Source organism: Triticum dicoccoides, chromosome 6A, assembly GCF_002162155.2.
Source record: "Triticum dicoccoides isolate Atlit2015 ecotype Zavitan chromosome 6A, WEW_v2.0, whole genome shotgun sequence".
Taxonomy (NCBI): Eukaryota; Viridiplantae; Streptophyta; class Magnoliopsida; order Poales; family Poaceae; genus Triticum; species Triticum dicoccoides.
In genome coordinates, this window is record NC_041390.1 from 300,816,980 (window position 1) to 300,889,068 (window position 72,089).

Below are 72,089 nucleotides of genomic sequence, written 5' to 3' on the forward strand. Positions count from 1 at the left end.
GCCGAAGCGGCGGAGCTCGAGCTCGATCTCGAGCTCGGGCGGCTCTAGAGACGAACTGGGGGTGCAGGGGGATGATTAGGAGAGTGAGAGAGCGAGTGGTGAGGAGAGGAGGGCTCGGGGAGGCCTTTAAATAGGCGAACGGCGAGGTCCAGTGGACCCGTGCGCCGGCGAGCTCACGCTCGTCGCTGCAGGGCTCGGGAGGAGCTGGCGCCGTGTCTGGGGTGTTCCTGGGCGTGGACTACGCTGAGGGAAGCTAAGGGAGAGAGCGGGAAGGGGTCAGAGACGCCGGGCGTGTGAGGCCGCTCATTGGAGCTCTCGGGCGGCCGGCGCGCATGCGAGCAAGGGCAGCAGGAGGGAGAAAGAGGAGGGGGACAGAGGCGTAGCATGCTGCGGACGTCGAGGAGCATCGGCTAGCGTGAGGGGAAGAGCTGAGGTGGCCGGAGGTGGTTGGCAGGGGGCGGCTACAGTGCGGGAGCGCACTGTAGCGTGCTCCAGAGCATGCAAATGGCCGGCATGCCATTTTCTGGCAAAGTGGGCACGGACAAGCATGTCTGGTAGCTCTAGGAAGGAGTAAAGAATGTGGGGAAAGCCTTGGATGCCTTGGGTGGCCACTGGAGTGAGGAGCGAGGAGAGGAAGAGGGGTGCAAGGGCTGTCCAGAGAGGTAAAAGAGGTGGTTTCACCCCTCAATTATTGATCTGAGATGCAGCCATTGCTACTGGAGGTAGAAGAGGTCTAGGAGGAGCTGTGGTAAAAAGTTGAGCTGAAGGAGATTAGTGGAAGGGGTTAAAATGGTGTTTTTAGAAAAATGGCAGAAGGTGTTTGATAAAGGTTTTGGCAAGCAAATGAACTCCAATTGCCATGATACTTAACAGGATGGAATGACACTTAGAAATAGGGTGTGCCACCAAATTTGAGCTCATTTGGGAAAAGTTGCCTGTGTAACTTTGGTAAACCCTAGAAATTAGCAGAAATAGACTTGTGTAGATCTAGTTGAGCATAACACTTCTCCTTGATGCACTACTTGGTGTAGTGGCCTCATTAGGCCATGTGAACATGCTCACAAAACTTGGGGTCAAAGAGAGAAAGTTGGTAGTACAAACTTGTTCAAATTTGGTTCTGGTCAGAGAGGGTTTTGGGGCATTTTGGTGAACCAAAATGACTTTAATTGACTTGAGGCTTTGCAAGGCGGTCACAACATGCATTTGTGACTTGCTGGATTTTTCTTGGATTTTTATGAAAATATTTCCTGTAGAAATATTTCAAATCCTTGAAATGGGCAGAAATGGTTTTGGGAGGTTTTGTCCAATATTTTGATCATGACCATATGTTGAAACTCTTATATATGGGAAATATATGCCCACTGAGTTTCCCTGATTTTTGTCAAATATTTTTGAATCAATAAAATAATTTTTCCCTATTAAAGACCATTTCTGTCCTTAAGAAAAAGCCTTTAAATAAAATAGGAAAATAAATTTTAAAATTATATGTTTGTGGTTTCTGGGTATCCTATATCTAATAGGAGTCAAACCTATTTTTGGAAATATTTTTTCTGCCCTTAATTAAGTACTTGCAGTGCAAATCTCAATTCAAGGGTTTTTGGAAATCTAATTTTAGAAAATACTTTTTGGCCAAATTATTTTTGTACGAAAATACTACATTGCACTATACACATGGCATGATCATTGGGCAGAAGTTTGGGGAAAGGAGATGAAATATAGAGGGTGAAATTGTTGACTTTGTAGAGCACTTGAAAATCACAGAGAGAAAAACCAACTCCAAAATAAAAAGCCACATAATGCAAAAGTTTTTGTTGGTCCAAATTTTCATGCTTTATTAATGCAAATGGAGTGTTACAAAATGCAGGGTGTGACATCCATGCGCCTCCCGCAACAACAAAAGACGAACAGAGCTAGCTGGAATGCATAGCTTGTTAGCACGAAACACGAATCCATCGTTAAGAACGAACTTGTTCCAAGTTCTCCCTTCCTTACAATTCTGCAATACATCTTTAAATTCAGCATCATGCACATATTGATCTTTGATGGTCTCCAAACCAAATATTTTAAAGTCACTTTGTGAAAGCATAGTATACTGACTAGACAATGCATCAGCAATAACATTTTCTTTACCCTTCTTGTGTTTAATGACATGAGGAAAAGTTTCAGTGAATTCAACCCATTTAGCATGTCTACGGTTCAGTTTTGCTTGACTTTTAATGTGTTTCAAAGATTCATGATCAGAATGTATAACAAATTCCTTGGGCCATAAATAATGTTGCCATGTTTCTAAGGTCCGAACAAGAGCATATAATTCTTTGTCATAAGTAGAATAGTTCAGACTAGGCCCACTCAATTTTTCAGAAAAGTATGCAACAGGTTTGCCATCTTGTAATAACACACCTCCTAATCCAATTCCACTAGCATCACATTCAAGATCAAAAGTCTTATTAAAATCAGGAAGTTGGAGTAAAGGACCACGTGTCAACTTATCTTTCAATACCATGAAGGCTTCTTCCTGTGCGGTACCCCGAACAAAAGGCACATCCTTCTTTGTAAGCTCGTTGAGGGGTGCAGCAATGGTGCTGAAATCTCTCACAAAACGCCTATAGAAACCAACGAGGCCAAGGAAACTCCTCACTTGTGTGACCGTTTTGGGCTGCGGCCAACTCTCAATAGCTTCAATCTTGGCTTTATGAAGTTCAATTCCCTATGGAGTAACAACATAGCCAAGAAAAGATACTCGGTCGGTGCCAAAGGTGCACTTTCCAAGGTTACCAAACAAACGTGCATCACGTAGAGCAGTAAAAACAGCACGTAAATGTTCCAAATGTTCCTCCAAAGATTTGCTATAAATCAATATGTCATCAAAGTAAACTACCACAAATCGTCCAATGAAAGCACGTAAAACTTCGTTCATTAACCTCATGAAAGTACTAGCATTAGTTAACCCAAAAGGCATGACTAACCACTCATATAATCCAAACTTAGTTTTAAATTTTGTTTTCCATTCATCTCCCAATTTCATATGAATTTGATGGTATCCACTACGCAAATCAACTTTGGAGAATATTGTAGAGCCACTCAATTCATCAAGCATATCATCTAGCCTAGGAATAGGATGACGGTAATGAATAGTAATATTATTAATGCCTCTACAATCAACACACATACGCGACGTACCATCCTTTTTCGGCACTAAAATGATAGGAACAGCACAAGGACTAAGGGATTCGCGTATATAACCTTTGTCGAGTAGCTCTTGTACTTGACGCATAATCTCCTTTGTCTCCGCTGGATTGGTACGGTATGGTGCACGGTTGGTAATGATGCACCAGGAATTAAGTCAATTTGATGCTCAATCCCTCGAATAGGTGGTAATCCCGGTGGCACGTCTTCTAGAAAGACGTCAGCAAACTCCTACAAAATGTTAGTGACAGACGGAGGCAAAGAGGAAGGCACGTCCTCGAATGAAAATAATGCCTCTTTGCACACAAAAGCATAGCAAACAGATTTGCTGAAATCTAGATCATCAATATAAGATTTTGTGGCAAGTAAACATGCACTTTTCAATTTAATTTCAGAAGCAACACTAGATGGTTTATTATTAGGTTTCATTTGTTGCTCAAATTCTTTTGCCACAATCTGATTTTCACTCTTATTTTTCTCCAATTTTGCTTTATTAGCTCTATTAATATCATCTTTCAAAATGGATTCAGGAGTCATAGGAAGCAAAGTAATATTTTTATCCTTATGAACAAGAGTATTCTGATTGTTTGTACCATGGTGTACAGAATTTTTATCAAATTGCCATGGTCTACCAAGTAATAAGGAACATGCTTGCATAGGTACCACATCACAATCAACATAATCAGCATATGTAGAGATACTAAAATGCACATGAACAGTACGTGTTACCTTAACCTTGCTGCTGTTGTTGAACCATTGGATGTAGTACGGATGTGGATGTGGTCTTGTGGTGAGAGATAGCTTCTCCACCATCTCCATGCTAGCCAAGTTATTGCAGCTCCCTCCATCTATGATGACGCGAACAAAACGTTCCTTCACAACTCCCTTTGTATGGAACAAATTATGCCTCTGATTTTGCTCAGCTTGTGTGACCTGCACACTTAAAACACGTTGAGCAACTAAACATTCATACCTGTCAGCATCTTCAGGAGCCATGTATTGCGTCTCATGATCAGAATCATCTCCATCGTGTTCTTCACGTGTAATACGAACCAAAGTCTCCTCATCATAGTCACTAGCGGACTCATACCCACCATCCTCAGTAGCAATCATCACACGCTGAGATTGGCATTCTCTCGCAAAATGTCCTCTTCCCTTACAACAACGACAAATAATATCACTTGTGTGCCCTGTTGATGCCATGGAAGAAGAAGAGCTCTGCGCAGGTCCGGCAGGTGTGCTCTTGGAAGATAGTGGTGGTTGTGCCTTCTTTCTTCTATCACGGCTGGAGGTGGCACCTGATGGAGGTGCTGGTGGAGTGGAAGTAGAGGATGCACGTGGTGTCCATGATGAAGATCGACCTGCATAAAAGTTAGTTCGCGCCAATGCCTGTCGATCCTGCACTTCACGTTCAGCTTTACAAGCAAGATGGAATAAACGAGTGATATTAGTATACTCCTTATACTCTAGAATGGTCTGAATCTCTCTATTTAATCCACCCATAAAACATGCAAGCATAGCTTCATTCTCCTCAACAATACCACATCTAATCATGCCAGTTTGTAATTCCTGATAATATTCTTCTACAGAATTTTTTTCTTGTCTTAAGCGCTGCAATTTTTGAAGTAATTCACGTTGATAATATGGTGGAACCCAACGAGCACGCATAGCAGTTTCCAAAGCAGCCCATGTAGCTGGAATAGGATATAATCTACAATGTTCAGACCACCAAACACATGCAAAGCTAGTGAAAGCACAAACAGCAGCAGGAACACGTCTCTCCTTAGGATATTGTAAACATGTAAATCGTTGTTCAGTTTCTAACTCCCAAGTAAGATATATATCAGGAACATATCTACCCTCAAATGGTGGAATATTCAATTTTAGTTTAGGGAGATGGTCATGATATCGTACCTGAGGGTGAGCCCTACCATTGCCATTATTTGCATGTGGACGACCTGGTGGTTGCGGTGCTAGTGGTGGCACGTAGTTCTGATTTTGATCAAACTCATCCTCGTAATCTCCCGAAAAATCATCCTCCTCCGCATCAGCAGTAGGAGCCATAGAAGTATCAACAGCAGCACCAACAGTTTGGGCAGGTGCAAGAGGGAGACAGCTCGCTCGGCGGAGGGCTGTTTCGTGATGTGGAGGTAGTCGTTGTTGTTGTTGTTATAGAGGTGCGTTAGGTGCAGCCGATGGTGGTGGTGGAAGACGTGCGAGCAATTCATTAAACCTATTATCGAGCTTTGTTTTGAACGTCTTCTCCATGCCATCTATCTTCTCCATGGCCTCTTCAAATCTGTTTAGCACATCTTGCACCTGTCCACTCATCATTTGCTGAAATTTATCATGCAACTCCTTATTCGTCATGTTCTCCCAGTTAGTCTCGTCGGCTTGTGATCCTGCCATAGTTAGCAACAATAGAAACATACAAGAATATGATCCTACAGAATACTAACAAGAGGTGGTGGTGGTGTCACAAATCCGTCAAGCAAATCTCAAATTCTTACCAGTTCTTACCCAGCAGCAAGCAGTGATTGGCAACCGTCATAGTCAAAACTCTCAAAGCTTGGATAGAGCGATTACCAGGGAGAGTCAAACGCATGATGTAGATGTATGTGGAGCTGGGAAGGCTTATGATATGGTAGCAAAAAGGGTCAGCAATAATCAATTCAGAGATGCAAAGTTGAATAAATGCTCAACGACTGTACTATGCTGGTCCTAGGCTAGACCATGCTAGAGACGCGAGCCTAGAACACTAACAAAATCACGGCGCTGCACGTAAACAAAGGAGGAGCATGCTCTGATTTTTTTTCTTTTTTTCACTTTTTTGCACTTTTTTCCTCTTTTTTTTGCTCCGCAACAAATTTTTTTCGAAGAAGTCTACAAATGGTCTAAAAACTGCCTAGCCAGAACTTTTTTTGTGTTTGGAACTATTTTTCTTCTGCAGGTGGCTCGAAAGTTGGGGATTCCTACTCTGTCACGACTCGGAGTATCGCGCGATCTGGAACTCGAAAACAAAGCAACAAATACTGGACTCGGACTAGGACTGGTGGTGGCGATGAATCTGGTGGAATCTCGGATTGGTGGCGGCGATGAATCTGGTGGAAATCGGACTGGTGGCGGATTTATGTTGCAGGTGGACTCGGATTGGCATGATGGCGGTGGATATGTGGTGGCGTATATGGACTCAGATTGGTGGTGAATATGGCAGCGACGATGAAGTTGGTGTGGTGGTGGTATATGGCAGCAGCGATGATGATGATGCGGTGGTGATATATGGCAGCAGCGACGTGACAACCTGTGAACAGAACTCGAAACTCTAAAGGACTAGACGCTAAGACCAGCAACTTGACACGACGATGCAACCGCAAATTCAACAAAGCAAATACAGAAAAGATTATCCAAAGGCTCAGATTGGTTCGGATAGGATGAACTAACCCTAATTTTTCTTGGCTTTTTCGTGGACTATAGGTACGAAGAACAGACTTGATCTAAACTACGAAAAACTGTAAAATCTCACCGAGCAACCAGGAAATCTGATACCAATTGATAGAGGCAAAGGTGTCCCGTCTTTTGATGAGATGGAGGCTATCGTTTTAGAGGAAGTCGACTTTGACGATCCGACTACGAACGTGCGAGGACGTCGCGCCTTAGCAATCGCTAAACCAACTCCGAGGGGTTATTGACCACGCCGGAGCACGATCAACCTGACCACGAGGGCCTGTTTCCTGCGAGCAAACGAAGAACAAGCAAGAAACTGAGATTGCAATCTGGATACTGCGAATATAAGATGAAAGCTTTATTGATCAAGGTGGGGTTCTATGACGTCTTGGTCTGGTCGTTGGACACAAACGAAGTACGCGAAGTTGCAGCTATGGCGAACTTTTAATCTAAACAAAACCCAAATTCTAAACGATGCCCTAAGGGCTGTATATATGGAGGAGAGAGGGGGAATTTCGTGGCCCTTGGTGGAGGGGTCCGAAACCAACCCTAACTCTTGTTTCCCCACACATACGGACTCTAAAACAGCCGATACTTAAGTATTTCGAAAATACATGGGCCTGGCCCAATACTAAGGTGACGCAGGACCTAGAATAGCCTCTAGACAAAATTTATGAAGTGGCATCTTGTATATTTCGTCCCATGCTTCATGCACTCATTATGGTGGCTTTAGAGTCCTGGAATCATCAGGTGTAACTCCGTTCTTGTTCCCCTTGCGCATGCCATCATCTCCATGCTTGAACTTGCTCCAAGGCTCATCTTTCTTGTCCAAGCTAGGCCCTTCATTTGTAAGCAAAACAAATGTATCCAACTTAGGCAGCATCATATTCACATGAACATTAGAATCGTTACCAAGAAATGAAAGTACCTGATAATTCAATTGGCGTGCACGAGCTCTAGTAATTGGTCCAGTATGTACAACAGCAGGGGCTGTGGGTGTAACAATGGTATTGATGTCCTCATCAAAGAACCAACAGCAATGTACTCAGCTTCAGCAATAGACAGTGATACACTGTTTTGTTTCTTCGAGGACCAACAGACCAAGGATCGTCCGAGGAAATGGTATGTGCTAGATGTTGACTTGCGGTCCACACGATCACCAGCATAATTAGAGTCTGAATATCCAATGAGATCAGAAGCCGAGCCCTTGGGATACCATAATCCAAGTGTTGGTTTGTGATCTAGATATGAAAGAATATGCTTCACAGCCTTGTGGTGTGATTCCTTCGGTGTAACTTGAAATCGGGCACACATGCAAACACTAAGCATAATATCTGGCCTAGATGCACATAAGTACAATAAAGAACCAATCATGGAGCGGTATACCTTTTGATCGAAGTCAATACCATTTTCATCAGTGCATAGATGGCCATTTTTGGGCATAGGGATTTTGACTCCTTTGCAATCTTGCATGCCGAATTTCCTCAGTACATCCTTGAGGTATTTCTCCTGAGATATGAATATGTCATTGCGTTGTTGATGAATCTGAAGACCTAAGAAGAATTTCAATTCTCCCATCATAGACATTTAATACTCTTCACTCATCATATAGGCAAATTCATCACTGTAACGTTGGTCAGTACAGCCAAAAATGATATCATCAACATAAATTTGGCACACAAACAGTTCACCGTCATAAGATTTAGTGAAAAGAGTTGGGTCAAGTGAACCGGGTTTGAAGCCTTTCTTCATGAGGAATTCCATCAAAGTATCATACCACGCCTGTGGGGCCTGCTTGAGGCCATAGAGGGCCTTATTGAGTCTGAAGACTTTGACAGGATGCTTTGGATCTTCAAAACCTGGGGGCTGAGCAACATATACTTCTTCCTCAAGCTTACCATTGAGGAATGCACTTTTCACATCCATTTGATATAAGATGATATCATGATGGTTAGCATAAGCAAGTAATATGCGAATAGCTTCAAGTCTAGCAATAGGTGCAAAAGTTTCATTGAAATCAATTCCCTCAACCTGTGTGTAGCCTTGAGCTACAAGCCGTGCCTTATTCCTCACCACAAGGCCATTTTCATCTTGCTTGTTGCGGTAGATCCACTTTGTGCCGATGATGTTATGCTTGCAAGGATCTGGACGTTTGACCAGTTCCCAGACGTTGTTGAGCTTGAATTGATGTAATTCCTCTTGCATAGCTTGAATCCACTCAAGTTCCAGAAATGCTTCATCTACCTTAGTGGGCTTTGTGATAGAGACGAAAGCAAAGTGTCCACAAAAGTTAGATAAATGTGAAGCTCTTGAGCGTGTGAGAGGACCTAGAATGTTGATGTCGCTGATGATTTTCTCTATTTGCACTTCATTTGCAACGCGAGGATGAGCGGGTTGTCGTTGAGGAATTTGATCAGTATTTTCTTCAGCACCATTTTCCTCAGGTGCATCAGCATGATGTTCTTCACGTTCTGGAATGACTTCTTCAGCAGATTCTTTGGTAGGAATGACATCCTCAGTAGCCTTGAACTTAATAGATTCCTCTGGGGGTATTTCATCTGTCACAGGAGGTAGGTGCTCTCTTTGCGACCCATTAGTCTCATCGAACCGCACATCTACAGTTTCAACAACCTTGTGGTGATAGGTGTTGAATACTTTGTAGGTGTGCGAGTCCTTACCATAACCGAGCATAAAACCTTCATGTGCTTTCGGTGCAAATTTAGAATTGTGATGAGGATCTCTAATCCAACATTTTGCACCGAAGACTTTGAAGTAACTCACATTGGGTTTCATGTCGGTGAGGAGTTCATATGCAGTCTTCTTGAAGAATCTGTGAAGATATACTCTGTTGATGATGTGGCACGCAGTATCAATTGCCTCAGGCCAAAAGCGAGGAGGCGTCTTGTACTCATCAAGCATAGTGTGGGCCATCTCAACAAGAGTCATGTTCTTGCGCTCCACGACGCCATTTTGCTGAGGAGTATAAGGAGCAGATAACTCATGAGTAATACCAAGTTCATCAAGATAGTCATCAAAACCAGTGTTCTTGAAGTCAGTTCCATTATCACTTCTGATGTTCTTGATTTTCACACCAAAGTTGGTTGAAGCCCTCGAAGAAAATCGTTTGAAGACTTCCTGCACTTCAGTTTTGTAAGTGATGATATGCACCCATGTGTGTCGAGAATAATCATCAACAATGACAAAGCCATATAAAGATGCAGCATTAGTAAATGTGGCATAGTGAGTAGGGCCAAAGAGATCCATGTGAAGCAATTCAAATGGTCGAGTAGTAGTCATGATAGTCTTCGCTAGATGCTTAGCCTTGGTCATCTTTCCAGCTTCACAGGCTCCACACAAATGGTCCTTGAGGAATTTGACACCCTCGATGCCAATGACATGTTTCTTCTTCGCGAGCGTGTGTAGATTCCTCATGCCAGCATGACCAAGTTGTCGATGCCATAGCCAGCCTACTGAAGATTTTGCAAGTACACATGTAGCAGGTTGTGGTCCTGTAGAGAAGTCAACAATATAAAAATCTCCTCTCCTAAAGCCTTCGAAGACTTTAGAATTTTCAGCTTCCATGATCACAACACAACGATACTTGCCAAATACAACAACCATATCAAGATCACAAAGCATTGAGAAAGACGTGAGGTTTAACCCTAAGGACTCGACAAGCATGACTTTGTCCATGTGCCGATCCTTTGAGATTGCAACCTTACCTAGACCCAATACCTTGCTTTTGCCTTTGTTAGCGTATGTGATATGCTTCAGATGTGATGGATATAAAGCAGAGTCCATCAATAAGCTCTTGTCACCAGTCATGTGATTTGTACATCCACTATCGAGGACCCACTCAGTGGCTTTGGGTTGATCATCCTGCAGATGAACGACTTCAACTTACGAACTCATATACATCAGTAGTGAAGAATATGGTATCAATTTCATTAGATCAATTTGATCAAGCAATAGAACAGATAAAGCAGTATGAGGACGTGAAAAATGAAAATTCATTTCTTCATGATTAGCTTGCGTCCTTTCAAGCAAATTCAGGTCTCCAGCAAATTCTTCAGACGATTAAGTTCGTCTGGAGACCTGACCCTGCATAAGAGGTTAGTTCTTTTTCTTCACCACCCACATCTGAAGGGGTGGCAAAGAGTTCATCATTCTGCCAGCTCCATAAGAGAAAGGTGGCATAGATCTCAATCCACTTCGTTTCACATAAGAGGGGTTAGGGTAAGCTTAGGAGTAAGCAGAGAAATTCTTCGAGGACTTATGAACATAATGATTTGAAGAATAATGCACATATCCATAATCCTCAAATCTTCCAATGCGAAATAGACGGGTTAGCACAATGATGCTCATATGAGGACTTTGATCCTTTTGAGGAATTTGATCCATGTGAGGAGTTTGGTCCGTATGAGGACATGGATCCATATGAAGAATTTGATCTGGGGTTCCTATTCTTCACAGGTGGTGTCATGATGACATTCACCTGAAGATTTTCAAGGCACCTTTTGGGAACCCAGATTTTGTTCATAGGAGAACTGTTCCTGCAGTTAGTGCCAACATATCTAGCAAATACTTCACCATTCTGATTTTTGAACAGTTTATAATTGGAGTCAAATGACTCATCAGAAAAATTTGAAGATTCACATGTAAAGCCAGATAAAGTAGATGGATCCACTGAAGGTCCCTTTGCAGCAACCCATGAGGTTTTGGGATACTGCTCAGGTTTCTAGTAGGTCCCATCAGCATTGAGTTTCCTCTCAAAGGCAATACCCTCTTTCCTAGGGTTCCTGTTGAGGATATGCTTTTTAAGCACGTCACAAAGAGCCTGATGCCCTTTGAGGATTTTCTACACGCTTGTCATATACAATTCCTTCAGCCCTGCATCATCAGTGATACTACCAATGTCCTCAGATGAGGAATTACTGATAGCAGAGGCAGTTGAGGAATTTGTAGGAATAGAAGTATTTGAGCATTCAGGTGAAGAACTAGCAGTTTCACGTTCAATGCACTTCAAACATGGAGGAATAAATTCATCCTGAGTAGCGCTGATCTGTTGAGCAAGTAATGAATCACGCTCCTTCTGAAGATCTTCATAACTCACTCTTAACTGCTCAAGATCTTGCTTTCTTTGAAGAAATTCATAAGAAAGACTTTCAGCCAAAACTTTCGAATGATCCATTTCTTCACCCAACATATCATCGCTCTCATTTAGCATATTTTGAACTTTTACCAAAGCTCTTTGTTGTTTAGTGGCAAGGGAAGCAAGTTTGACATAACTGGGTCCAAATTCATCACCAAATTCATCATCACTGGACTCAGATAAGTAGCATTCAGTTACCTTGGCACCTTTTGCCATAAGGCATGGTGCAAAGGATGATGATTCTGGATTGAAAGTCATAGCCTTGCGCGATTCCATGAGGTCCTCAAACCAGGGTTCATGGTGAGATCGATGGCCTTCATAGACCTTAGAGAGTCAGTCCCAGATGAGTTTCGCATGGCTGAGATGCATAACGTTTCTAAACTAATTTTGTGACAAGCTGGAGCAGATGATGTCCTTCGCCGTGAGGTTGAGTAGCGTGTATTTGTGGATATCATCAGCCTCCACCATCTTGCATAGGTCAGTAAGACCAATCTCGGTGCCGACCAGAGTTCACTGTTCATCGCCATGAGGCGCTTCTTCATCATGGCCTTCCACTTGGGATAATCATGACCGTCAAAGATGGGGCAAGTCACAGTCTTCGTTCCCGTGGTCGACATAACTAAAACTCCAGGCGGTTAAACCAAAATCACGCAGAACAAGGGAGTACCTTGCTCTAATACCAATTGGAAGTGCATTAAGTCGACTAGAGGGGGTGAATAGGAAATTTTTATGAATTCTTCACTGAGGAATTTCAGGGTGAGGAAATTCCTAAGAGAAGAACTACTTGCAGCGGAATAAGTACTCAGAAGTAGACATAACAGAACATGAGCATGATCTTCATGATGAAATGAAAACAAGCACAGAGTACAGAAAGCATAAACACGGGATAAACAAAATGAAGACAAATAGACTGAAGAAATTGAGCTGAGGAAATAGAGAAAGTCTTCGGACAAAGTCTTCAAATAGATATGAACAAGCACACAACACAGAAATGAGGAAATGGAACCAGTTAGCTCAGTGAAGACAATGGTTTGGTAGACCAGTTCCAACTGTTGTGACAGTTGTACGTCTGGTTAGGGCGGCTCGGTATTTAAACCTGAGGACACACAGTCCCGGACACCCAGTCCTAAACAGGCAACTCAGAACACTCAGTCCTCACTGTATTCCCCTTGAGCTAAGGTCACACAGACCTCGCCCAATCACTCATGGTAAGTCTTCAGGTGACTTCCAAACCTTCACAGACTTGGTCACTCGGCGATCCACAGTTTCCTCTTGGATGCTCTAGACCATGACGCCTAAGCATCTAGAAGATGCACAGTCTTCAAAGGTAACAAGCCTCGGATCCACACAGGATCAATCTCTTCAGTGATGCTCAATCACTTTTGTTTTGTAGGTGTTTGGGTTTTGGTTTTCCTCACTTGATGATTTTCACTCAAAGTCCTCGAAGGATGGGATGCTCTCAAATGACAAGTGTCAGTTTCTCTCGGAGCAGCCAACCATCTAGTGGTTGTAGGGGCGGCTATTTATAGCCTAGGGAACAGCCCGACATGATAAGACATAAATGACCTTCAATGATATGACCGTTAGGTGGGTAGATATTTTGGGACAGCTGGCGCATAGCACAACAATGGTCGGAATTTTGAGTATCAAATTCCTCAGGGCTATCATGTTCCTCACTGTGTAGGCAATCCGCACTAGCGAATTCCTAACTCCTCAGTCAGAAAAAATTCCTTAGAGACTAGAAGAACTTCGTCTCTGTCACTGAAGAAATTGACTGAACTGTATGAGATTTCCAATGGCTTCACTCGAAGGGATTGGTAGGTGTAGTATTTGAGTTGAGCATCACTTGGAAATTTTTCCTTAGTATTTCCTCGACCCCCTTTAACAGTACGGTGTCTCCTATGACTCAAGAAAGAAAAAATAAAACAAAAGTCTTCATGCTTCATGTTTCCTTGAATGAATACCACGTCTTCAGGATCACACCAATTTCTTCACTTTCAAAGTCGTCAGAAAGTCTTCAGAAATCCAAAGTCTTAAGTCGAAGAACTTAATTTTTAGAGGTCGACTTTCTCTGTAAATATCAAACTCCTCGTAGACTTATAGACCTATGTACACTCACAAACGCATCAGTCCCTTAACCTATAAGTCTTCAATACACCAAAATCACTAAGGGGCACTAGATGCACTTACAGGTTATGAGCAATCTTGATGGCACTCTCATTGTCACTGTAGAGAGGCGCATTCTTCATGTTGACACCGTAGTCCTTGAGCATTTGCTTCATCCATAGCAATTGAGCATAGCAAGAACCAGCAGCAATGTACTCAGCTTCAGAAGTAGACAGTGATACGCAGTTTTGTTTCTTTGAGGACCAACAGACCAAGGATCGTCTGAGGAAATGGCATGTGCCAGATGTTAACTTGCAGTCCACACGATCACCAGCATAGTCAGAGTCCGAATATCCAATGAGATCAAAAGCCGAGCACTTGGGATACCATAATCCAAGTGTTGGTGTGTGAGCTAGATATCGAAGAATATGCTTCACAACCTTATGGTGTAATTCCTTCGGTGTAGCTTGAAATCGGGCACACATGCAAACACTAAGCATAATATCTGGCCTAGATGCACATAAATACAATAAAGAGCCAATCATGGAGCGGTATACCTTTTGATCGAAGTCAATACCATTTTTATCAGTGCATAGATGGCCATTTGTGGGCATAGGGATTTTGACTCCTTTGCAATCTTGCATGCCGAATTTCCTCAGTACATCCTTGAGGTATTTCTCCTGAGATATGAATATGCCATTTCATTGTTGACGAATCTAAAGACCTAAGAATAATTTTAACTCTACCATCATAGACATTTGATATTCTTCACTCATCTTATAGGCAAATTCATCACTGTAACATTGGTTAGTACAGTCGAAAATGATATCATCAACATATATTTGGCACACAAACATTTCACCATCATAAGATTTAGTGAAAAGAGTTGGGTCAAGTGAACCGGGTTTGAAGCCTTTCTTCATGAAGAATTCCTTCAAAGTATCATACCACGCCCGAGGGGCCTGCTTGAGGCCATATAGGGCTTTATTGAGTCTGAAGACTTTGTCAGGATGCTTTGGATCTTCAAAACCTGGGGGTTGAGCAACATATACTTCTTCCTCAAGCTTACCATTGAGGAATGCACTTCTTACATCCATTTAATATAAGATGATATCATGATGGTTAGTATAAGCAAGTATTATGCGAATAGCTTCAAGTCTAGCAACAGGTGCAAAGGTTTCATCGAAATCAATTCCTTCAACCTGTGTGTAGCCCTGAGCTACAAGTCGTGCCTTATTCCTCACCACAAGGTCATTTTCATCTTGCTTGTTGCAGTAGATCCACTTTGTGCCAATGATATTGTGCTTGCGAGGATCTGGATGTTTGACCAGTTCCCAGATGTTGTTGAGCTCAAATTGATGTAATTCCTCTTGCATAGCTTGAATCCACTCAAGCTCAAGAAATGCTTCATCCATCTTAGTGGGCTCTGTGATAGAGACAAAAGCAAAGTGCCCACAAAAGTTAGATAAATGTGAAGCTCTTGAGCGTGTGAGAGGACCTGGAAAGTTGATGTCACTGATGGTTTTCTCAATCTGCACTTCATTTGCAACGCGATAATGAGCTGGTTGTCATTGAGGAATTTGATCAGCATCTTCTTCAGCACCATTTTCCTCAGGTGCATCAGCATGACGTTCTTCACGTTCTGGAATGACTTCTTCAGCAGATTCTTTGGTAGGAATGACGTCCTCGGTAGCTTTGAACTTAATAGATTCCTCGGGAGGTATTTCATCTGTCACGGGAGGTAGGTGCTCTCTTTGCGAGCCATTAGTTTCATCGAACTACACATCTACAATTTCAACAACCTTGTGGTGATAGGTGTTGAAGACTTTGTAGGTGTGCGAGTCCTTACCATAACCGAGCATAAAACCTTCATGTGCTTTCGATTGGAATTTAGAACTATGATGAGGATCTGTAATCCAGCATTTAGCATCGTAGAGTTTGAAATAACTCACATTGGGTTTCTTGTCAGTGAGAAGTTCATATGCAGTTTTCTTCAAGAATTTGTGAAGATATACCCTGTTGATGATGTGGCACGCAGTATCAATTGCCTCAGGCCAAAAGTGAGGAGGCGTCTTGTACTCATCAAACATAGTGCAGGCCATCTCAACAAGAGTCCTGTTTTTGCGCTCCATGATGCCATTTTGCTGAGGAGTATAAGGAGCAGATAACTCATGAGTAATACCAAGTTCATCAATATAGTCATCAAGACCAGTGTTCTTGATGTCAGTTCCATTATCACTTCTGATGTGCTTGATTTTCACACCAAAGTTGGTTGAAGCCCTCGAGGAAAATCGTTTGAAGACTTCCTGCACTTCAGTTTTGTAAGTGATGATATGCACCCATGTATGTCGAGAATAATCATCAACAATGACAAAGCCATATAAAGATGCAGCATTAGTAAATGTGGCATAGTGAGTAGGGCCAAAGAGATCCATGTGAAGCAATTCAAATGGACGAGTGGTCGTCATGATAGTCTTTGAGGGATGCTTGGCCTTGGTCATCTTTCCGGCTTCACAAGCTCCACAAAAATGATCCTTGAGGAATTTGACACCCTCGATGCCAATGACATGCTTCTTTTTTGCGAGCATGTGCAAGTTCCTCATCCCATCATGACCAAGTCGTCGATGCCATAGCCATCCTTATGAAGCTTTTGCAAGTAGACATATAGCAGGTGATAGAGGCAAAGGTGTCCCGATGTTTCGATGAGATGGTGGCTATCGTTTTCTGTGGGAGTCGACCTTGACAATCTGACTACGAGCGTGCGAGACGTCGCGCCTTAGCAATCGCTAAACCAACTTCTGAGGGTTATTGACCATGCCGGAGCACGATCAACCTGACCATGAGGGCCTGTTTCCTGCGAGCAAATGAAGAACAAGCAAGAAACTAAGATTGCAATCGGGATATTGCGAATAGAAGAGGAAAGCTTTATTAATGAAGGTGGGGTTCTGTGACGCCTTGGTGTGGTCGTTGAACACATACGAAGTACGCGAAGTTGCGGCTAGGGCGAACTTTTGATCTAAACAAAACCCAAAGTCTAAACGGTGCCCTAAGGGCTGTATATATGGAGGAAGATGGGGGAATTTCGTGGCCCTTGGGGAAGGGGTCCGAAACCAACCCTATCTCTTGTTTCCCCACATATAAGGACTCTAAAAACAGCCTATACTTATGTATTTCGAAATTACATGGGCCTGGCCCAATAATAAGGTGACGCGGCACCTAGAATAGCCTCTGGACGAAACTTATGAAGTGGCATCTTGTATATTTCGTCCAAGGCTTCATGCACTCATTATGGTGGCTTCAAAGTCCTGAAAGCATCACTTGTAACTCCGTTCTTGTTCCCCTTGTGCATGCCATCAACTCCATACTTGTTCCTGCTCCAATGTTCATCCCTCTTATCCATGCCAGGCCCTTCATTTGTAAGAAAAACAAATGTATCCAATTTAGGCAGCATCATATTCTCATGAACATTAGAATCATTACCAAGAAACGAAAGTACCTGATAATTTAACTGGCATGCGCGAGCTCTAGTAATTGGTCCAGTATATGTAGTAGTAGGGGCTGTGGGTGTAAAAATGGTATTGATGTCCTCATCATCCTCCCCTTCTTGAAATGAAGTCGTCCTCGATGGAAGCTCATCTTCCTCACCCAAATAAGGCTTCAAACCTGCAATGTTAAAAGTGGGACTAACCCCAAAATCTGCAGGCAACTCAAGTTTATATGCATTATCATTTATTTTCTCTAACACCTTAAATGGACCATCAGCATGTGGCATTAGCTTTGATTTGCACAAATTAGGAAACCTATCCTTATGCAAATGTAACCAAACAAGATCTCCAGGTGCAAAGACAACATGTTTTCTACCCTTATCTCCAGCAAGTTTATATTTAGAATTCATACGCTCAATGTTGTCCTTACTAAACTCATGCATTTTTAAGATCAATTCAGCATGTTGTTTAGCATCGAAATTAACCTTCTCCGAAGATGGAAGAGGCAACAAATCAATGGGTGCACGAGGTAGGAAACCATACATAATTTCAAAAGGGCACATCTTAGTAGTAGAATGCAATGAACGATTATAAGCAAATTCAATATGAGGCAAGCATTCTTCCCACATTTTCTTATTATTCTTCAAAACAGCCCTAAGCATAGTAGACAATGTTCTATTGACTACTTCAGTTTGTCCATCAGTTTGGGGGTGACAAGTAGTACTAAAAAGCAGTTTAGTCCCCAACTTAGCCCATAAACATCTCCAAAAGTGGCTAAGAAATTTATTATTACGATCTGAAATAATAGTATTTGGCTCACCATGCAAGCGAATAATTTCACGAAAGAACAAATCAGCAACATTAACAGCATCATCGCTTTTATGACATGGTATAAAGTGTGCCATTTTCGAGAATCTATCCACGACAACAAATATGCTATCCCTCCCTATCTTTGTTCGAGGTAAACCTAAAACCAAGTCCATAGATATATCCTCCCAAGGAACACTAGGTACAAGCAAAGGCATATATAAACCATGAGGATTGAGTCGTGACTTAGCTTTTTGACATGTAGTGCAGCAAGCAACAAAACGCTCAACATCCCGTCTCATCTTTGGCCAAAAGAAATGTGTAGCAAGTATATCCTCCGTCTTCTTCACGCCAAAGTGTCCCATTAGTCCTCCTCCATGCGCCTCCTACAACAACAAGAGATGAACGGAGCTAGCTGGAATGCATAGCTTGTTAGCATGAAACACAAACCATCGTTAATGACGAACTTGTTCCATGTTCTACCTTCTTTACAATTCTGCAATACATCTTTAAATTCAGCGTCATGCACATATTGATCTTTGATGGTCTCCAAACCAAATATTTTAAAGTCAAGTTGTGAAAGCATAGTATAACGATGAGACAATGCATCAGCAATAACATTTTCTTTACCCTTCTTGTGTTTAATGACATAAGGGAAAGTCTTAATGAATTCAACCCATTTAGCATGTCTACGGTTCAGTTTTGCTTGACTTTTAATGTGTTTCAAAGATTCATGATTAGAATGTATAACAAATTCTTTGGGCCATAAATAATGTTGCCATGTTTCTAAAGTCTGAACAAGAGCATATAATTCTTTATCATAAGTAGAATAGTTCAGACTAGGCCCACTCAATTTTTCAGAAAAATATGCAACAGGTTTGCCATCTTGTAATAACACACCTCCTAATCCAATTCCACTAGCATCACATTCAAGCTCAAAAATCTTATTAAAATCAGGAAGTTGGAGTAAAGGAGCATGTGTCAACTTATCTTTCAATACCGTGAAGGCTTCTTCCTGTGCGGTACCCCAAACAAAAGGCACATTGTTCTTTGTAAGCTCGTTGAGAGGTGCGGCAATGGTGCTAAAATCTCTCACAAAACGCCTATAGAAACCAGCGAGTCCAAGAAAACTCCGCACTTGTGTGACCGTTTTGGGCTGCGGCCAACTCTCAATAGCTTCAATCTTGGCTTTATCAACTTCAATTCCCTATGGAGTAACAACATAGCCAAGAAAAGATACTCGGTCGGTGCAAAAGGTGCACTTCCCAAGGTTACCAAACAAACGTGCATCACGTAGAGCAATAAAAACAGCACGTAAATGTTCCAAATGTTCTTCCAAAGATTTGCTATAAGTCAGTATATCATCAAAATAGACTACCACAAATCGTCCAATGAAAGCACGTAAAACTTCGTTCATTAGTCTCATGAAAGTACTAGGTGCATTAGTTAACCCAAAAGGCATGACTAACCACTCATATAAACCAAACTTAGTTTTAAATGTTGTTTTCCATTCATCTTCCAATTTCATACAAATTTGATGGTATCCACTATGCAAATCAACTTTGGAGAATATTGTAGAGCCACTCAATTCATCAAGCATATCATCTAGCCTAGGGATAGGATGACGATAACGAATAGTAATATTATTAATGCCTCTACAATCAACACACATACGTGACGTACCATCCTTTTTAGGCACTAGTATAATAGGAACAGCACAAGGACTAAGAGATTCACGTATATAACCTTTGTCGAGCCGCTCCTGTACTTGACGCATAATCTCCTTCGTCTCCTCTGGATTGGTACGGTATGGTGCACGGTTGGGTAGCGATGCACCGGGAATTAAGTCAATTTGATGCTCAATCCCTCGAATAGGTGGTAATCCCGGTGGCACGTCTGGTGGGAAGACGTCAGCGAACTCCTGCAAAATGTTAGTGACAGCAGGAGACAAAGAGGAAGGCACGTCCTCGAATGAAAATAATACCTCTTTGCACACAAAAGCATAGCAAACAGATTTGCTAAAATCTAGCTCATCAATATCAGATTTGGTGGCAAGTAAACATGCACTTTTCAATTTAATTTCAGAAGTAACACTAGATGGTTTATTATTAGGCTTCATTTGTTGCTCAAATTCTTTTACCACAATCTGATTTTCACTCTTATTTTTCTCCTGTTTTGCTTTATTAGCTCTGTTAATATCATCTTTCAAAAATGGAATCAGGAGTAATAGGGAGCAAAGTAATATTTTTATCCTTATGAACAAGAGTATACTGATTGTTTCTACCATGGTGTACAGAATTTTTATCAAATTGTCATAGTCTACCAAGTAATAAGGAACATGCTTGCATAGGTACCACATCACAATCAACATAATCAGCATATGTAGAGATACTAAAATGCACATGAACAGTACGTGTTACCTTAACCTTGCCGTTGTTGTTGAACCATTGGATGTAGTAAGGATGTGGATGTGGTCTTGTGGTAAGAGATAACTTCTCCACCATCTCCATGCTAGCCAAGTTGTTGCAGCTCCCTCCATCTATGATGACGCGAATAGAACGTTCCTTCACAACTCCCTTTGTATGGAACAAACTATGCCTCTGATTTTGCTCAGCTTGTGTATCATGCACACTCAAAACACGTTGAGCAACTAAGCATTCATACCTGTCAGCATCTTCAGCAGCCATGTATTGCGTCTCATGATCAGAATCATATCCACCGTGTTCTTCATGTGTAATAAGAGCCAAAGTCTCCTCATCATAGTCACTAGCGGACTCATACCCACCATCCTTGGTGGCAATCATCACACGCTGAGATTGGCATTCTCTCACAAAATGTCCTCTTCCCTTACAACGACGACAAATAATATCACTTGTGTGCCCTGTTAACGCCATGGAAGAAGAAGAGCTCTGTGCAGGCCCAGCAGGTGTGCTCTTGGCAGATAGTGGTGGTTGTGCCTGCTTTCTTGTATCACGGTTGGAGGTGGCACCTGAAGGAGGTGATGGTGCACTAGAAGTAGATGATGCACGTGGTGTATATGATGAAGGTCGACCTGCAGAAAAGTTAGTTCGCGCCAATGCCTGTCGATCCTGCACTTCACGTTCAGCTTTACAAGCAAGATGGAATAAATGAGTGATATTATTATAATTCTGATAGTCTAGAATGGTCTTAATCTCTCTATTTAATCCACCCAGAAAACGTGCAAGCATAGCTTCATTCTCCTCCACTATACCACATCTAATCAAGCCAGTTTGTAATTCTTGATAGTATTCTTCTACCGAATTTTTTCCTTGTCTTATGCGCTGCAATTTTTGAACTAATTCACGTTGATAATATGGTGGAACCCAACGAGTACGCATAGCAGTTTTCAAAGCAGCCCAAGTAGCAGGAACAGGATATAATCGACAATGTTCAGACCACCAAACACATGCAAAGCTAGTGAAAACACAAACAGCAGCAGGAACACGTCTCTCCTCAGGATATTGTAAACATGTAAATCGTTGTTTAGTTTCTAACTCCCAAGTAAGATATATATCAGGAACATATCTACCCTCAAATGGTGGAATATTCAATTTCAGTTTAGGGAGATGGTCATGATCTCGTACCTGAGGGGGAGCCCTAACATTGCCATTATTTGCATGTGGATGACCTGGTGGTTGTGGTGCTGGTGGTTGCATGTAGTTCTGATTTTGATCAACCTCATCCTCCTAATGTCCCGCATACTCATCCTCCTCCACATCAGCAGCACCAGCAGTTTGGCCAGGCTTAAGAGGGACACGGCTCGCTCGGCGGAGGGCTGTTTCCCGACGTGGAGGTAGTCGTTGTTGTTGCTGTTGTAGAGGTGCGTTAGGTGCATCCGGTGGTGGTGGTGGAAGACGCGCGAGCAATTCATTAAACTTGTTATCAAGCTTTGTTTCGAACGTCTTCTCCATGCCATATATCTTCTCCATGGCCTCTTCAAATCTGTTTAGCACATCTTGCACCTGTCCACTCATCGTTTGCTGAAATTTATCATGCAACTCCTTATTCGTCATGTTCCCCTAGTCAGTCTCGTCGGCTTGTGATCCTGGCATGGTTAGCAGCAATAGAAACACACAAGAGTATGATCCTATAGACTACTAACAAGAGGTGGTGGTGGGTGTCACAAATCCGTCAAGCAAATCTCAAAGTCTTACCAGTTCTTACCCAGCAGTAGGTGGTGATCGGCAACCGTTGTAGTCAAAACTCTCAAAAGCTTGGATAGAGCGATTGCTAGGGAGAGTCAAACGCACGATGTAGATGTATGTGGAGCTGGGAAGGCTTATAATATGGTAGCAAAAAGGGTCAGCAATAATCAATTCAGAGATGCAAAGTTGAATAAACGCTCAACGACGGTACTGTGTTGGTCCTAGGCTAGACCGTGCTAGAGACGCGAGCCTAGAACACTAACAAAATCACGGCACTACACGTAAACAAGGGAGGAGCACACTCTAGAAAAAAATTCTCTTTTTTTCTTTTTTTTGCACTTTTTCCTCTCTTTTTTGCTCCGCAACAAATTTTTTTCGAAAAAGTCTACAAATGGCCTAAAAACTGCCTAGCCAGAATTTTCCAGACTTAGTTTTTTTTAAACTGGAACTATTTTTCTTCTGTGGATGGCACGGAAGTTGGGGAGTCCTTCTCTGTCACGACTCGGAGTATGGCGTGATCTGGAAATCCAAAACAGAGTAACAAAATACTGGACTCGGAATAGGACTGGTGGCGGAGATAAATCTGGTGGAACTCGGACTGGTGGCGGAGATGAATCTGGTGGAACTTGGACTGGTGGCGGATATATGTTGCAGGTGGACTCGGATTGGCGTGATGGCGGCAGATATGTGGTGGCGTATATGGACTCGGATTGGCGGTGAATATGTGGTGATATATGGCAGCGGCGATGATGATGATTCGGTGGTGATATATGGCAGCGGCGACGTGACAACCTGTGAACAGAACTCGAAACTCTAAATGACTAGACGCTAAGGCCAGCAACTTGACACGATGATGCAACCGCAAATTCAACAAAGCAAATACAGAAAAGATTATGCAAAGGCTCAGATTGGTTCGGATTTGATGAACTAACTCTAATTTGTTTTTGGCTTTTTCGTGGACTGTAGGCATGAAAAACAGACTCGATCTAAACTATGAAAAACTTTAAAATCTCACTGAGCAACCTGGAAATCTGATACCACTTAATAGAGGAAAAGGTGTCCCGATGTTTCAATGAGATGGCGGCTATCGTTTTCTGTGGGAGTCGACCTTGACGATCCGACTATCAGCGTGCGAGATGTTGCGCCTTAGCAATCGCTAAACCAACTTCCGAGGGTTATTGACCACGCCGGAGCCCGATCAACCTGACCACGAGGGCCAGTTTCCTGCGAGCAAACGAAGAACAAGCAAGAAACTAAGATTGCAATCGGGATATTGCGAATATAAGAGGAAAGCTTTATTAATGAAGGTGGGGTTCTATGGCGCCTTGGTCTGGTCGTTGAACACAAACGAAGTACGCGAAGTTGCGGCTATGGCGAACTTTTGATCTAAACAAAACCCAAAGTCTAAACGGTGCCCTAAGGGCTGTATATATGGAGGAAGATGGGGGAATTTCGTGGCCCTTGGGGAAGGGGTCCGAAACCAACCCTATATCTTGTTTCCCCACAGATAAGGACTCTAAAAACAGCCTATACTTATGTATTTCGAAATTACATGGGCCTGGCCCAATAATAAGGTGACGCGGCACCTAGAATAGCCTCTGGACGAAATTTATGAAGTGGCATCTTGTATATTTCGTCCAAGGCTTCATGCACTCATTATGGTGGCTTCAAAGTCCTGAAATCATCACTTGTAACTCCGTTCTTGTTCCCCTTGCGCATGCCATCAACTCCATACTTGTTCGTGCTCCAATGTTCATCCCTCTTATCCATGCCAGGCCCTTCATTTGTAAGCAAAACAAATGTATCCAATTTAGGCAGCATCATATTCTCATGAACATTAGAATCATTACCAAGAAACGAAAGTACCTGATAATTTAACTGGCGTGCGCGAGCTCTAGTAATTGGTCCAGTATATGTAGTAGTAGGGGCTGTGGGTGTAACAATGGTATTGATGTCCTCATCAGCAGGTTGTGGTCTTGTAGAGAAATCAACAATATACAAATCTCCTCTCCTAAAGCCTTCGAAGACTTTGGAATTGTCAGCTTCCATGATCACAATGCAACGATACTTGCCAAAGACAACAACCATATCAAGGTCACAAAGCATTGAGACAGACATGAGGTTGAACCATAAGAACTCAACAAGCATGACTTTGTCCATGTGTCGATCCTTTGAGATTGTAACCTTACCTAGACCCAATACATTGCTTTTGCCTTTGTCAGCGTAGGTGATATGCTTCAGATGTGATGGAGATAAAGCAGAGTCCATCAATAAGCTCCTGTCACCAGTCATTTGATTTGTACATCCACTATTGAGGACCCACTCAGTGGCTTTGGGTTGATCATCCTGTAGATGAATTAGTGCAACTTACGAACTCATATGCTTCATCAATGAAGAATGCGATATCAATTTCATCAAGCAATAGAATAGATAAAGCAGTATGAGGACGTGAGAAATGAAAATTCATTTCTTCATGATTAGCTTGCATCCTTTCAAGCATATTCAGGTCTCCAGCAAATTCTTCAGACGATTACGTTTGTCTGGAGACCTGACCCTACATAAGATATTAGTTCTTTTTCTTCACCACCCACATCTGAAGGGCTGGCAAAGAGTTCATCATTCTGCGAGCTCCATAAGAGAAAGGTGGCATAGATGCCAATCCACTTCGTTTTACATCAGAGGGATTAGGGTAAGCATAAGAGTAAGCAGAGAAATTCTTCGAGGATTTATGAGCATAAAGATTTGAAGAATAATACACATATCCATAATCCTTAGATCTTCCCTGTGAAACAGATGGGTTAGCATAATGATACTAATATGAGGACTTTGATCCTTTTGAGGAATTTGATCCACGTGTGAAATTTGGTCCGTAAGAGGACTTGGATCCATATCAAGAATTTGGTCGATATGAAGAATTTGATCTAGGGTTCCTATTCTTCACAGGTGGTGTCATGATGACATTCACCTGAAGACTTTCAAGGCACCTTTTGGGAACCCAGGTTTTCTTCATAGGAGAACTGTTCCTGCAGTTAGTGCCAACATATCTAGCAAATACTTCACCATTCTAATTTTTGAACAATTTATAGTTGGAGTGAATTGACTCATCAGAAAAATATGAAGATTCACATGTAAAGCCAGATAAAGTAGATGGATCCACTGAAGGTGCCTTTGCAGCAACCCATGAGGTTTTGGGATACTGCTCAGGTTTCCAGTAGATCCCATCAGCATTAAGTTTCCTCTCAAAGGCAATACCCTCTTTCCTATGGTTCCTGTTGAGGATTTGCTTTTTAAGCACATCACAAAGAGCCTGGTGCCCTTTGAGGCTTTTGTACATGCCTGTCATATACAATTCCTTCAGCCCTGCATCATTAGTGATACTAGCAATGTCCTCAGATGAGGAATTAGTGATAGCAGAGACAGTTGAAGAATTTGCAGCAATGGAAGTATTTGAGCATTCAGGTGACGAATTAGCATATTCAAGTTCAATGCACTTCAAGCATGGAGGAATGAATTCTTCCTGGGTAGCGCTGATCTGTTGAGCAAATAATGAATCACGCTCCTTCTGAAGATCTTCATAACTCACTCTTAACTGCTCAAGATCTTGCTTTCTTTGAAGAAATTCATAAGAAAGCTTCTCATGATCAGATAGGAGAGTGTTATGATGATCTTTAAGATTGTCAAACTTGGACTGAAGTCTCTGAAGATTTTCAGTAAAAAAATTAGTGTGATCCATTTCGTCGCCCAACATATCATCGCTTTTGTCTAGCATGTTTTGAACTTTTTCCAAAGCTCTTTGTTGTTTAGTGGCAAGGGAAGCAAGTTTGACATAACTGGGTCCAAATTCATCACCAGATTCATCATCACTGGACTCAGATAAGTAGCATTCAGTTACCTTGGCACCTTTTGCCATAAGGCATGGTGCAAAGGATGATGATTCTGGTTTGAAAGTCATAGCCTTGCACGATTCCATGAGGTCCTCAAACCAGGGTTCATGGTGAGATCGATGGCCTTCATAGACCTTAGAGAGTCGGTCCCAAAGGAGTTTCGCATGGCTGATATGCATAACATTTCTGAACTAATTTTGTGACAAGCTGGAGCAGATGATGTCCTTCGCCGAGAGGTTGAGTAGCGTGTATTTGTGGATATCATCAGCCTCCGCCATCTTGCATAGGTCAGTAAGACCAATCTCGGTGATGGACCAGAGTTCGCTGTTCATCGCCATGAGGCGCTTCTTCATCGTGGCCTTCCACTTGGGATAATCATGATCGTCAAAGATGGGGCAAGTCACAGTCTTCGTTCCTGTGGTCGACATAACTAAAACTCCAGACGGTTAAACCAAAATCACACGGAACAAGTGAGTACCTTGCTCTAATACCAATTGAAAGTGCGTTAAGTCGACTAGAGGGGGGGTGAATAGGCGATTTTTATGAATTCCTAACTGAGGAATTTCAGGGTGAGGAAATTCCTAAGAGAAGAACTACTTGCAACGGAATAAGTACTCAGAAGTAGACATAACAGAGCATGAGCATGGTCTTCATGATGAAATGAAAACAAGCACAGAGTATAGAAAGCGTAAACACGGGATAAACAAAATGAAGACAAATAGACTGAAGAAATTGAGCTGAGGAAATAGAGAAAGTCTTCAGACAAAGTCTTCAAATAGATATGAACAAGCACACAACACAGAAATGAGGAAATGGAAGGGTTGAGGAAATGGAACCAGTTAGCTCGGTGAAGACAATGATTTGGTAGACCAGTTCCAAATGTTGTGACAGTTGTACGTCTGGTTAGGGCGGCTAGGTATTTAAACCTGAGAACACATAGTCCCGGACACCCAGTCCTGAACACGCAGCTCAGGACACTTAGTCTTCACTGTATTCCCCTTGAGCTAAGGTCACACAGACCTCGCCCAATCACTCATTGTAAGTCTTTAGGTGACTTCCAAACCTTCACAGACTCGGTCACTCTGTGATCCACAATTTCCTCTTGGATGCTCTAGACCATGACGCCTAACCGTATGGAAGATGCACAGTCTTCAAAGGTAACAAGCGTCGGATCCACGCAGGATCAACCTCTTCAGTGATGCTCAATCACTTTGGGTTTGAATGTGTTTGGGTTTGGGTTTTCCTCACTTGACGATTTTCGCTCAAAGTCCTCGGAGGATGGGATGCTCTCAAATGACAAGTGTCAGTTTCTCTCAGAGCAGCCAACCAGCTAGTGGTTGTAGGGTGCGGCTATTTATAGCCTAGGGAGCAGCCCGACATGATAAGACATAAATGCCCTTCAATGATATGACCGTTGGGTGGAAGGATATTTTGGGACAGCTGGCACGTAGCACAGCAACAGTCGGAAATTTGACTAACAAATTCCTCAGGGCTATCATGTTCCTCACTTGTAGGCAATTCGCACTGGCGAATTCCTAACTCCTCAGTCAGAACAAATTCCTCAGACACCAGAAGAGCTTCATCTCTGTCACTGAAGAAATTTGACTGAACTGTATGAGATTTCCAATGGCTTCACTCGAAGGGATTGGTAGGTGTAGGATTTTGAGTTGAGCATCACTTGGAAATTTTTCCTTAGTATTTCCTCGACCCCCTTTAACAGTACGGTGTTTCCTATGACTCAAGAAAGAGAAAATGAAAATATGAAAACAGAAGTCTTTACGCTTCATGTTCCTCGAATGAATACCAAGTCTTCAGGATCACACCAATTTCTTCACTTTCAAAATCTTCAGAAATCCAAAGTCTTTAGGTGAAGAACTTCATTTTTAGGGGTCGACTTTCTCTGTAAATATCAAACTCCTCATAGACTTATAGACATGTGTACACTCACAAATGCATCAGTCCCTTAAGCTATAAGTCTTCAATACACCAAAATCACTAAGGGGCGGTAGATGCACTTACAATCGAGGTGTATTAGTGATAATATTCGACGATGTATGGAAGCAAGAGATGATGTAGTTTTGCTTATAATTGAATGCATGCTAATTTGAATACAACTTCTACTTTGAATGCTAAAATTGGAGAGCACTATGCAAGGCGTATGCATTTGATTAGTTGATAGCTTATAGGGTTTTTTAGTACATATATTTAATTGTAGAAGTCTAATATTTGAACTATGAACATAGGAAATGTGGTACTTGGATGATGAAAGTTTCCCAGGGGAGTGCGACTGGTGCCACGACGACCGAGGTCTGTGCGATAGGCCTCACCTGGACGAAGGTCGGCGCTTCAGCATTAAGCTTGAGGACACCTTCGATGTTGAAATGGTACGCAACGATGACAAGTGTGTTTTTCGTAATTAAGCATGACTGCAACTATTTCAACGTGTAATTTTCATCTTTTACAATTTGAGTAGCTTATCCCATGCCATGCAAGATGTTATGTCTTGGAGAGGATGGGTTTTGAAGACCATGAAAATTTCGAAACAAAGAAAATTCACCTAAGGGCCCATCATGATGTGGATTCTGATGTAAATCTGTATAATTCTGAGAGCATAACCCATTTTGGTTGCAAAAATTGGGAAGAACTTTGCAAGATGTATGGTTTTTATGAGGGTATGCTTGTCACCATGGATCTTGGTGATCCTAACATCGACCAAGACAATATGGACATTTGGGTCCTTGTTGATACGCTTCCAATTCTACCGCTATGTGAGTTTCTAAAACATAGTTATTAACTAATTTATATTGTTCATTTAAAAATAGTTGATAACTTATTTTCATTGTTCAAACAATGTGTGGAACATGGTAGACAGAAGCTACTACACCGATGGCTCTGAGTTAACTTATCAGGAGAAAATTCATCTAGTCACATTTTGTACTGATCTTGAGAATTACAATATCTATAATAAAACTCCTCCACATTATGGTCAGTTCGTGCCACTAGTGCACGTGTTGAACTACGGTAACATCCATGGAGATGCCATGGTAAGATTTTTTACTATTACGACATCCGTGCATCTTTTGCATAAATTCTTTTAAAACTTAACTACATTACTAACTTCGAAGTTATTACTATGTTTTTCAATAGAAAATCCTGGATGATTGTGTGCCTCATCTGACGTATCTGAATGGTCGCCTTAATGTTTTGAACATGCAGCCAGGTCTTCCTACAAATCTCACCTGTCCATATTAGATTTCTAAAAGAAGTGGAGACATGAAAATCACAGAATGGAAAAAATGTATGGACAGTCGTAAGGAGGTTCTTGGAAGCAAAAGGAAGCGAAGCACAAGAATTGGAGACAGGATGATCTCCATTCTCCATAATGGAGATTCAGGGCCTATATTGTTTTATGCTATTTTACCTTAAAGATGGTATTTAGGTCCTACCTTATACTGATGATCATGCGCTAAGAACAAATAAGTAGGGTTGGTTCGATGACTATGAGGATGATGATCGTATGACTTGTTATTAATAACGAGTAGAAGTTGTATGATGATGATTAGTAGGACTTGTTATTATGATGATGCATGATGCGAGCATGAAGCGTTACTATATGAAATGAACATGGATTGGATTGAAGTGAAGGCAACATGCATGTGGTGCATGTCGAAAGTAGTACTAATCCACACTTGATCAAGTTAGGATTAGTATTACTTTCGACATGCACCACATATATGTTGCCTTCACTCCAATCTAAGCTACGTTTAGGCATAGCAGTAGCGTTGGTAAACCAAGCACAGAGATAAGAGAGGACACTTCTCTCTATTAGCTAGCTAATTAACACCCTAAATTAACCCCCAAAACCCCCTAAACCACCCCCTTAAAAAACAAAAACCTCAGCTCCTGCCAGCTACTGACGAGTGGATGCCTTTTGGTCCCGGTTGATGCCACCAACCGGGACCAAAGGCCCTCCTGCCTGGGCTCGCCACAGCGGCCACGTGGAGGCCCATCTGTGCCGGTTGGTGTAAGAACTGGGACTAATGGTTTAGGGCTTTAGTAATGACCATTTAGTCCCGGTTCCCCAACCGGGACAAATGGGCCTTACGAACCGGGACAAATGGTTGTTTTTCTACTAGTGATAGTAGATATGATCAACATAGAGATGTTCACCATTGAAAACTACTCCATCTCACGTGATGATCGGACATGGTTTAGTTGATATGGATCGGATGATCATTTAGATGACTAGAGGGATGTCTATCTAAGTGGGAGTTCTTAAGTAATATGATAATTGAACTTAATTTATCATGAACTTAGTCTCGATAGTATTTGCATATCTATGTTGTAGATCAATAGCTCGCGTATAGCTCTCATGTTTTATTTTTGATATGTTCCTAGAGAAAACTAAGTTGAAATATGATAGTAGCAATGATGCGGACTGGGTCCGTGCTCTGAGGATTATCCTCATTGCTACACATAAGAATTATGTCCTTGATGCACCGCTAGGTGACAGACCTATTGCATGAGCAGATGTAGACGTTCTAAATGTTTGACAAGCTCGGTAAGATGACTACTTGATAGTTTAGTGCACCATGCTTTACAGCTTAGAACCGGGACTTCAAAAATGTTTTGAACACCATGGAGTATATGAGATGTTCCAAGAGCTGAAAATGATATTTCAGACTCATGCCCGTGTAAAGAGGCATGAGACCTCTGACAAGCACTTTGTCCTACAAGATGGAGGGGAATAGCTCAGCTAGTGAGCATGTGCTCAGAATGTCTGGGTACTAAAATCGCTTGAATCAAGTGGGAGTTAATCTTCTAGATAAGATAGTGATTGACAGAGTTCTCTAGTCACTATCACCAAGTTACTAGAACTTCGTGATGAAGTATAATATGCAAGGGATGACGAAAAAGATTCCCGAGCTCTTCGCGATGCTGAAATCGGCGAAGGTAGAAATCAAGAAAGAGCATCAGGTGTTGATGGTTGATAATACCACTAGTTTCAAGTAAAAGGGCAAGGGAAAGAAAAGGGAACTTCAAGAAGAATGGAAAGCAAGTTACCACTCCCGTGAACAAGCCCAAAGCTGGACCCAAGCCTGAAATTGAGTGCTTATACTACAAAGGAAATGGTCACTAGAAGGGGAACTGCCCCAAACATTTGACGGATAAGAAGGATGGCAAAGTGAACAAAGGTATATTTGATATACATGTTATTGATGTGTACTTTACAAGTGTTCATTGTAACCCCAGGGTATTTGATACCAGTTCAATTGCAAAGATTAGTAACTCGAAATAGGAATTGCAAAATGAACATAGACTAGTTAAGGGCGAGGTGACGATGTGTGTTGGAAGTGATTCCAAGGTTGATAAGATCACCATCGCACACTCCCTCTACCTTCGAGATTAGTGTTGGACCAAAATAAATGTTATTTGGTGTTTGCGTTGAGCATGAATATGATTGGATCATATTTATTGTGATACGGTTATTCATTTAAGTCAGAGAATAATTGTTGTTCTGTTTACATGAATAAAACCTTCTATGGTCATACACCCAATGTAAATGGTTTATTGAATCTCGATCATAGTGATACACATATTCATAATTTGATGCCAAAAGATGCAAAGTTGATAATGATAGTGCAACATATTTGTGGCACTGTCATTTAGGTCAAATTGGTGTAAAACGCATGAAGAAACTCCATATGGGTGGATTTTTGTAATGACTTGATTATGAATCATTTGATACTTGCGAACCATGCCTCATGGGCAAGATGACTGAAACTCCGTTCTCCGGAACAATGGAGCGAGCCACTGACTTATTGGAAATAATACATACCGATGTATGCAGTTCTGATGAGTGTTAAGGCTCGCGGTGGGCAACGTTATTTTCTGACCTTCACAGATGATTTGAGCAGATATGGGTATATCTACTTGATGAAACACAATTCTGAAACATTTGAAAAATTCAAAGAATTTCAGAGTGAAGTGGAGAATCATCATGACAAGAAAATAAAGTTTCTATGATTTGATCACGGAGGTGAATATTTGAGTTATGAGTTTGGCCTTCATTTAAAACAATGTGAAATAGTTTCACAACTCACGCCACCTAGAACACCACAGCATAATGGTGTGTCTGAATGTCGTAATCGTACTTTATTGGATATGGTGCGATCTATGATGTCTCTTACCGATTTACCACTATCGTTTTTGGGTTATGCATTAGAGACAATTGCATTCACGTTAAATAGGGCACTGTCTAAATCCGTTGAGATGACACTGCATGAACTGTGGTTTAGCAAGAAACCTAAGTTGTCGTTTCTTAAAGTTTGGGGTTGCGATGCTTATGTGAAAAAGCTTCAGCCTGATAAGCTCGAACCCACATCGGAGAAGTGCGCCTTCATAGGATACCCAAAAGAAACTATTGGGTATACCTTCTATCATAGATCTGAAGGCAAGATAATCGTTGCTAAGAATGGATCCTTTCTAGAGAAGGAGTTTCTCTCGAAAGAAGTGAGTGGGAGGAAAGTAGAACTTTATGAGGTAGTTGTACCTTCTCTCGAGTTGGAGAGTAGTTCATCACAGAAATCAGTTCCAGTGATGCCTACACCAATTAGTGAGGAAGTTAATGATCATGATCATGAAACTTCAGATCAAGTTACTATCGAACCTTGTAGGTCAATCAGAGTACATTCCACACCTGAGTGGTACAATAATCCTGTTCTGGAAGTCATGCTACTAGAACATGATGAACGTACGAACTATGAGCAAGCGATGATGAGCCCAGATTCTGATAAATGGATTGAGGCCATGAAATCTGAGATAGGATCCATGTATGAGAACAAAGTATGGACTTTGATTGACTTGCCCGATGGTCGGTGAGCCATTGAGAATAAATGGATCTTCAAGAGGAAGACAGACACTGATGGTAGTGCTACTATCTACAAAGCTCGAATTGTTGCAAAATGTTTTCAACAAGTTCAAGATGTTGACTACAATGAGATTATCTCACTCATAGTGATGCTTAAGTCTGTCTAAATCATGTTAGCAATTGACGCATTTTATGAAATCTAGCAAATGGATGTCAAAACTGAATTCCTTAATGGATTTATTAAAGAAGAGTTGTATATGATGCAACTAGAAGGTTTTCTCAATCCTAAAGGTGCTAAAAAGTGTGCAAGCTCCAGCGATCCATCTGTGGTCCCGTGCAAGCATCTCGGAGTTGGAATATATGCTTTGATGAATTTATCAAAGCATATAGTGTTATATAGACTTGCGGTGAAGCCTGTATTTACAAGAAAGTGAGTGGGAGCACTACAACCTTTCTGATAAGTATATGTGAATGACATATTGTTGATCTAAAATGATGTAGAATTTTCTGGAAAGCATAAAGGAGTGTTTGAAAGGAAGTTTTCAAAGATAGACCTCGGTGAAGCTGCTTACATATTGAGCATCAAGATCTACATCAAGAAACTTTATAAGGTTTTTCAATGAGTATATACCTTGACAAGAGTTTGAAGCAGTTCAAAATGGAACAATCAAAGAAGGAGTTCTTGCCTATGTTGCAAGGTGTGAAGTTGAGTAAGACTCAAAACCCGACCACGGCAGAAAATAGAAAGAGAATGAAAGTCATTCCCTATGCCCTAGTCATAGGTTCTATAAAGTATGCTATGCTGTGTACGAGACCTATTGTGTACCTTGCCATGAGTTTGGCAAGGGGGTACGAGAGTAATCCAGGAGTGGATCACTGGACAACGGTCAAAGTTATCCTTAGTTGCCTAAGAGGACTAAGGAAATATTTCTCGGTTATGGAGGTGATAAAGAGTTCATCGTAAAGAGTTACGACGATGCAAGCTTTTACACTGATCCATATGACTCTGAGTCTCAATCTGGATACATTTTGAAAGTGGGAGCAATTAGCTAGAGTAGCTCCATGCAGAGCATTGTACACATAGAAAATTTTCAAAATACATACGGCTCTGAATGTGGCAGATCCGTTGACTAAACTTCTCGCACAGGCAAAACATGATCACATCTGAGTACTCTTTGGGTGTTAATCACATGGTGATGTGAACTAGACTGCTGACTCTAGTAAACCCTTTGGGTGTTAATCACATGGTTATGTGAACTATCGGTGTGAAATCACATGGCGATGTGAATTAGATTATTGACTCTAGTGCAAGTGGGAGACTAAAGGAAATATGCCCTAGAGGCCATAATAAAGTTGTTATTTATATTTCCTTATATCATGATAAATGTTTTTTATTCATGCTAGAATTGTATTAACCGGAAACTTGATACATGTGTGAATACATAGACAAAACAAAGTGTCCCTAATATGCGTCTACTTGACTAGCTCGTTAATCAAAGATGGTTAAGTTTCCTAATCATAGACATGTGTTTTCATTTGATGAACAGGATCATATCATTAGGATAATGATGTGATGGACATGACCCACCCATTAGCTTAGCATAATGATCATTAAGTTTTATTGCTATTGCTTTCTTCATGACTTATACATATTCCTTTGACTATTAGATTATGCAACTCCTGAATACCGGAGGAACACCTTGTGTGCTATCAAACGTCACAACATAACTGAGTGATTATAAAGATGATCTACAGGTGTCTCCGAAGGTGTTTGTTGGGTTGGCATAGATCGATATTAGGATTTGTCACTCCGAGTATCGGACAAGAATCTCTGGGCCCTCTTAGTAATGCACATGACAATGAGCCTTGCAAGCAATGTGACTAATGATTTAGTTACAGGATGACGCATTATGGAACGAGTAAAAAGACTTGTCGGGTAATGAGATTGAACTAGGTATGATGATACCGATGATCAAATCTCGGGCAAGTAACATACCGATGACAAAGGGAATGACGTATGTTGTCATTGCGGTTTGACCGATAAAGATCTTCGTAGAATATGTTGGAACCAATATGAGCATCCAGGTTCCACTATTGGTTATTGACCGGAGATGTGTCTCGGTCATGTCTACATAGTTCTCGAATCCATAGTGATGCGGAGCATCCTACGAACATCACCATGTCAAGAGTCCATTTCGCAAGTGACACGTGCGACATATTGTAGGATCGAAAGTATGTCTAGAGGGGGGTGATTAGACTACTTGACCAAATAAAAACTTAACCTTTTCCCAATTTTAGTTCTTGGCAGATTTTAGCTATTTTAGGACAAGTCAAGCAATCATCACATAATTCAAGCAAGCATGCAAAGAGTATATTGGCAGCGGAAAGTAAAGCATGCAACTTGCAAGAATATAAAGGGAAGGGTTTGGAGAATTCAAACGCTATTGGAGACACGGATGTTTTTCCCGTGGTTCGGATAGGTGGTGCTATCCTACATCCACGTTGATGGAGACTTCAACCCACGAAGGGTAACGGTTGCGTGAGTCCACACAGGGCTCCACCCAAGGGCACGGTTGCGCGACTCCACGAAGGGCTCCACCCACGAAGGGTCCACGAAGAAGCAACCACCCACAAAGGGTCCACGAAGAAGCAACCTTGTCTATCCCACCATGGCCATCGCCCACGAAGGACTTGCCTCACTAGCAGTAGATCTTCACGAAGTAGGCGATCTCCTTGCCCTTACAAACTCCTTGGTTCCACTCCACAATCTTATCGGAGGCTCCCAAGTGACACCTAGCCAATCTAGGAGACACCACTCTCCAAGAAGTAACAAATGGTGTGTAGGTAATGAACTCCTTGCTCTTGTGCTTCAAATGATAGTCTCCCCAACACTCAACTCTCTCTCATAGGATTTGGATTTGGTGGAAAGAAGATTTGAGTGGAAAGCAACTTGGGAAGGCTAGAAATCAAGATTCATATGGTAGGAATGGAATGTCTTGATCTCAACACATGAGTAGGTGGTTTTCTCTCATAACATATGAGTAGGAATGATGTGTGTGTTCTGATGGCTCTCTCTTCTAATGAGAAGGAGGTGGAGGGGTATATATAGCCTCCACACAAAATCCAACCGTTACACAGTTTTCCAATCTCGGTGGGACCGAATAAATAAACTTGGTCTGGCCGAAGTAGTAAACCTAGTGACCGTTGGGAATTTCGGTGGGACTGACATGCAACTCGGTAGGACCGATTCGGTTAGGGTTTGGGCATAACGTAATCTCGGTGAGACCGATTACACAAACTCGGTGAGATCGAGTTTGGTAATTAGCTAACCAGAGAGTTGGTCAGGCAAACTCGGTGGGACCGATTTGCTCTTTCGCTGAGACCGAGTGGAACTCGGTGAGACCAAAAAGTTACAAAGGGGAAACACTGAGTTTACACTGCAATCTCGGTGGGACCGATTCGCTCTTTCGGTGGGACCGAAAAGTTACGAAAGGGAAACAGAGAGTTTGAAACCCCATCTCGGTGGGACCGAGATCCTTATCGGTAGAACCGAAGTGCTAGGGTTTGGCAGTGGCTAGTGACAAGTGAAACTCGGTGGCGCCGGATAGGAAAAATCGGTAGGACCGAGTTTGGCTTAGAGTTTAGGTCATATGTGGATATGGGAAAGTAGTTGAGGATTTTGGAGCATATCATTAAGCACATGAAGCAAGAGGCTCATTAAGCAACACCTCATCCCTCCTTGATAGTATTGGCTTTTCCTATGGACTCAATGTGATCTTGGACCACTAAAATATAAAAAGAAGAGTCTTGAGCTTTTGAGCTTGAGCCAATCCTTTGTCCTTAGCATTTTGAGGGTTCCACTTTCACATCCATGCCATGCCAATCATTGAGCTTTCCTGAAATAATCATCTTGGAATAGCATTAGCTCAATGAGCTATATGTTGTTATGAATTACCAAAACCACCTAGGGATAGTTGCACTTTCAATCTCCCCCTTTTTGGTAATTGATGACAACATATAGATCAAAGCTTTGACAAATGATAATAAGCATGAAGTATATCATCGCTTTGAGAAGTATGTGATAAGTAAGAGCTCCCCCTAAATTTGTGCATATTTAAAATTTGCTGTGGACTGCAAATGCACAAAGAGTTAGAGTCATGGATTACTCTTCCATGTCACATACATCTTGGTGGAGCGCTCAAAATGATAAGAATGGAAAACATGCACTCATCACCAAGAATAGTGAATGATCACAACGATAGATAGCATGATAATATTTAAGCAAGCATTAAGCAAACATTAAGTGTAGCTTATGGTCAAACACATGATCATCGATGTCTCACAAATAATGGCATAGTATCAAGCACTCAAAAGCAGAAAAGGTTCGAAAAACCACCAAATAAAGCAAGAGAGAAAAGCAACACTCTCTCTCTCTCTCGAAGCCTATGATCTATACATCTTCTCCCCCTTTGGCAACAAGTTACCAAAAAGTTCCTAGAAAATGCATAGTGCTAAGTCGTCACTCAGGCTTGATCTTCAGGTGGTGGTGGAGTCCGAATCACTCCAAGGACGAAGGCTTCTGTAGATGTTGAAGTAGTCGCTGGAGTTGGAGCGGAGGTAGACGCTGGAGCTGAGGTTGTGGCTGGTGCAGACGTTGTAGCTCTGGTGTCAGCAACTGGCAGTGCAGACGACCTTGGACCTCGTGGCACCCTCGCAAACGCATGAGTCGTGGTCCTACCTCTCCTCTCATTCATGTCCTCCTGGAGCTGCTCCACTGCAGACTGAACTTCTGTTACCTTGATGTCCAAGTCATAGAACCTATGTTCCATGATCCTCTCTAAACTCGCCTGGTTCTGAGTCAGGGTGGCTAGACTCTGCTCAATCCGCAGGGTGGACGCAATCAAGTAACCAAGCTGCTCTTGTTTGGTCTTCAAGAAGTATTCAGATGCCTCTGCTTGAGTAGGCATCCTGGCAGCTTTCTCCTTCCTCGCCTTCTCCTTCTTTGCATAAGCTTGTGCAGACGATAGCTCATTCTCTGTCATCACAACTTCATTGTTCTCAAAATCTCGACGGATGGGCAGGTGTTCCTTATCCAACAGATATACGCCCGTGCCCATTTTGGAGTTGATGAGCTCCTGAATCTGAGGGGCATATCCACAGCTCCTCTTTTGATCTGCCGCAGTCCTTTTGATCGTTTCAACTATGAGGCTCATCACCTTGAACTTCTGAGGCACGTCAAAGACATGAAGCAGGTTGATCGCATGGCCTCTGATCATCTTGTGATCTCCAGACTTGGGCAGTAAGGTGTGCCTTAGTATCCAATTGATCGTAGGCAATCCTGAGAGCAGATAGTGCACTGAGCCAAACTTGAACGTGTCGAGCGCTTCATTCAGGATCTCCTTGTACATGTTGGACATGGAGTTGTGATCCATCTTTTTCTTGGCATAGATATCCAAGTCCTCATCTTGCTCTTCTGGGGCATTGATGATCTGTGCCCACTCAGCCACTGTAGATTGGTACCTTGTACCCTCAGACATCGAAGTAATCCTGCCATCCGGATAAAAGTGAGCTGTGGAGTAGAACTGCATGATGAGTTCCTCGTTCCACTTTGTGAGCTTCTGCCCAACAAAGTCCTCTACTCCACACGCTCTGAAGCTGTCCTGAACTCCTGGGTAGTGCTCTTCATTCTCCTTGATATAGGTCCAGTCGACCCATCTCATGTCACAAACGATTGGCTTCTTGTCAAGCAAAACAGTCTCATACAAATCTTGCTGCTCCTTAGTATGAAATCTGTAATCCACGGCAGTCCTTCTCCTAGAAGCATACGGATCTGCTTCTCTCCATTTCCTCAGCCCTGAATCTCTCCTGAGCTTCATATCCTCAGCCACAGGATGAGCATCGTTGTGGTCTGGGATCTTAGGCTTGAGCTTCCTAAGGACACTCTCTTCCTCTTCTTCGATAGCTTCAGGCACTGGGGCCTTGTTCTTTTCTGCAGCTGGGATGCTTCGTGTGTTTCTCTTTGGTGCACTCTTAGGCTTAGATGCAGCCTTAGGTGCTTCCTTGGGCTTGGATGCAGTTGTTCCTGACCTTATAGCATCTCCCATGAGTTTGGCTGCCTTGGGCGCTGGTGCAGCTGCCTCTTCTTCCTCATCCTCTTCTACCATGATGGAGGCTTTGCCAAGTACTCTAGCCACAGTCTTTTTCACTCTCTCTTTCCTCTTCTTGCCCTCAGCTGCAACGGGCTCAATGGGAGCAGGCTTCTCAGTTGATGCTCTAGCCTTTGACATGGGCTGCCTGCCTGCTGGCCTCTTGATTTTCAGGCCTGGCTTTGAGCCTTGAGCTGGCTCAATCCTCTTGGAAGTGGCCTCTTCCTCTGCCACATAGTCTTCATCCTCAGAATCAGACGTTCTCTTCTTCCTTTGACGTGTGGCAGCCTTAGGCAGATTGCTGGGGGTGCTCCTGCTGCCATCATCAGAAGAACTTGAGGGGCTAGTGCCCTCACTCATCACAACTTGCTGCTCAGACACATTCTGGCTGTCACTTTGATCAGACATGTTGCAAACTGACTGCTGACCCTGTGAATAGATCATGGATAAGATAGAGTGGATGAGCATCACAAAAAGCAGAGATTTTTGCAAAAGATTAATTCAAAAACTTAGTTTTAGTTTTCCACAGAAAGCATCTCGGATCTACCGATTTTCAAACTCGGTGACACCGAAGCAGTTTTGGCACCAGAACTGGTGAACTCGGTCAGACCGAGTCACAGTTCGGTGGCACCGAGACTGCTAGGGTTTCACAGAATTCCAAAATCGGTCACACCGATAAGTTATTCTCGGTCAGACCGAGTTTCACTTGTGCTATGGCAAAAGCCAGATCGGTGGGACCGAGTTTTTCAACTCGGTGGGTTCGAGATGGTTTCGGCGGAAACCTAACCCTAAAATTTTCGAATTAAGCCTAATCTACGAGTTCATTGACTGGATAGGAGTGTTTCAATCGTGGCAAGAATCATGATCATCACAATGTGCTAGGAATCGGAGTGGAGAATAGCACAAAGATCGAGTCCATACCCTAGTTCGGCGGAGACTCGCTACAGCGGCAACGGCGGGGCAGAGATCCGTTGACGGCGGCGGAGACCAGCGACAGGAGGCTGTTGGCGGCGAGAAGACGATCCGGAGACCTCGAGGGCAGAGCAGGCTATCGCGCGGGCGAGGAGGTTTCGGAGAAATTTCCAAAATTCTGCCCGTCACTATATATAGCCCGACCCTGTCGGTGTGACCGAGTGGAACAAGTCGGTGGCACCGAGATGCAAAACTGTGTGCAGTTATTGCAACTCGGTGTGACCGAAAAGTTCAAATCGGTTGCACTGAGATCAAAAACCTAGATCAACTTAATGAACTTGGTAGGACCGAAAATGGAGTATCGGTCAGACCGAGATTCATAAAGAGGTTTTGGAAGTTTAAGTCTATGACGAATCGGGGACTCCGAGCGCTCCTCACACAGAGTGGTTCGAATCTGACTTGATCAAATTTTGTGATGCAGCATGAATAGAGTTGGAGACGAGAAAAGCATAGATAGCTAGAGGAGGATCTTAGGCATTCTTGTCCATCCACTTGGCAAAAGAAGATAAAGCCAAACAATCAAAACAACAAGTGGATGTCCTTGAATGAGTAAAATATGCAACCAACATGCTCACACAATAAGATAGCAAATGAGATATGTGGCAAAGCATGCACAACCAATTCTAGCATCTGTCAAGCAATTTGCGATGACTAGGTCATCTATATATGAGTATATTGACTTAGGAGTCAAGTGAGAACACTTGATCGTAGGTCATACTCATCGTTTAAGCTCAAGTGGGGTTACCACTTTTACATAAAGCATTGCTTTGTTCACATCTTTAGAGTTGCTTTAGCTCAAGTCTTAGAGTAAAGCTCCCCCTAGATGTGATATCCCCCCTAAGAGGGATGAACTAACCTTGGGTTTTGTCGATGATGACTTCATGTAGATATTGAAGATGTGGATGCTCAATGTTGATGTAGATCTCTTGGAGCTATCCATTTGAGTGAGTTGCACTTTCAATACCTACATGGGTTAGTCCCACAAGGAACAAACAAGGATATCCATAGACATAGAGTGATGCACACAAAAGATGATGTCCATGAAAGCTTTTGAGGTTACCTTGTCCCTTGTCTTACCAACAAGAGGGTTTGTGACTCCTTGAACTAGTGCAAGATGTGGAAGTTGATTGCACTTGTTCTTGCCAAAATGATAAGAGTGAAGTATGTTGGCGGAGTCACCCTCGAGAACTCTCTAGTTCTTCTTCTTTTGGATCCACATCATCTTGATGGGAATCCTTGGAGTTGTAGTCGTACTTGATGAAGTGGAAATTGAAGTAGTCTTGGGAATCCACTTGACTAAGGTCTTTGGAGCTTCTTCAAATGCATCAATTTCCTCTTGAAGCTTGTCCTTGCCTTTTTGCTCATAGTCTTGTGGTGGAAGATCATCTTGAGCTTGTGTCCCCTTGAAAGAAGTATACTTCTCTTGTTGAGGGACAAACTTCGTCTTGGGGTATTGATCTTCTTCCCATTCAACTCCATTGGCATTGAACTTTCGTTCAAAACCAACACCTTGATTCTTCTGGTGCAAACCTTGCTTCCGCACAATTTCCTCGAATTGCTTACTCCCGGCAAGGCTCTTGTACACTCCTTTCTCTATAATTCCCTTCAATAAGCTATTTTCTTGCTCAAGTGTAACTTGGCTAAGAGAATCATTAGTGGAATCAAGAGAACTACTAGAAGCAACAATATTGGATTTAGCATGATCATTGTTACTACTAGAGGAGGAATCTTTCTTGTTAGATTTGACTTGAGGCATGTAAGTGGATAAGAGTAAACGCTTGGCAATGTAAGAAGAAATTTTCTTGCAGAGATCATCATTGATTGCCTTTAAGAACTCATGCTCTTGCTCAAGATTGAGCTTTTCAAAGTGTAGTTTCTCATGAGCTCTTAAAAGTTCTCGGTGATCTTCGAAGATAGTGTCATGAGCTAACTTAAGAGTTTTTAGTTCTTTAGTTAGAGCCTCAATCTTCTCCTTATCATTGTCATTCGTTTTATCTTGATTAGCATGATTAATTGGTCTTTCATCATAGTATTCATCACTAGAGTTGTCACCAAGCAAATCATCACCTAACAAGTCATCTTCATCACTATTGAAATCAACATACTCGGGGTGTGTTACCTTAGGACCTTTGGCCATGAAGCATCTTCCAATTCCTTCATTTGGTGAGTCAAATATGTTGTAGGAGTTGGTTGACACAAGTGCTAGACCGGCAACACCTTCATCTTGAGTATCTTCGGAGTCGGAGTGATAACTTCTCTCGGAGTGGCTGTCGGAGTCGGAGCCGGATACCCATTCACCAACATGAGCTTGATGTCTTCGTCTTGTATAGCTCCTTGATGATTTTTCCTTCCTTTCCGAATCCTTGCTTCTCCGTGAGTATCTTCGTTCATAACGATCATCTCTACTCCTTCTCTCTCTTGGTGGTGATCCTTTGCTTCTTCTTTTTGGAGAATCTTCTCTTCTCTTGTAGGGAGCCGTACACTCATTGGAATAGTGTCCGGGTCTTCCACAATTGTAACAGTTTCGCTCTCGACTAGAACATCTTTTGTCATTGTAGGACCTTGACTTGGAGCTTCTATCTTTGCGTCTACTCTTGTAGAACGTGTTGAAGTTCTTCACCATTAAGCTCAATTCTTCATTGAAGTCTTGTTTCTCACTCGATGATGTGGGGGCTTCACATGAGGCTTTGTAAGCACCACTTGATTTGTTGTGAAGTTCCTCTTTATCCTTGAGTGACATCTCATGAGCAACAATTCTTCCGATGACTTCCGTTGGCTTGAGATCTTTGTAATTGGGCATCATTTGGATCAATGTGCACACGGTATCATATTTTCCATCCAAGGCTCTTAGGATCTTCTTGATGATGAATTCATCGGTCATTTCTTCACTTCCTAAGCCGGCAATCTCATTTGTGATGAGAGCAAGCCTAGAGTACATTTCGGTGACACCTTCACCATCCTTCATCTTGAACTTGTCAAGTTGGCTTTGAAGCACATCCAACTTGGATTCCTTGACGGAGTCGGTACCTTCGTGCATATCAATGAAAGTGTCCCAAATTTCCTTTGCATTCTCAAGGCGGCTGATTTTGTTGAATTCTTCGGGGCACAATCCGTTGAAGAGAATATCACAAGCTTGAGCATTGTATTGCAACATCTTCAACTCATCCGCGGTAGATTCACGGTTTGGTTCTTTCCCATCAAAGAAGTCACCTTGCAAACCAACACACACAATAGCCCAAACGGTGGGGTTATGTCCAAGAATATGCATTTTCATTTTATGCTTCCAACTAGCAAAATTAGTACCATCAAAGTAAGGACCTCTACGGTGATAATTTCCCTCGCTAGACGCCATACTCTCCTAGGTTGTGAAACCAAGGCTATGACCACCAAAAGCTAAGGAGATCAAGCAAATGGAGACCAAAGCTCAGATACCACTTGTAGGATGGAAAGTATGTCTAGAGGGGGGTGATTAGACTACTTGACCAAATAAAAACTTAACCTTTTCCCAATTTTATTTCTTGGCAGATTTTAGCTATTTTAGGACAAGTCAAGCAATCATCACATAATTCAATCAAGCATGCAAAGAGTATATTGGCAGCGGAAAGTAAAGCATGCAACTTGCAAGAATATAAAGGGAAGGGTTTGGAGAATTCAAACGCTATTGGAGACACGGATGTTTTTCCCGTGGTTCGGATAGGTGGTGCTATCCTACATCCACGTTGATGGAGACTTCAACCCACGAACGGTAACGGTTGCGCGAGTCCACACAGGGCTCCACCCAAGGGCACGGTTGCGCGAGTCCACAAAGGGCTCCACCCACAAAGGGTCCACGAAGAAGCAACCACCCACAAAGGGTCCACGAAGAAGCAACCTTGTCTATCCCACCATGGCCATCGCCCATGAAGGACTTGCCTCACTAGCGGTAGATCTTCACGAAGTAGGCGATCTCCTTGCCCTTACAAACTCCTTGGTTCAACCCCACAATCTTGTCGGAGGCTCCCAAGTGACACCTAGCCAATCTAGGAGACACCACTCTCCAAGAAGTAACAAACGGTGTGTAGGTAATGAACTCCTTGCTCTTGTGCTTCAAATGATAGTCTCCCCAACACTCAACTCTCTCTCATAGGATTTGGATTTGTTGGAAAGAAGATTTGAGTGGAAAGCAACTTGGGAAGGCTAGAAATCAAGATTCATATGGTAGGAATGGAATGTCTTGATCTCAACACATGAGTAGGTGGTTTTCTCTCAGAACATATGAGTAGGAATGATGTGTGTGTTCTGATGGCTCTCTCTTCTAATGAGAAGGAGGTGGAGGGGTATATATAGCCTCCACACAAAATCCAACCGTTACACAGTTTTCCAATCTCGGTGGGACCGAATAAATAAACTCGGTCTGACCGAAGTAGTAAACCTAGTGACCGTTAGGAATTTCGGTGGGACTGACATGCAACTCGGTAGGACCGATTCGGTTAGGGTTTGGGCATAACGTAATCTCGGTGAGACCGATTACACAAACTCGGTGAGACCGAGTTTGGTAATTAGCTAACCAGAGAGTTGGTCAGGCAAACTCGGTGGGACCGATTTGCTCTTTCGGTGAGACCGAGTGGAACTCGGTGAGACCGAAAAGTTACAAAGGGGAAACACTGAGTTTACATTGCAATCTCGGTGGGACCGATTCGCTCTTTCGGTGGGACCGAAAAGTTACGAAAGGGAAACAGAGAGTTTGCAACCCCATCTCGGTGGGACCGAGATCCTTATCGGTAGAACCGAAGTGCTAGGGTTTGGCAGTGGCTAGTGACAAGTGAAACTCGGTGGCGCCGGATAGGAAAAATCGGTAGGACCGAGTTTGGCTTAGAGTTTAGGTCATATGTGGATATGGGAAAGTAGTTGAGGGTTTTGGAGCATATCATTAAGCACATGAAGCAAGAGGCTCATTAAGCAACACCTCATCCCTCCTTGATAGTATTGGCTTTTCCTATGGACTCAATGTGATCTTGGATCACTAAAATATAAAAAGAAGAGTCTTGAGCTTTTGAGCTTGAGCCAATCCTTTGTCCTTAGCATTTTGAGGGTTCCACTTTCACATCCATGCCATGCCAATCATTGAGCTTTCCTGAAATAATCATCTTGGAATAGCATTAGCTCAATGAGCTATATGTTGTTATGAATTACCAAAACCACCTAGGGATAGTTGCACTTTCACATATACTTCACATACACAAAGGTGAATCATCTCCTTTTCACGTGCTCACTTGACCCCTTCGAGGATGGTATACTACTTGACACTTCTCCCGTGTGCATGCATAGGTATTGTCAGAGCTTCATGGATGTCGAGGAGGAGTGCAAGCACCAAGGAACGACTACATCGTCCACGAGGGCGGCATGGAAGAGAACATGGAAGAAACGATAAGAAGACAGAGAGGTTGCTGGAGTCAGACCGGACGTCCAGACCTCCATCCGGATCATCTGGATTCAGCTGGATCATCTGGGTTCAGCCGGATCATCCGAGTAATTCCCCAACCTCGATGGCCGAAGCTTGTAGAATCTCCTTGGTGAAGCTGGATCATCCGGACGATGCACGGATCATACGGACCCCCATCTAGATCATCTGGCCTAAGCCTGCGCGCGTGACTCGGGGCGAGGCCCATGTACCCACTTCGCCCCCTCACTTACCCCTTCGTGGCTTAGGCTATAAATAGACCTCCTCCTCCCCATTTTTAGGGTTAGCAAATATGATAGCTCATTTGTATGTGATCTTTGCTCCTACCTACCTCTACTCTTGAGAGAGAGAGACTACCACTCCCATGGAGTTCAAGACCTCCATGTGAGAAGATCCCGCGGGATTAGGGATGGCAATTTTATCCATGGATCTGGATACCCGTGGATACCCGACCCGGTTGTGCAAGGGTATGGAGCGCATTTCTGCCCATGGGTCCGTGGATATGGATACCCACGAACAGCCGGGTTGGGCACAGTTATAGTTTGTGCTCCATGGATATCCAGTGGATACCCATATGACATGTGGGGCCATATGCCAGTGATAGTAGAAAGAGTGGATCAATGGGAAATGGCAGGCAATATGCAACTGGTGACATAAGCTATATGCTGCAGAATCAACGTCTGGTATGTCAAACTTAAGGACTCATCGTATTACTTGTTGCTTACTTAGGCATGAAGTTTATGTTGTCATTTGTGAGTGAATGATGATGAGTTAATTTGATCTTTGTGAAGGCTTCATGCTGACTTTTCTATGCCCATGGAGCTCCATGGGTATGTGGGTATCTAGCGGGTTTGGGCATGGGCACAAGTTGTGCCCATGGATAATTTGGTGGATGGGCAAAGGGTAGGAAGATGGGTCATGGGTTGGATTTGGACCAGCTCCACCCGCCCCAAACCCGACCCATTGCCATCCTTACGCGGGATATCTTCAAGCCCCCGCAAGGGAAGACCCGTCTAGGATATCATCAACACCTCCTCTTGGAGATGAACTTTACCTTGTATCTTTCCCTTTGTTGTTCATGTACCTTGTGGATCTTGTGTGTTTGATTGTCTAGTGGATGTGTGATTGGACTTGTTCTTGAGTGTTCCTCTCGTTTTCCGTCGTGTTCCCCTCATGTTCTTCGTGTTCTTCCTGGGATCATCTCCAAATAGTGAAAGATCGGGAATCTAGGGTTATACCCTACATCATCTTGGTATCATGAGCCACGTTGATCACGATTTAGGAGCCCCCCTCTTTGTTTTCTAGCCTTGTTTTGTTGGTTTTGTCCTGAAGTCGAAAATTCCCCACAAAAGTAGCCCCCCCATTTTTTTGTGATTTGTTGGTTTGGATGATGTTTTGTTGATTTTGATCCATGGATTTGCTTGGTTTCAAGTGCATCTAGCATCTCCCCAAGTTTCCCCATCTTCCATCCATGAAATCTCATCAATTTTGACCCCTAAATCATCCAATTTCTGCCCAAAAATTCATCCCCGAGAGGAAATCCCGAGCAGTTTGACCTACCCGGATCATCCGGAAGTGCTCCCGGATCATCCCAACACCTCCCGGATCAGCTGGACCCTTTACCGGATGTCCGGATAACCCACGCACCTGAATACCCGAACCAGAGTTGATGAACCCGTATCATCCGGAAGTACTCCCGGATCATCAGGACATAGCCCGGATGAGATGGACCTCCTCCCGGATGTCCGGTTAACCCTGACATTGACAGGACTGAATTCTTGTTTCGGCCATAACTAATTCATCCGGAGTCCGATTTTGACGTTCTTTAGCTCGTTTGGAAGCTACTTACATCCCCGATCCCACAAAAATACCGCCAATATGATTTGACACCATCAAATTTGGGAACTTTGGCATCTTTGCCTAGGGCCACCACCATATCATCCGCATTACCACCATAGCCTTCCGCAACCTAACCCATTTTGATCCCCATTGCATATGTGGTTGTTTGAGTTGTGACTTGAGTCTCCTAAGGTGTTTAGGCTACTTAGGGACGGTTGCTTCTTCATTAACCACCACCACCACCACTTCTGCATAGGCTTGCCCACCATACATTTCCACCACCCCCAATTTAACCCAATTTTTTTGTGTTGTGAGTTGTGTCTCCTAAGGTGTTTCGGCTACTTAGGGACCATGCTTTCAACTCCGACACCGTGTATAGCCCATCATACCTTTCCACCACCTTAACCCATTTTGACCGGGTTTCCACCAATCTTCCGCAACCACCACCGCATTCCCGCTACCACCATTTGACATTTGACGTTTGAGATTTTGAGTTCATGGTTTTTCCGTTTCCTACGGTGTTTTGGATAATTAGGAACGGTCTACATCGAGAACACCGCCACTCATCATCGCCACGAGTTCGTCATCAACTTTGACCACTTCACCATCATCCGTCTGTGGCTTACAAACGACAAACCCTCGACGGTAACCTCGATGACATCATTGTATATTCCCCTTGCAATTGCATTGATAACCCCTAGCCCATTTTGCGTTACTTGCCTATCGAGACTAGCCATTTGAGTATTGCCGGCAATTTTACTTGTGCACATTAGTGATCTGTACCTTCCATTGCATACATACCATATCATATTAGTATCATCTTGGTATCATATCATCCCTTGTGTCAGAAGATTGTTCCCATATATACACAATTGCTATCTTGGTTTGTGCATTTAGCATTGTGGCCATATCAAAAGAAAAAGAAGAATAAGCTTTTAAGCAAAGAAAATGAGAGCAAAGAGCTTATAAGCAATAGCCATAGCATCATACCACATTGCACATAAGATTTTCATATCTGATCATCTTGGCTCATCTTGAGAAACACCGGGAACCATACATACATAACATACTTGGGATAGAAAGTTGATACATTTTGCATCTTATAGGTTGTTCACAAGTGTCATATACGCCTATTGAGAAATCGTGCTAGCGTCTGTCTAGAGTTGTGCAACAAGAGCATTTTTTGTGGATTCCACATTTTGAGCTCATTCCTTGGTTGCACGGCCCCATTTATCTATCTGTGTGTGCATTTCCGTGTGCCATTCTTTGCTATTGGTCTACTTGTTTCACTTGCGAATTTGTGAATCTCTTTCAACATTATTAACTCTTACTAACATTTTGCATCAAATTTTTGTGCCACTATCCTCACCAAGCTACTCTATAAGCTTTACTTGATAGGTGTGAGTGAACAAGTCCGGTACCAATTCCACTATTCTTTCATTTCACATTGAGTGAAACTGGACACATCGTTAACTTTGGTAAAAGGTAACTTGGTATTGTTTATCTAATTTCCTACTCACCTCTACTTGAGTCTTGTGATGGATAGGCACACCACACCTCCTTCGGTCTAAAACAACAATGAAGAGTTCGATGCCATGACCAACAACTTGGATGCCAAGATGGATGCTCAAATTGAAGAGATTAAGGCCCTCATCAAGTCCTACAAGAGATCTTCCTCATCTTTGAGGAGACACTCATGTGCACATCCTTCCGAGCTACCATCTCCGGCAAGATCACATCGACATCGACACCACCACTGACATGAACGTGAAGGTAAAGAGCTCAACACTAACAACCGCTCAATGACTTCACCATCTCCGTTCGCATCTTAGGTAAGAGACTTCAAGGCATCTTCTCCTACGGACATAAGGCATCTTCGCCAACAAGCACCCCAAGACTACGCTCAAGAGAAGCTCCCCAAGCTCAAGTCCGCGACATCCATGAGCTACTACGACCTCTACACCGATTACAAGATTCCTTTCTATGGGACTCAAGAACCTGAGGAGTATCTCGAGTGGGAGCGCCTAATGGATGACTACCTCAAGCTACATCAAGTCCCTCCCAAAGATCAAGTGAAGTGCGCCACAAGAAACTTCCATGACTACGCGTCGACATGGTGGCTTCACACACCTTTGGAGACCTACGACATGAGTTGGCCCAAGATGAAGAGAGCTTTGCGGCGAGAGTTCGTGCCTCCAACCTACTCGGACCAACTTCTACGCCAATTGGAGAACAACATCCAAGGATCCAAGTCAATCGATGCGTACTTCAAGGAGATGAAGAATGCCTTGCAACGAGCCGGCATCGACAACCCCATTTTGATGAAGTTCCACTTCATGATGGGATTGCACAACGACATCTCCAAGACTATCTTCCTCCAGAACTACAAGTCCCTCGACGACTACTACATTGGTGCTCTCAAGGAAGAAAAAGAACTCATTAAGGCCAAAGCTTCTCCACCCCAAGCACACTTCGCGATGACCAAGCTCCATGTGAACGAGCATGAGGATAGTACCACCAAGATGTCCAAGCCCGAGGAGCTCCAAGATGACGCTCCCAAGTTCAACTTCACTGCCATTCCTCTTTGTGGCATTGATGATGTCGAGTCTACTTCGACTCTTTTTCAGGATGGTGCGGCGACGACTATGACTACAGAGCAAGTTGAGGACCAAGCTTTGGAGGCGAACGACATGGTGATGAGCAAGGATGATGCTTCCATCTTAGGAGGCGAGAGGGATGATGTGCCATCTTCGGCCTTCATCCACGGTGATGACGATGAGATGGTTGAGCATGGGATTTTCCCTTCGACCACGGCGACGTATGACGACTTGAGTGACTTGTGCCACCATATTGAGAGTGAGAGTGACTTCATCACTAGCCCCATATATGATTTGTTGCCCCAATTCCCATGTGAGGAGAGCCACAACCCCCACTACTTGAGTGAGATGAGTGACTCCGCCATACGTGTGATTGAGTGCACCTATTTTGAGGGAGTGAGTGAACCACCACATATAGAGAGTGAAATAGTTGATAGTGCATGTGAGGCCACTATGATTTCTAACGACTTAACCTCTACCTCTATTGTGTATTATCATTTGGTGCTAGGTACCATATATGATGACGCGTCGAACCTCGACGATTTCGTCCTTCCTTTAGACAAGACGATGGCCATGGAGGAATATGATGCACCCCCACATGGTTCCATCACGATGAAGATGGCCACCACTTGGTCTTTGCCACCTCACCTACACCACATGAGTGGAATGACAAAGGTCACATAGGAGAAGGTGATGCTCTTGTCCCACTAGTGGACATTCTTGACACTGGTTGCTTGCATGATGTTGATCAACCTATTTCCATGCTTTATGCTAGTGAGACTTCCTCATGTGATGATTTCTTGCCCATTTATGATGAGTATGATGATTCTCATGTGGAGTCTATTAGTGGTGACGCCATGTTACATAGGATTTCTTATGATAATTCTTTAGGTCACATCATGTCTGACAACCCACTTGACTTGTCATATTCTATGAATGAGATCACCCATATGTCATATTTGCAATCTCATCATAGTGACTATGCATATGCCGTTAAAATAAACCCAATTTGCACATATGGCATAGATGACAAGCCCATGGTTATTGGCATTTGTTTTTCTTGTGATGATATTGATATGCTCCCTTTGCATCATTTATCCCATATGCCATGCCATGACCACCTAGCTTCGTATATGCATTGTTTTGGATGTTATCCATTTTCTCGATATGATATTTCTGCTATTGCTCATGAGACCCCCATTGTTTACTCATACATTTTAGGAGACTTTGATCCATCCCATTCATTGCATGATCCCAATACTTGTGTGCACTATATGCTCCCCATGAATAAACATGCTATTGATGTGCCATATACTTGCTTTCTCAATTTGTGTCCCATCGTGTTATACACAATAACTATTCTTTCATGATGGATGACATGTTCTTATACCATGCATCAAATTTCTTTGAGCGATGCTTATCTTGTGCCAGCTCACACATGCACATACACATCATGATGGATTATGTGTACATTTACCACACACAGAATTTCTTTGGTTTGTGTCTCTTCTGTGTAGGTACCCATAAATACTTGTCAACCTCGCAATCCCACGAGTTGACAAAACGAGCTCTAGAGAGCAACGATGAATTGGGATCCCATGGATTGTCTTTCCCACCGCTCTCTTCGTGCAAAGACTTCGCGCATTTATTCTACATGTCCCTCACTTGGTTATGGGTTATTGTCCATTATGTATCGTTCGCCCATATTGCCATGTTCACTTTGCATGATATGCTCATTTCCATGCCTTTGCCATGCACTTGTGAGCCATGCTTTGCATTACACATGATGATTGATTCTAGTACTTATATGTGTATTTCCATGCTTGGTGGAGATATTGCTCGTTATTGCCATGTTCCATTTGTGACCCATACCTATGATGATACTATGATCTTGCTTTGTATTCATGTTTGTGATATGTCATGTGCCATGCTTATGCCTACTATTTGATCACATGACATGATTGTAATGATTTCCTCTAGTGTGTTGCATCTTTGCTCCACTAGTTTGCATGACTTGATTACTATGCTTGCTTATGTTGCATCACCAATGATTCATACTTGCTCATTTCATGTGGTTGATGACAACCATCTCCATGCTTCGCACATGATTGTTATTGCTTCTTATCATATATCTCCATATGTTGCCTCTCTCATGCTAGATGATTTGCCATGTATTGAGTGCAACAATGATTTTAGCCTTGCTAATGAGATTGCCCCCATAGCATTCTCACATATGACAACACTTGTTTGGTGCATCACCTCTTGAATGCTTGGTTTTGCACTCATGCTAACCACATTTCTTTTTCCAAGTGTCTGTTGTCTTTGCTCCTTTTGAAGGAATCACTAGATGGTGCGACATTGTAGAGTGCCCATTTCGAGCTTCCAGATGACGAGAACTTGGTGATCAACCACTTCTACACGGTGACGCCATCTCTTTCCCATGGTGATTTGGTTTTCGGTCCGAGGTCGGATCTTTCCCAAGGGGGAGGGGATGATGCGGATCATCCTATGAACATCACCATGTCAACAGTCCATTTGGCAAGTGACACGTTGTAACGCCCCGTATGTAACTTGCCATATTTGTATTCCAACTCTTGCCATTTTTGGCACTAAGTTATGTTATTCCCTCGTGGTTGGGTTTTGTCTTCGTGTTGCTTTTGTCCATGTCTTGCATCTCATATCATGTCATCATGTGCATCGCATTTGCATACGTGTTTGTCTCATGCATCCGATCATTTTCCCCGTTATCCGTTTTGCATTCCGTTACTCCTACGTCCTCCGGTGCCCCCTTTTGCGTCTTTTCGTGTGCGAGTGTTAAACGTTCTCGGATTGGACCGAGACTTGCCAAGTGGCCTTGGTTCACTACCGGTAGAACGCCTTTCAAGTTTCGTGCCATTTGGAGTTCGTTTGATACTCCAACGGTTAACCGAGGAACTGTAAAGGCCTCGTGTGTGTTGCAGCCCAACACCCCTCCAAAGTGGCCCAAAAACCACCTAAACCCCCTCCATCCTCTCGGTCATTCGATCACGATAGCGTGGCCGAAAACCGCTCCTCATTTGGACTCTCCTAGCTCCCTCTACCTATAAATATGTGCAACCCTCTCCAAATCCTGGATGAACCCTATAGCATTTTTTCCTCGCGCCGCCGGACAACTTCTCCTCTACCGACGGACACATCCGCCCCGCTCCTCCCGTCCAACCGCGCGCCGCCACGTGGCGAGCCGCGCCCCACTTCGCCGCCCCCGCGCACTGGCCCGTTGGGGCCCAGGCGAGGCCCTCCCGGCCCGCGCGTCGCTGCCGCCCACCCGGCTTGCCCGCGCCGCCCGCCTCCTCGCGCCACTCGCCCGCGCCGGCACTGACCTCGTCGCCCCGCTGCCGCACGCCTCCAGTCGCCGGTGCCCTGGGCCGTGCGCCCTCGCCGGACTCCGCCACCGCGCCGGTGTCACGCGCCGCCGCCCCGCACCGCGCCGCCTGCTCCTCCGCCCGCACCGCCTCGGATCCGCCCTCCCCCGAGTCTCCGGCGACGTCTCCAACTCCGGCGAGTTCCACTCCAGCGAGCCTCGGGATCCGCGCCAAGAGGAACCCTAGATCTAGATCCAGAGGTCAACCCCGATTTCTTCTAAGTCTTTTTCTGATATATTTTTAGCTCCTGTTCATCACATGATATCTCCTAGAATACTGCTCCGTTTTGTGTGCATGTTATATCGAATTGTTCGTATGGATGTGCTCTTCATTTCATTCCATTGCACCATGCTTGTTTGAGTCCATCTTGATGCCCTAAATGTTGTTGCAAGAGTGCTATGTAATGTTAGTTTCTGTTTCTTAACAGATTATGGACATTTGTCATTTTTGCCATGATTAATGTGTGCCTCCTATGAACTTGAGCCCTACATGTGTTTTGGGCTATGCCATGCCATCTTTACAGGGGTGTATACCATGTATTTTTGTGATCAATGTAGTGCTACACAAGCATGCAAAGTAGCTCTCGTGATGTTGCTGATTTTAGGGACTTAGAATTCTTCCAAGTCATTTCTCTGATGTTATTTTTATGCCATGTATTCATGTTGCTATAGAGTGATCCATGCCTCTTTTGAGCATGTTCAGTAAGGATGATTTTGAGATATTGTTATGTTCTATCCATCCATGTATTTGTTTGCAATTATGGAGTACCCTAGCATGACTCAGTCTTGCTCTACTTTTGCTATAAAATGTTCCTGGCAGATTGTTTACGTGTTAATCAATTTTGCCGAGGTTGTTGTAGTTGATCCATGCATGCTATGAGGTTGTTCTTGACATGGTTATCTTCTTGAACATGTCTTCTTGTTGGTTGTACGCTTAGTTTGTCATGCAATGCCTTGTGGTGAGTGCATCAAGCTCGCAAACATGCCTACGTAACTTTGTTTTTGCCATGTCCAGTTTTCTGCTAAGTCTGAATCTGTTAACGAAACTTTCTATGTTTACATGGTTGCCATTGTATCTTATGATCCTTTTTGGCTTATGGTCAGTAAGGGACTTTTGTCATATGCTTTGAGTAGTTTCATGCCATGCCTTGCTTTGCCATAATATGTTCCTGTAGCATGTTGTTATCTTGCTCTAAACATTGCTTCCTGATGTTAAAACCTGACATGTCATTTTCACCAAGTCTGTGAACCTGTTATCTTTTGCACTTTTGCCATGCTTGTTTGAACCTGCTATTGTGTGAATTAGCCGTAGCTCAGTGTTCATCTTTTGGTCAAGCATCTTGAGTGGATCACTGCCATGTACTTTGTTGCTATGTTAGAGTGCAGTAGCTTAGTTTCTTGTTGCATTCTAGATGACATCGTGCTATTAATCGCAGAATAGTGCCATTATTGTTTTGCTTGCCATTTGCAAACCGTGCATCCGATTCCGGTGATCTTTATATCGTTTTCGACCGAAATCAACTCATCTTTCCAGCGACACTCTTGGTTTGCCAAGTTTAGTCCTAGTTCAATCTTTTCCTTTCGAAGCACGCATATGCATTGCATATCACATCCCGCATACCATGCCATGTTTTGCATCATGTTGTTTGCGCATTGCACCGTGGTTGATTGTTGTTTCTTTTGCTTGTGTTCTTGCTTTGGGTAGAGCCAGGAGACGAGTACGTGATCGAGGAACCCGTTGAGTACGCTTACGAGGATCAAGCTTACATCAACTCGGAGAACTTTGCAGGCAAGATGACCATACCCTCGAAATCACTTCTATCTTTGCTTGCTAGTTGCTCACTCTTTTGCTTTGCCTATGCTGCGATACCTACCAATTGCTTTATCATGCCTCCCATATTGCCATGTCAAACCTCTAACCCACCTTGTCCTAGCAAACCGTTGTTTGGCTATGTTACCGCTTTGCTCAGCCCCTCTTATAGCGTTGCTAGTTGCAGGTGAAGATTGGAGTTTGTTCCTTGTTGGAACATGTTTATTGTTGGGATATCATTATTCTATCTTGTTTACTTTAATGCACCTATATACTTGGTAAAAGGTGGAAGGCTCGGCCTTATGCCTGGTGTTTTTTCCACTCTTGCCGCCCTAGTTTCCATCATACCGGTGTTATGTTCCTTGATTTTGTGTTCCTTACGCGGTTGGGTTATAATGGGAACCCCTTGATAGTTCGCCTTGAATAAAACTCCTCCAGCAAGGCCCAACCTTAGTTTTACCATTTGCCACCTAGCCTTTTTTCCCTTGGGTTCCGCGGACTCAAGGTTCATCTTTATTTTAAACACCCCCCCGGGCCAGTGCTCCTCTGGGTGTTGGTCCGAAACGGGCAACCTGCAAGGCCACCTTAGGGAAACTTCAGGTTTGGTTTTACTTGTATCTTGACCTATCCAGTGTGCCCTGAGAACGAGATACGTGCGACTCCTATCGGGATTTGTCGGCACATCGGGCAGCTTTGCTGGTCTTGTTTTACCATTGTCGAGATGTCTTGTAACCGGGATTCCGAGTCTGATGAGGCCGTCCTGGGAGAAGGAATATCCTTCATTGACCGTGAGAGCTTGGGATGGGCTAAGTTGGGACACCCCTGCAGGGATTTGAACTTCCGAAAGTCGTGCCCGCGGTTATGGACAGATGGGAATTTGTTAATGTCCAGTTGTAGAAAACTTGAAGCTTAACTTAATTAAAATGAATCAACAGCGTGTGTAGCCGTGATGGTCTCTTTTCGGCGGAGTCCGGGAAGAGAACACGGTCTCATGTTATGCTTGAATGTAAGTAGTTCTAGGATCACTTCTTGATCATAGATTCTCGATCGTGCTTTGGCCTTCTCTTCTCGCTCTCATCTGTGTATGTTAGCCACCATATATGCTAGTGCTTGTTGCGGCTCCACCTCATACCTTTTCCCTACCCATAAGCTTAAATAGTCTTGATCGCGAGGGTGTGAGATTGCTGAGTCCCCGTGACTCACAGATTACTTCCAAAACTAGATGCAGGTGCCGATGATACCATTCTAGGAGATGCGACTGAACTCAAGTGGGAGTTCGATGAGGACTCATGACGTTACTACGTTTCCTTTCCAGACGATCACTAGTGGAGCCCAGTTGGGGAGATCGGGGATCTTATGCATTTGGGGTTGTCTTTATTTTGGTTCCGTAGTCGGACCTTGATTGTATCTGGTTGATGTAATGCTATATTTATGTATTGTTTGAAGTGGTGATTGTAAGCCAACTCTGTACCTCTTTCTTATTCAGTACATGGGATGTGTAAATATTACCCCTCTTGCGACATTACCTACAATGCAGTTATGCCTCAATGTCGTGCTCCGACACGTGGGAGATATAGCCGCATCATGGGTGTTACAAGTTGGTATCAGAGCCTTCCCCGACTTAGGAACCCCCTGCTTGATCGAATCGTTGGCATTGTTGAGTCTAGAAAAAAATGTTTTGAGTCTTTTAGGATTATATATATCGAAGAGTAGGATTCTTTTTACTCCTCAGTCCCTTCGTCGCTCTGGTGAGGCATCCTGACGTAGAGTTTTGACTCTTCTCTTCTCAAATTTCACTAAAAAAATTTGGATCACGCGGGTATCTTGGAATCGTTTCGATGGTTTTGTGACGAGAACATTGTTCTTGGTGCCTCCTCACATTTAGGGGTTGTGGTAGTGTCCCGGGGAGTTGAGCTCCGAGGTGTTGTCGTCATAATTTTATCGTTGCAGTTCTGGAATACCTGAGTTTCACCGACATTGAAAATCTCTTTTATGCAGTTGTTGGTGAGATAACCTCGACGCCACCCAGTACTGGGGCGGGAGTTCGGGAGTATCGCCATAACTCATATAACGGATGCTTTTCGAAGGTTGAGGTAAATGATTTCCGAAGGTTTCTTGGTTATGTATTGAAGGATGAATACAGCTGGATGTAGGATTTGCTAGTTTTGGGTGAGATATTATGCTTCCCCTGTATCCCCAACACCTGATTGCATAACCGGGAAGTTTTGGGAGTTTCATAAGTGGGAATTCATGTAGCTCTAGTTTTTCTTCCGCAGATATTTGGTTTGTGATATATGTCTTTCAAGATGCTAACGGATGTCACCCTCTTCAGGATGGCTCCTCCAACGCGTCAGAATCCGGAACCACCGCCACCACCTCCACCTCCGGAGGCATGGCAAGTTGTGATGGCCGCTACCAACGCCAACACACAGTTGATTATGCAACTCTTGCAAGAGCGCAACCAAGGAAATCAAGGCAATGGAAACAATCAAACTCAGTTTGCTACACTCAACCAGTTGCTCGCAAACCAGCCAAAGACCTTCAGTAACTGTGTCGAGGCCACAGACGTTGACGATTGGCTTGTGGATATCTGCAAACATTTTGAGTACAGCAATGTCAGGCCTGAGGACTTTGTCAAGTTTGCTTCGTTCCAACTCAAAGACCAAGCTGCAGAGTGGTATCAACAATACAAAGATTCCAGAGGAGGTCGTGTGATTACCTGGGATGATTTCCGCCAAGACTTCAAAGCTCACCACATTCCTTACAAAGATTCCAGAGGAGGTCGTGTGATTACCTGGGATGATTTCCGCCAAGACTTCAAAGCTCACCACATTCCTCAGAGTGTTGTTGAGAGTAATCGTGAGGAGTTCCGCAATATGAAGCAAGGCAGCTTGTCTGTTTACCAATACAACATCATGTTCCAGAGGCTTGCTCGTTTCGCCAAGCAAGACGTCCCTGACGAGAAGAGCATGATTTATCAGTTCAGGGGTGGCCTCAGAGAAGATCTGCAACTAGCTCTTGTGCTTTTTGAGCTGAAAAAGTATGATGAGTTCTATAATATGGCATTAAAGCAAGAGGCTGCTCAGCTCAAGTGCGATGCTTCCAAGAAGAGAGTCAGGGATGCAACTCCTTCTTTCTCAACTCAAGTGGCAGCTAAGCAGCAAAAGTATTGGTTGCCTCCTCCTCCTCTGTTCTGTCAGCCTTATCAGCAGAAGAGCAAAGGTGGCAATGGATCTTCCCACCCACCCAACCCAGCCTTTTAGAACAAAGCTTCATCTCATGCTCCAAGGTTAAGTGCTCCGTATCATCGGCCGCTCTCAGAGGTCACGTGCAACAAGTGTCAGCAGAAGGGTCAGTATGCAAACAAATGCTTCAACCAGAGGCGTCTTCCGCCTCCTCCTCCTGTGAGATCTGCCAGCAATGCAGTGGTCAAGCATAATCCCAAGCATGCTAAGGTCAACTTGATGAACGCAGCTCAGGCAGAGGACTCTTCAGAAGTGATCATGGGTAATCTTCCAGTTAACTCTATTCCTGCAAGAGTTCTTTTTGATACTGGTGCTTCGCATTGTTTCATGTCAAGATCATTTTTTGCCAAACATGGCTTCAATACTTCACTTTTGGCTAAACCCATGGTTGTCATTTCTCCGGGTAAACGTTTGAGCTCTAGCATGATAGCTCCTGATGTGTCAATCGAGATGGGCGACTACAAATTTCTAGCTTCTCCTATTGTCCATGGCGACTCGGATATTGATCTAATTCTCGGCATGGAGTGGCTTTCTAAGCACAAGGCTCAGCTTGATTGTGCTGCCAGGCAGATTCAATTGACACACTCGTCTGAGGATGTGATCGTATTTGCCGCTCGTGATGATCCCATTCGACTGTTTTCTCTCAATGAGAAGGGAGAGTTGGATGCCATCTCTCAGATTCCAGTCGTTTGTGAATATCAAGACGTCTTTCCAGAAGAGCTTCCAGGAATGCCTCCTCACCGGCCAGTTAAATTCATCATCGATCTTGAGCCTGGCACGGAACCTGTTTGTAAACGTCCTTACAAGCTTGGACCGAAAGAGTTGAAGGAGCTAAAGAAACAACTCGATGAACAAGAGCGTATGGGTCTGATCCGACCAAGTTCTTCTCCTTGGGGTTGTGGTGTTCTTTTTGTCAAGAAGAAGGATGGAACGGACCGACTTTGTGTCGACTACCGTCCATTGAACAAGAAGACCATAAAGAACAAGTATCCACTTCCCAACATCAATGAGCTTTTCGAACAACTCAAAGGTGCTCAAGTATTCTCCAAGCTTGACCTCCGTATGGGCTATCATCAGATTCGCATTCGTGAACAAGATATCCCCAAGACAGCATTCAGGACAAGTTATGGTTCATATGAATACACTGTCATGTCTTTCGGCCTTTTCAATGCTCTTCCAACATTCTCTCGCATGATGAACTTCATCTTCAACCCTTACACAAATGACTTCATCTTGGTCTATCTCGATGACATTTTGGTCTTTTCCAAGAACAAGGAGGATCATGCCAAGCACTTGAGATTGGTGCTGGACAAACTCAGAGAACATTAGTTCTATGCGAAGTTTTCAAAGTGCGAGTTTTGGCTCGATGAGGTTCTCTACCTTGGGCATATCATCTCCGCCAAGGGCATAGCTGTTAATCCTGAGAAGGTGTCTGCAATTGTGAATTGGGAACCACCTCACAATGTGAAGCAACTCAGCAGCTTCCTTGGGCTCGCAAGCTATTGTCGAAGATTCGTTGAGAATTTCTCTAAGATCGCGAAGCCTCTTTCCAACCTCCTCCGGAAGCATGTGAAGTATGGCTGGATGCCTGAATGTGACACCGCTTTCAACACCCTCAAAGAGAAGTTAGTCACAGCTCCAGTTCTGACTCCTCCTGATGAATCCAAACCATTCGAGGTTTTCTGTGATGCTTCCCTGCAAGGTCTCGGTGTTGTGTTAATGCAAGAGAAGAAAGTTGTGGCCTATACCTCTCGCCACTTGAAGCCCAACGAAAAGAACTACCCCACTCATGACCTCGAGTTGGTGGCAGTTGTCCATGCTCTTTTAACATGGAGACATCTCTAGTTGGGAAGGAAAGTGGACATCTTCACTGATCATAAGAGTCTCAAGTACATCTTCACTCAGCCAAACCTCAACCTCAGGCAGACTCGTTGGGTCAAAATGATTCAAGAGTATAATCCGAGTATTGAATATACTCCAGGCAAGGCCAATGTCATTGCTGACGCTTTGAGCAAGAAGGCTTACTGCAACAGTTTGATTCTTAAGCCCTACCAACTGGATCTTTGTGAAGCTTTCCGAAAACTTAATCTCCAAGTTGTTCCTCAAGGATTTCTTGCCAACCTCCAAGTCTCTCCTACTTTGGAAGATCAGATTCGTGAGGCTCAACTTCTTGATGCTATGGTGAAGAAGGTGAAGATTGGGATTGCCAAGAGCCAATCCAAGTATAAGTGCTATCGCCTTGATGACAAGGATACTCTTTTCTTCGAGGATCGCATTGTGGTTCCTAAGGGTGACCTTCGTAAAGTCATTATGAACGAGGCTCACAATTCACTCCTTTCTATTCATCCTGGAAGTACAAAGATGTACCATGACCTCAAGCAGTCGTATTGCTGGACTCGAATGAAGCGCGAGATTGCTCAGTTCGTGAATGAATGTGATGTCTGCAGAAGAGTGAAAGCAGAACACCAACGACCAGCTGGTCTCCTCCAACCTCTTGCCATTCCAGAATGGAAGTTTGACCATATTGAGATGGACTTCATGACTGGATTTCCCAAGTCCAAGCGTGGCAATGCTGCTATCTTCGTTGTCATCGACAAGCTCACTAAAGTGGCTCATTTTCTTCCTATCAAAGAATCTATCACAGCAGCTCAGTTGGCAGAGCTATATACCTCCAGGATTGTCTCTTTGCATGGCATTCCGTAGTTGATATCTTCAGATCATGGAAGCATCTTCACTTCGAAGTTTTGGGATTCCTTCCAGAAGTGATGAGGACATCAATACCATTGTTACACCCACAGCCCCTACCGCTATACATACTGGACCAATTACTAGAGCTCGCGCATGCCAATTGAATTATCAGGTACTTTTGTTTGTTGGTAATGATTCTAATGTTCATGAGAATATGATGTTGCCTAAATTGGATACATTTGTTTTGCTTACAAATGAAGGGCCTAGCTTGGACAAGAAAGATGAACCTTGGAGCAAGTTCAAGCATGGAGATGATGGCATGCGTAAGGGGAACAAGAATGGAGTTACAAGTGATGATTCCAGGACTCTAAAGCCACCATAATGAGTGCATGAAGCATTGGAAGAAATATACAAGATGCCACTTCATAAATTTCGTCCAGAGGCTATTTTAGGTGCTGTGTCACCTTATTATTGGCCAGGCCCATGTATTTTCGAAGTACTTAAGTATAGGCTGTTTTTACAGTCCGTATATGTGGGGAAACAAGAGTTAGGGTTGGTTTCGGACCCCTCCACCAAGGGCCACGAAATTCCCCCTCTCTCGTCCATATATACAGCCCTTAGGGCATCGTTTAGACTTTGGGTTTTGTTTAGATTAAAAGTTCGCCATAGCTGCAACTTCTCGTACTTCGTTTGTGTCCAGCGACCAGACTAAGACGTCACAGAACCCCACCTTGCTCAATAAAGCTTTCATCTTATATTTGCAATATCTAGATTGCAATCTCAGTTTCTTGCTTGTTCTTTGTTTGCTTGCAGGAAACAGACCCTCGTGGTCAGGTTGATCGTGCTCCGGCGTGGTCAATAACCCCTCAGAAGTTGGTTTAGCGATTGCTAAGGCGCGACGTCTCGCACGTTCGTAGTCGGATCGTCAAGGTCGACTCCCACCGAAATGATAGCCACCATCTCATCGAAACATCGGGACACCTTTGCCTCTATCAAGTGGTATCAGATTTCCAGGTTGCTCGGTGAGATTTTACAGTTTTTCATAGTTTAGGTCGAGTCTGTTCTTCATACCTATAGTCCACGAAAAAGCCAAAAAAATTTAGGGTTAGGTCATCATATCCGAACCAATCTGAGCCTTTGCATAGTCTTTTTAGAGTTTTGCTTTGTTGAATTTGCGGTTGCATCGTCGTGTCAAGTTGCTGGTCTTAGCGTCTAGTCCCTTAGAGTTTTGAGTTATGTTCACAGGTTGTCACGCCGCCGCCGCACCATCGTCATCAAAATTACCATATACCACCACCCCACCATATACATCGCCGCTGCCATATACCACCACCAATCCGAGTCCACATATACCATCGCCATATACCACCACCAATCCGAGTCCAGATATACCATCGCCATATACCACCACCAATCCGAGTCCAGATATACCACCACAGTCCGAGTTCCACCAGATTCATCTCCGCCACCAGTCCTAGTCCGAGTCCAGTATTTGTTGCTTTGTTTTCGAGTTCCAGACCACGCCATACTCCGAGTCGTGACAGAGTAGGACTCCCGAGATTATGTGCTACCTGCAGAAGAAAAATAGTTCCAAACTCAAAAAAATACTAAGTCTGGAAAATTCTGGCTAGGCAGTTTTTAGACCATTTGTAGACTTTTTCAAAAAAAATTGTTGCGGAGCAAAAAAAAAGAGGAAAAAAGTGCAAAAAAAAGTGAAAAAAAATTAAAAAAAAATTAGAGTGTGTTCCTCCATTGTTTACGTGCAGCGTCGTGATTTTGTTAGTATTCTAGGCTCGCGTCTCTAGCACGGTCTAGCCTAGGACCAGCACAGTACCGTCGTTTAGCGTTTATTCAACTTTGCATCTCTGAATTGATTATTGCTGACCCTTTTTTGCCACCATATTATAAGCCTTCCCAGCTCCACATACATCTACGTCGTGCGTTTGACTCTCCCTGGTAATCGCAATATCCAAGCTTTGAGAGTTTTGACTACGACGGTTGCCGATCACCGCCTGCTGCTGGGTAAGAACTGGTAAGAATTTGAGATTTTCTTGACGGATTTGTGAAACCACCACCACCTCTTGTTAGTAGTCTGTAGGATCATATTCTTGTGTGTTTCTATTGTTGCTAACCATGGCAGGATCACAAGCCGACGAGACTGACTGGGAGAACATGACGAATAAGGAGTTGCATGATAAATTTCAGCAAATGATGAGTGGACAGGTGCAAGAAGTGCTAAACAGATTTGAAGAGGCCATGGAGAAGATAGATGGCATGGAGAAGACCTTCGAAACAAAGCTCGATAACAGGTTTAATGAATTGCTCGCGCGTCTTCCAACACCACCGGCTGCACCTAATGCACCTCTACAACAACAACAACAACAACAACAACAACAACAACAACGACTACCTACACATCGCGAGACAGCCCTCCGCCGAGCGAGCCGTCTCCCTCTTGCACCTGGCCAAACTGTTGGTGCTACTGTTGATACTTATGTGCCTCCTGCTGCTAATGTGGAGGAGGATGATTTTGCAGGAGATTACGAGGATGAGGTTGATCAAAATCAGAACTACATTCCACCACCAGCACAGCAACCACCAGGTCGTCCACATGCAAATAATGGCAATGGTAGGGCTCACCCGCAGGTACGAGATCATGACCATCTCCCTAAACTAAAATTGAATATTCCACCATTTGAGGGTAGATATGTTCCTGATATATATCTTACTTGGGAGTTAGAAACTGAACAACGATTTACATGTTTACAATATCCCGAGGAGAGACGTGTTCCTGCTGCTGTTTGTGCATTCACTAGTTTTGCATGTGTTTGGTGGTCTGAACATTGTAGATTATATCCTATTCCAGCTACTTGGGCTGCTTTGAAAACTGCTATGCGTACTCGTTGGGTTCCACCATATTATCAATGTGAATTACTTCAAAAATTGCAGCGTTTAAGACAAGGAAAAAATTATGTAGAAGAATATTATCAGGAATTACAAACTGGCATGATTAGATGTGGTATTGTTGAGGAGAATGAAGCTATGATTGCACGTTTTATGGGTGGATTAAATAGAGAGATTCAGACCATTCTAGAGTATAAGGAGTATACTAATATCACTCATTTATTCCATCTTGCTTGTAAAGCTGAACGTGAAGTGCAGGATCGACAGGCATTGGCGCGAACTAACTTTTCTGCAGGTCGATCTTCATCATGGACACCACGTGCATCCTCTACTTCCACTCCACCAGCACCTCCATCAGGTGCCATCTCCAGCCGTGATACAAGAAAGCAGGCACAACCACCACTATCTGCCAAGAGCACACCTGCTGGACCTGCGTAGAGCTCTTCTTCTTCCATGGCATCAACAGGGCACACAAGTGATATTATTTGTCGTCGTTGTAAGGGAAGAGGACATTTTGCGAGAGAATGCCAATCTCAGTGTGTGATGATTGCTACTGAGGATGGTGGGTATGAGTCCGCTAGTGACTATGATGAGGAGACTTTGGCTCTTATTACACGTGAAGAACACGATGGAGATGATTCTGATCATGAGACGCAATAGATGGCTCCTGAAGATGCTGACAGGTATGGATGTTTAGTTGCTCAACATGTTTTGAGTGTGCAGGTCACACAAGCTGAGCAAAATCAGAGGCATAATTTGTTCCATACAAAGGGAGTTGTGAAGGAACGTTCTGTTCGCGTCATCATAGATGGAGGGAGCTGCAATAACTTGGCTAGCATGGAGATGGTGGAGAAGCTATCTCTCACCACAAGACCACATCCACATCCTTACTACATCCAATGGTTCAACAACAGCGGCAAGGTTAAGGTAACACGTAATGTTCATGTGCATTTTAGTATCGCTACATATGCTGATTATGTTGATCATGATGTGGTACCTAGGCAAGCATGTTCCTTATTACTTGGTAGACCATGGCAATTTGATAAAAATTCTGTACACCATGGTAGAAACAATCAATATACTCTTGTTCATAAGGATAAAAATATTACTTTGCTTCCTATGACTCCTGATTCTATTTTGAAGGATGATATTAATAGAGCTAATAAAGCAAAACAGGAGAACAATAAGAGTGAAAATCAGATTGTGGCAAAAGAATTTGAGCAACAAATGAAGCCTAATAATAAACCATCTAGTGTTGCTTCTGAAATTAAATTGAAAAGTGCATGTTTACTTGCCACCAAATCTGATATTGATGATCTAGATTTTAGCAAATCTGTTTGCTATGCTTTTGTATGCAAAGAGGCATTATTTTCATTCGAGGACGTGCCTTCCTCTTTGCCTCCTGCTGTCACTAACATTTTGCAGGAGTTCGCTGACGTCTTTCCACAAGACGTGCCACCGGGATTAGCACCTATTCGAGGGATTGAGCATCAAATTGACGTAATTCCCGGTGCATCATTACCCAACCGTGCGCCATATTGTACCAATCCAGAGGAGACGAAGGAGATTATGCGTCAAGTACTGGAGCTGCTTGACAAAGGTTATATACGTGAATCCCGTAGTCCTTGTGTTGTTCCTATCATTTTAGTACCAAAAAAGGATGGTACGTCGCGTATGTGTGTTGATTGTAGAGGCATTAATAGTATTACTATTCGTTATTGTCATCCTATTCCTAGGCTAGATGACATGCTTGATGAATTGAGTGGCTCTACAATATTCTCCAAAGTTGATTTGCGTAGTGGATACCATCAAATTCGTATGAAATTGGGAGATGAATGGAAAACGGCATTTAAAACTAAGTTTGGTTTATATGAGTGGTTAGTCATGCCTTTTGGGTTAACTAATGCACCTAGTACTTTCATGAGACTAATGAACGAAGTTTTACGTGCTTTCATTGGACGATTTGTGGTAGTCTATTTTGATGATATACTAATTTATAGCAAATCTTTGGAGGAACATTTGGAACAATTACGTGCTGTTTTTATTGCTCTACGTGATGCACGTTTGTTTGGTAACCTTGGAAAGTGCACCTTTTGCATCGACCGAGTATCTTTTCTTGGCTATGTTTTTACTCCACAAGGAATTGAAGTTGATAAAGCCAAGATTGAAGCTATTGAGAGTTGGCCGCAGCACAAAACGGTCACACAAGTGAGGAGTTTCCTTGGCCTCGCTGGTTTCTATATGCGTTTTGTGAGAGATTTCAGCACCATTGCTGCACCTCTCAACGAGCTTACAAAGAAGGATGTGCCTTTTGTTTCGGGTACCGCACAGGAAGAAGCCTTCACGGTATTGAAAGATAAGTTGACACATGCTCCTTTACTCCAACTTCCTAATTTCAATAAGACTTTTGAGCTTGAATGTTATTACAAACCTAGTGGAATTGGATTAGGAGGTGTGTTATTAGAAGATGGCAAACCTGTTGCATACTTCTATAAAAACTTGAGTGGGCCTAGTCTGAACTATTCTACTTATGATAAAGAATTATATGCTCTTGTTCGGACCTTAGAAACATGGCAACATTATTTATGGCCCAAGGAATTTGTTATACATTCTGATCATGAATCTTTGAAACACATTAAAAGTCAAGCAAAATTGAACCGTAGACATGCTAAATGGGTTGAATTCATTGAGACTTTCCCTTATGTCATTAGACACAAGAAGGGTAAAGAAAATGTTATTGTTGATGCATTGTCTCGTCGTTATACTATGCTTTCACAACTTGACTTTAAAATATTTGGTTTGGAGACCATCAAAGATCAATATGTTCATGATGCTGAATTTAAAGATGTATTGCAGAATTGTAATGAAGGGAGAACTTGGAACAAGTTCGTTCTTAACGGATTTGTGTTTCGTGCTAACAAGTTATGCATTCCAGCTAGCTCAGTTCGTCTTTTGTTGTTGCAGGAGGCGCATGGAGGAGGATTAATGGGACACTTTGGTGTCAAGAAGACGGAGGATATACTTGCTACACATTTCTTTTGGCCAAAGATGAGACGGGATGTTGAGCGTTTTGTTGCTCGCTGCACTACATGTCAAAAAGCTAAGTCACGACTCAATCCTCATGGTTTATATATGCCTTTGCCTGTACCTAGTGTTCCTTGGGAGGATATATCTATGGATTTTGTTTTAGGTGTACCTCGAACAAAGAAGGGGAGGGATAGCATATTTGTTGTCGTGGGTAGGTTCTCGAAAATGGCACACTTTATACCATGTCATAAAAGCGATGATGCTGTTAATGTTGCTGATTTGTTCTTTCGTGAAATTATTCGCTTGCATGGTGTGCCAAATACTATTGTTTCAGATCGTGATACTAAATTTCTTAGCCACTTTTGGAGATGTTTATGCGCTAAGTTGGGGACTAAGCTGCTTTTTAGTACTACTTGTCACCCCCAAACTGGTGGACAAACTAAAGTAGTCAATAGAACATTGTCTACTATGCTTAGGGCTGTTTTGAAGAATAACAAGAAAATGTGGGAAGAATGCTTGCCTCATATTGAATTTGCTTATAATCGTTCATTGCATTCTACTACTAAGATGTGCCCTTTTGAAATTGTGTATGGTTTCCTACCTCGTGCACCTATTGATTTGTTGCCTCTTCCATCTTCGGAGAAGGTTAATTTTGATGCTAAAGAACGTGTTGAATTGATTTAAAAAATGCATGAGTTAACTAAGGAAAACATTGAGCGTATGAATGCTAAATATAAACTTGCTGGAGATAAGGGTAGAAAGCATTTGTGTTTGCACCTGGAGATCTTGTTTGGTTACATTTGCGTAAGGATAGATTTCCTAATTTGCGCAAATCAAAGTTGATGCCACGTGCTGATGGTCGTTTTAAGGTGTTAGAGAAAATAAATGATAATGCATATAAACTTGAGCTGCCTGCAGATTTTGGGGTTAGTACCACTTTTAACATTGCATATTTGAAGCCTTATTTGGGTGAGGACGATGAACTTTCGTCGAGGACGATGAACTTTCGTCGAGGACGACTTCATTTCAAGAAGGGGAGGATGATGAGGACATCAATACCATTGTTACACCCACAGCCCCTGCTGCTATACATACTGGACCTATTACTAGAGCTCGCGCACGCCAGTTGAATTATCAGATACTTACGTTTCTTGGTAACGATTCTAATGTTCATGAGAATATGATGCTGCCTAAATTGGATACATTTGTTTTGCTTACAAATGAAGGGCCTAGCTTGGACAAGAAAGATGAACCTTGGAGCAAGTTCAAGCATGGAGATGATGGCATGCGCAAGGGGAACAGGAACGGAGTTACAAGTGATGATTCCAGGACTCTGAAGCCGCCATAATGAGTGCATGAAGCATGGGACGAAATATACAAGATGCCACTTCATAAATTTCGTCCAGAGGCTATGGGCACCAGCATTCACTTCAGCACAGCCTTTCATCCTCAAACTAGTGGACAAGTCGAGCGAGTCAATCAAATTCTTGAAGATATGCTCAGGGCATGTGTCATTTCTTTCGGTATGAAGTGGGAAGATTGTCTTCCATATGCCGAGTTCTCCTACAACAACAGCTTCCAAGCTAGTTCGGGCAAGGCCCCATTCGAGATTCTCTATGGCAGGAAGTGTCGTACTCCTCTTAACTGGTCAGAGACTGGTGAACGCCAACTTCTTGGCAATGACTTGATCACAGAGGCTGAAGAAATGTGCGAAGTCATTTGTGAAAATCTCAAAGCCGTGCAATCGCGTCAAAAGAGTTACTTTGATAGCAAGCATCGTGACTTGGCTTTCGAGATCGGAGACCATGTCTACCTCCGCGTCTCTCCAATGAAAGGTACTCGTCACTTCGGTATCAAAGGGAAGCTTGCCCGTAGATACGTGGGTCCTTTCAAGATCATTGGCAAAAGAGGTGATCTCGCCTATCAACTTCAGCTTCCATCCAACTTTGCAAATGTGCACGACGTGTTTCATGTGTCTCAGCTTCGCAAGTGTTTCAAGACTCATGAACACACCATCAACTTCGAAGAGATTGATCTCCAAGAAGACATGTCTTATCATGAGCATCTCGTCGCTATTCTTGAAGAAACTGAGCGCAAGACTCGCAACAAGTCTATCAAATTCCTAAAAGTGAAGTGGTCACATCATTCCGACCGTGAAGCCACCTGGGAACGTGAGGACCACCTCCGTTCCGAATATCCAGAGTTTTTCCAGTCCTAGATCTCAGGACGAGATCCTTTCGTAGTGGTGGCGTGTTGTAACGCCCCGTATGTAACTTGCCATATTTGTATTCCAACTCTTGCCATTTTCGGCACTAAGTTATGTTATTCCCTCGTGGTTGGGTTTTGTCTTCGTGTTGCTTTTGTCCATGTCTTGCATCTCATATCATGTCATCATGTGCATCGCATTTGCATACATGTTCGTCTCATGCATCCGAGCATTTTCTCCGTTGTTCGTTTTGCATTCCAGCACTCCTACGTCCTCCGGCGTCCCCTTTTTGCCTCTTTTCATGTGCGAGTGTTAAACATTCTCGAATTGGACCGAAACTTGCCAAGCGGCCTTGGTTCACTACCGGTAGACCGCCTGTCAAGTTTCATGCCATTTGGAGTTCGTTTGATACTCCAACGATAAACCGAGGAACCGTAAAGGCCTCGTGTGTGTTGCAGCCCAACACCCCTCCAAAGTGGCCCAAAACCCACCTAAACCCCCTCCATCCTCTCGGTCTTTCGATCACGATCGCGTGGCCGAAAACCGCTCCTCATTTGGACTCTCTTAGCTCCCTCTACCTATAAATATGTGCAACCCTCTCCAAATCCCGGATGAACCCTAGCATTTTTTCCCTCGCACCGCCGGACAACTTCTCCTCCACCGACGGACACGTCCGCCCCGCTCCCCTCATCCAACCGCGTGCCGCCACGTGGCGAGCCGCGCCCCACTTCGTTGCCCCTGCGCACCGGCCCGCCGGGTCCCAGGCGGGGCCCTCCCGGCCCGCGCCGCCGCCCACCCGGCTTGCCCGCGCCGCCCACCTCCTCGTGCCGCTCGTCCGCGTCGGCGTTGACCTCGCTGCCCCGCCGCCGCACGCCTCTAGTCGTCGTCGCCCCGGGCCGCGCGCCCTCGCCGGACTCCGCCACCTTGCTAGTATCGCGCGCCGCGCGCCGCCTGCTCCTCCGCCCGCACCGCCTCGGATCCGCCCTCCCCCGAGTCACCGACGTCTCCAACTCCGGCGAGTTCCGCTCCGGCGAGCCTTGGGATCCGTGCCAAGAGGAACCCTAGATCTAGATCCAGAGATCGACCCCGATTTCTTCCAAGTCTTTTTCTAAGATATTTTTAGCTCCTGTTCATCACATGATATCTCCTAGAATACTGCTCCGTTTTGCATGCATGTTATATCGAATTGTTCTGTATGTGCTCTTCATTTCATTCCATTGCACCATGCTTGTTTGAGTCCATCTTGATGCCCTAAATGCTGTTGCAAGAGTGCTATGTAATGTTAGTTTCTGTTTCTCAACAGATTGTGGACAATTGTCATTTTTTCCATGATTAATGTGTGCCTCCTATGAACTTGAGCCCTACATGTGTTTTGGGCTATGCCATGCCATCTTTACAGGGGTGTATACCATGTATTTTTGTGATCAATGTAGTGCTAGCACAAGCATGCAAAGTAGCTCTCGTGATGTTGCTGATTTCAGGGACTTAGAATTCTTCCAAGTCATTTCTCTGATATTATTTTTATGCCATGTATTCATGTTGCTACAGAGTGATCCATGCCTCTTTTGAGCATGTTCAGTAAGGATGATTTTGAGATATTGTTATGTTCTATCCATCCATGTATTTGTTTGCAATTATGGAGTACCCTAGCATGACTCAGTCTTGCTCTACTTTTGCTATAAAATGTTCCTGGCAGATTGTTTACGTGTTAATCAATTTTGCCGAGGTTGTTGTAGTTGATCCATGCATGCTATGAGGTTGTTCTTGACATGGTTATCTTCTTGAACATGTCTTCTTGCTGGTTGTACGCTTAGTTTGTCATGCAATGCCTTGTGGTGAATGCATCAAGCTCGCAAACATGCCTACGTAACTCTGTTTTTGCCATGTCCAGTTTTTTGCTGTCTGAATCTGTTAACGAAACTTGCTATGTTTACATAGTTGCCATTGTATCTTCTAATCCTTTTTGTCTTATGGTCAGTAAGGGACTTTTCTTATATGCTTTGAGTAGTTTCATGCCATGCCTTGCTTTGCCATGATATGTTCCTGTAGCATGTTGTTATCTTGCTCTAAACATTGCTTCCTGATGTTAAAACCTGACATGTCATTTTCACTAAGTCTGTGAACCTGTTATCTTTTGCACTTTTGCCATGCTTGTTTGAACCTGCTATTGTGTGAATTAGCCATACTCAGTGTTCATATTTTGTCAAGCATCTTGATTGGATCACTGACATGTGCTTTGTTGCTATGTTAGAGTGCAGTAGCTTAGTTTCTTGTTGCATTCTAGATGGCATCGTGATGTTAATCGCAGAATAGTGCCTTTGTTGTTTTGCTTGCCATTTGCAAACCGTGCATCCGATTCCGGTGATCTTTATATTGTTTTTGACCGAAATCAACTCATCTTTACATCGGCACTCTTGGTTTGCCAAGTTGAGGCCTGGTTCAATCTTTTCCTTTCGGAGCACGCATAAGCATTGCATATCACGTCCCGCATACCATGCCATGTTTTGCATCTTGTTGTTTGCGCATTGCACCGTGGTTGATTGTTGTTTATTTTGCTTGTGTTCTTGCTTTGGGTAGAGCCGGGAGACGAGTACGTGATCGAGGAACCCGTTGAGTACGCTTACGAGGATCAAGCTTACGTCAACTCGGAAAACTTTGCAGGAAGATGACCATACCCTCGAAATCACTTCTATCTTTGCTTGCTAGTTGCTTGC